Source organism: Panthera leo, chromosome B1 (genome assembly GCF_018350215.1).
Source record: "Panthera leo isolate Ple1 chromosome B1, P.leo_Ple1_pat1.1, whole genome shotgun sequence".
Classification (NCBI taxonomy): Eukaryota; Metazoa; Chordata; class Mammalia; order Carnivora; family Felidae; genus Panthera; species Panthera leo.
In genome coordinates, this window is record NC_056682.1 from 74,666,548 (window position 1) to 74,738,636 (window position 72,089).

A 72,089-nucleotide genomic window follows, 5' to 3' on the forward strand; every position below is an offset into this window, starting at 1 on the left:
GATGTAGCCTTATTCAGCACCAAAAAGGAATGAGCTTATCACGCCACGAAAAGTCACGGAGGAACCTTAAATGCCTATTACTAAGTGAAGGAAGCCAATCTGAAAAGGCTACATACCGTATGATTCCAACTATGTGCCATTTGGGGAAAGGCAAAACTACGGAGGCAGTAAAAAGATCAGTGGTTGCCTGGGGTTAGGGTGGAAGGAGGGATGAGTCGGTGGAGCATGGAGAATTTTTAGGGCAGGGAAATGATTCTGGAGGATACGATCATGGTAGATTTATGTCCTTACACGTTTGCCGAACCCATAGAATGTGCAACACATGAGAGAATGTAAACCATGGATTTGGGGTGATTACGATGTATCAGTGCAGGTTCATTCGTTGTGACAACTGTACCACTTTAGGAGGATGTTGATCATGGGGGAGGCTGGGCATGTGTGGGGGTTGGGGCTATATGGGAACTTTCTGTACCTTCCTCTTAATTATGCTGTGAACCTCAAACTGCTCTAAAAAATTAAGGCTTTATAAAGAAAAAAATATAAAAATAAAAACAAACAGTAAAAATCATTTCTCTCTAGGGAAGCAGAGCACATCCAGGCATGTGGATAGCATTGTCCTTTCTCTTCCTAGGAGTGAGGCGGCACTCAGGGCCCCGCAATGGTGATGTGCTTGGCTGCAGAGAGGTGGCCCGGTCATTTTCTGATGGTACAGGTACGTCCGCTCTCTGGGCCTGAGCTGTCCAACACAGCAGCTACACGAGTTATTTTAATTTAAATTAATAAAAAGAAAACTACAAATTCATTATGCACTGGTCTCATCTCAAGTGCCCAATAGCCTATGTAGCTAATGGTTACTGCACTGGACAGTGCAGATTTGGGACATTTCCAGCATCTCAGAAAGTTCTACTGAATACCGCTGCTCTAAACTCTGGGCAGCCCCAGATTCTCACCTGGGGATTGAGTAAAATCACAAATGGAGAATGCTTGTGGTCCAGGACCCTCAGTCCCAGATCCCAAAAGCCATCTGAGCAATCGACACTGTTTTCTAAGAGACAATTACAAAAGATGGGGGCCGGTGGCAGGGCTGGGACTGAAAAGGGCTTGAGAGGTGTTACTGACTGAATCAGTGCTTGCAGAGCAACTTCTCTTTTGCAATCCTTGCTGGTCTGACAGGCTCCTGCAGAATTACATCACTTCCTAAAAAACAGGCAAACACCTCTCCTTCAAGTCAGCACCAACCCAAACAAGCAGGAAACAGGAAATGTTCAGGTTTCAGGGAGGCTGAAGCCCAGCGCAGCCCAGCACAGCATCATGCCGGGGCGAGCTGACAGGAAGGCTTCCGGGGCTGCCCTCGTCTTTGCCCTGGTGATCGCGCTCCTTCCCACCAGCCAGGCTCTGGGTAAGCTACCTCCCGGCTTTCCACCCCAGGAAAGGAGGATTACGAGGCTTGTTTAGTGCCCCAGGCTACAGAACTCTGCCGGGGAGGGGGAACACCCAGAAAATCTAGTCCTTTCTGTGAAAGAAGGAGAGAAAATCAGAATTGTAGTTTGGGGGGGTGGAGTTGGGGGGGCTTGGCTGGCTTTCCCCGCAGCTGGCCAATCCTGCCCCAGTTCACTCACGTGGGGTCCCTGTAATTTACCAGCTCTAACGGGCATATTAAGAAAACCATGAACTTTTTGGCAGTTCGTGCAAAAGAACATTTCAGTCAGCTGAAACAGAGAAATAATGAATTTACTTTTAACAAGGTGGGTTGAGAAATCTGCTAGTCCTAAAACCTCTTGTGAAAAACTGGGGTATGGAAATATACGGCTAGAAATTATACCAAAGAAAAACAGTAAGTTAAAAAAAAAAAAAGTAAACAAAATTATCTGAGGAGTTACCAGGCATCCATTCCAACTTATCAAGAGAAGCCTTTCATCTGTTTTTCTTTGATCTTGTTATGTTGGGGGATATTTTCTTTGCATTGATTGTTACTACTGAAACTTTATTGTTTTTTTTTTTTTTATTTAATCTCTTTAAATCTTTAGATTAAATCTTTTTAAAATCAGAGTGTGTGTGTGTGTGTGTGAGAGAGAGAGAGAGAGAGAGAGAGGCAGAGCATGAGGGGGGGAGGGGCAGAGAGAGAGGGAGACACAGAATCTGAAGCAGGCTCCAGGCTCTGAGCTGTCAGCACAGAGCCCGACGTGGGGCTCAAACTCATGAACCGTGAGATCACGACCTGGGCCGAAGTCGGACGCTTAACCGACTGAGCCATCCAAGCATACCATGAAACTTTATTTTGAAAAGTGATGTGATTGTAGCCAATCAAAGGTACCGGAAAAGACAAAATGTTAAATCTCAGTATTTTGAGCTAAGAGCAGCAATTGATTTATACCCTTGACAGTTGCTACAACAAAAGCACGATCAGCCTCAATTGCCTCTTACAGTTTTGTTGACTTGCCTTCGGGTAAATAAACTCATTGCCAATAGTTTCTGTCAAGGGATACTACCTGCTTCTAGCATATGGCAGTATTTCAAGCAAAAGGAAGTTCTCAAGCTACAATTCTTTAAATAGGATGGGGGTGGGGGGAGGGGGGGGCATCAGGCCCTGACCTAGCAGATGTGGCAATTTCCTGGAGATTCACAGTCAACACGCCACCACACCATCCCACCAATTTCGCTTGCCCTGGGTGCTCTCCATGTGGTCTTGCCAGGCATCCGAGGTGGCAAATGAAAAGTGAAAGGCAAACCATTCCAACCAGAAAGATGTTTGGCTAAAATGGGAGGTAGTGTTTAAGATGAGCCGGGGGGGCACCTGGGTGGCTCAGTCGGTTAAGCGTCCGACTTCGGCTCAGGTCATGATCTCGTGGTTCGTGAGTTCAAGCCCCACGTCGGGCTCTGTGCTGACAGCTCGGAGCCTGGAGCCTGTTTCGGATTCTGTGTCTCCCTCTCTCTCTCTGACCCTCCCCCGTTCATGCTCTCGATCTCAAAAATAAATAAACGTTAAAAAAAAAAAAAATTTTAAGATGAGCCGGGGGGGGGGGGGGGGGGGCGGGGAGACAATGTGTTATCTTAGGCACGGTTTGGGGGCTGGGAGCGAGCACCAAGGTGACACAGCTCAAGTTGCATTTGGTGGCACAAGGGAGGTCGGAAAGCCAAGCTCCATTGCCCCGCAGCTCTTCTGACTGAGGTTCCCCGGTTCTCTCCTCTGCCCGGGTGGAGAGCCCTCTGGGCCAGACTCCTGTCCCCGCGGGGCGTCCCTTCACACCCCAGGAGGCAGAGCCCAGCCATCCCACTGCCACCTGTTGTGAGTCTTAGAGGTACCACCCGTGCCTCAAAGACGCGCTGAGAGTAATATTTAAGTTTGCCTGAGTATTTTCTTGACATTTCTGAGTCCAAGCGTCTGCTTGGGAGACGCAAAAGGATCATCTGAAGACCCAGTACAAGTTTTCTTTCTAAAACCCACATCTGATCAGTGGCTCTTCCACATGAAGACCTTTGGTTGCTCCTCACTGATGCCCCTTAGACTCTCACTTCAACCTCCTTTCCATGGCATCTCCTCCCATGTGCCCACTGCCCAGCCACAGTCACACCGAATGGAGCAAGTGCCCCAGGCCTGTGTGGCTCATGCTAAAAGTGAATGACAAGTTCTCTTTTTTCTACTTAATGAACTCCTAAAGACCCAGACTGAAAGTTAACGCTTCCTTGATGTCTCCTTACACTGCCCCTTGCCTGGCATTCTGCCTTTACCTGTATTATGCCCACATAAAACTAAACTTCTATAAACATAGCTAATCACATTAAATCCTAATTGCGTATATGTCCGTATCTGCCACCAGCCTGTGAGCTCCTCCAGGGAAAATCCTCTGTAGCTCATCTTTGCCTTCCTCGAACCCTTTTCGAGCAATATAATGGATCTGAGGCTGATCACTAAAAGCTGATGAACTCCTGAAAACAAGTATCATTAGAATGTCAGGGAAGTCAGAGGTGAAAAGCTGCATTTCAGCCAAGTGCAGGTTTTATCCGGATAATCATCCAAGACACTTACTGGGCCCTGTCTGGATTTCCAAAGTCAGAAAATGCAAAAATGCCCACCTGCAAAAAGCTGTATAATCGAAGTCAAGGGGAAGTCTCTTACAAAGACTGATTATATATTTTTAAATTAACGAATGTATATCATTGTGAGCCCATGGGGCCTAAGACTTCAGGATGTGAGTTGGTTTATAGGCGTCACACTTGTATTTCCTTGGATTCTTCAAAAAGTATCTTGGAGATGTTTGGTAGTAGAATCCAATCTACTGAACAGCCTGACTCTCTTCCTTGCAAACATATTCCAGGATACAGCTCAAATCAAGCCAACCACAAACAGGCAACATAATCTCATACCTGCAGTTACCTGGACCAGTGTCAATACCTCTCAGTGTCTTTTCTCTCTATAGAGAGAGCCTGATGCAGACTTGATTATTATCCCAAGTGAAATAATCTGCTTAGAAATCACCAGGAGAGAAATGAGAAAACAGCTTTTCTGGGATTTTGACCAAACAGATGAGCATAGTAGAAGAAAAGCTGTGGATTTAAGTATCTTGGCCAGGGTTGGATGCTAAGAAAATGCAGACTCAATGTCAAGGCAACATTGTGTCCAATGAGTGAGGGAGTCATTTCCACCTGGTTTCTTGCCCTGTGCCCTGTCAATGTCAGCTTGACAATATCAGAAAGCTAAAAGCAACTTCCCAGACACCAAAAACATGGGATTTATTATCTGCTTTGGGCATAATGGTTTGTAGAAAGGAGGGCTAAGGGCATGACACAGAGAACAAGGAGGCTGTAACTGTTTTGGTGGCCAGGGTTAAACACTGGGTTTGACACGGACGACTGGGAGATTTTCTATGCTGTTTCAGGAGAGCATTAGCTAAACCTTGGGAAGAAAGAATTAAATAAAATACTAGTTACATAAATGGAGTTGCACTTCTTACACTGATCTCATTTCAACGAATGTGACTGGCACCTGCTATTGCCTGGGACAGTTCCAATTTCAAGTAGCAATAATGATGATAGCAAACACATATAGTATTCATTGTATGCCAGGCGCTGTTCTAAATTATTTATACTAACTCATTTGATTTTCCTAACAACCTTAAACACATGTCCCTCTTTTACGTATGAGAAAATGGAGTCACTGAGAGGTTAAGTGACTTGCCTCAGGTCACACAGTTAAATAGTAAAGTAAGATTCAGTCTCAGGAATCCATGCTCTAACATAAGCTGTGATACCTCTGGATTTTTAGGCTCTGCCAGGATATGTGGCTAGTTTCAGGTTTAGAAAAATATATGTCTGGTATCCTTCTAACTGTAGATGCATTCTTAGTTGGAGTCTAATGTTACTGCATATTAATAAAGGAGCTGTATCTGGTTGGGTCAGAGACGGGTCTACAGGAAAAGGGATGGAGGGAGTTGGGTTGAACTTTGGCCTTTAGAGGGGGAAGGAAAGGCTGCAAGGTGCAGAGTGAGCAACAGAGAATCAGGGGATTAGCATAGTTAAGACCAGAAGCCGGAAAAGTTGGAATGATGAAGTCATTGGGTAAGAGGCTTCGGGGTGTGGGAACCAGGGTCAGTCGCTGTGGGAGAGCGCTACTGAGAACTGACCCCAAGGACCAAGCAGCCTTCAGGGACCAAAAAAACCAAAAACCAAAAAACAAAAAAAACCCAAAAACAGACAGAAAGGGATTGATTGAGGCTTAAAGTCCCTCTGTGTCCAAAAGCCTGATCTAAGAAACCAGAAGAGGGCTGGATTTTGGCTGGGATGGGCCCAATTCTGCAAAGAAACAATATAACCTGCAATTTGCCTACCTGTGTATAGTTTGCACCATCCTCAAATGTTGGCAAAGATGTGGAGAAACAGGAACTCTGCACCACCGGTGGGAGGGTTAGTGCAATCACCCTGTCCATCCTGCTGCTTAACCCATTCATTGGGCTTTTAATTTCAGTTATATTTTTTATTCTAGAAAAAATTTTTTCATTTCCAGAAAAAAATATGTCTTGCTTTTATTTTTCTTTAAAAAAAAAATTTGTTAATGTTTATTTATTTTTGAGGGAGAGAGAGACAGAGCATGAGTGGGGGAGAGGCAGAGAGAGAGACACAGAATCTGAAGCAGGCTCCAGGCTCTGAGCTGTCAGCACAGAGCCTGACATGGCACTGGAGCTCATAAACCATGAGATCATGACCTGAGCTGAACTTGGACCCTTAACTGACTGAGCCACCCAGGCGCCCCTGGTTTTATTTTTTCTTGTGTTATTTATTCCTTCTATGTCTTTGTTTTAAACATAGTATTACCTAATAGTTTTATCTGAAGTTTATACAGACCCAAGCCTGTTGTTCATCTCAGTTGATTCCCATTCATGATAGAAATCCTGGGGGCACGAGGCACCTGGGTGGCTCAGTCACTTGAGCGTCTGACTTGGGCTCAGGTCATGATCTCGTGGTTTGTGAGTTCGAGCCCCGCGTCGGGCTCTGTGCTGACAGCTCGGAGCCTGCTTCGGATTCTGTGTCTCCCTCTCTCTGTGCCCCTCCCCCACTCATGCCCTGTCTCTCTCTCTGTGTCAAAAATAAATAAACATTTAAAAAAACTAAAAAAAAAAAAGAGAAATCTTGGGGGCACTGAGGATACAGTCTGGCACACAGAGGAAGACTCACCCCACTTAACAGAAATCCAACTTTTTTTTTATTCCATCACCAACGTATTGTAAATACTTTACCAATACAACCTAGTCCTGTCACCACAGAATAGTGTTTGGGAGAAATGGAGGCAGGGATGTGCTAGGCTTGAGGAGAGTCAGAGGTTAGACCTCAGGCTTAACCCCCAGCATTGGCGTGGAGAGGGGGAGGCTGAGCAGGCCTCAGGGGTCAGACTCCAAGAGTGACAAGAGGAGGTGCCCAAACATCATTAAAGGCACGAGCCAACAAACCAGAGTCTGCTGTGGAGGCAAGTTGATGCCAGAAACAGATGACCAGAGATGCCAAAGCTATTGCCAACGAGAAAGAAGTAGACAAAATCAAATTGAAATCAGAAGAGGGGCCAGGTCCACAGTGTCAGGATGAGGGTGAGGTCAGCCTGGCTGTGGAACACTGGTCTTTGACTTAAAACTTTGTGCTAATCACTGCTCCTTCCCTTCTTTTCTTTTCCTTAAGTTTATTTAATTTTGAAAGAGATAAAGAGAGCATGAAAGTGGGGGAGGGACACAAAGAGAGAGAGAGAGAGACAGAGAGAGAGAATCCCAAGCAGGCTCCTCACTGTCAGCGCAGAGGCTGATGTGGGGCTCAAACACATGAACCATGAGATCCTGACCTCAGCCCGACTCAAGAGTCAGTCACTTAACTAACTGAGCCACCTAGGCGCCCCTTCCTTTTTTTTTTAAAAACCATGGCCTGGTGTTTCAGCTTTAACTTTTTTTTTTTTTAAATTTATTTATTTCGGGAGAGAGAGAGAGAGAGAGAGCATGTGAGAGAGGCAGAGAAGGTCAAACAGGCTCTGTGATGTCAGTATAGAGCCTGATGCAGGGCTTGATCTCACAAACTGTAAGATTATGACCTGAGCCAAAACCAACAGTGAGATGCTTAACCCAGGCGCCTAGGCACCCCAGCCTTAAGTTTTGAGCCAAGAGATGGACAGAAGTCCCCTGAAAGAATTATATAACCTCTCATATCCCTATGGTCCCAAACCTTTGTTCTAGGAAATCCCCTAGGTTCCCATATTCGTCTCCGAATTTAAATTTCCTCTATCATCTTTTTCTTTTTTCCTTTCCTTTTCTTTTTTCTTTTTTGTTTTTTGAAACATTTTCTGGACCCTGGGGATTTCCTTGCTTTTTTGAGATTTCTTTATACATTTAAAAAGTTGCTTCTGATATTTCATTCAGTATTTCTAGGTGTGGCATATTGGGAAAAATTTTCAGGTTACCAACCATACCAAAATACCGGAAAAGGAAATTTTTCTACACAACCAGTCTGGAGGACAATTTGGAAATATTTAGTCAGCTAAAAATGTTTGTAGCCTACAACCTCAACAATTTAATCTCAGGTATATATACCAGCTCAAAAACAAATGTGTGGCAAAACGTCATGGCCAAGAATGCTGACTGTAGCACTGTTTGTAAAGATGGAGAAAATAGAAACAACTTAAATGTTCATGAACAGAAGAATATGTGAAACTTAATATAGTCACAAAATGAGGTGTCATATAGCTGGTAAAATTAATGAACTAAAGCCAAATGTATGAAGATGAATTAATCTCAACTGTAATGTTAGCCAAAAAACCCAACTGAAGATTATTTTGCACAGAATGATTACATATACTTAAAGTTTTAAAAACACTCCGGGGCGCCTGGGTGGCTCAGTCAGCTGAGCATTCGACTCCTGATTTCGGCTCAGGTCATGATCTCGCGGTCGTAGGATCAAGACCTGCACGAGGCTTCGCGCTGGGCTTGGAGCCTGCTTAAGATTCTCTCTCTCCCTCTGCCCTTCCCCTGCACACACATGTGTGCTCATGCATGCTTTCTCCCACAAAAGTAAATAAATACATAAAAACACTCCAAATTATGCTTATATTACTTAGGGACATAAGCATATTTTAAAAGTTGGGACTGATACACGTTAACTTTAGGAAAGCAATTACCGTTGGAAAGGGAGGGAGGGGAATGAGATCAGGGAGGAGTACAAGGAGGGCTTCAACTGTATCTATGATGTTGTGTTTCTTTCAGAAAAACATGGTAGTCCTGGGGTCAGCAAATGAAAACCCATGGGCCAAACTCAGCAAGCGCCCCGTTTTTTTCTGACCCGTAAGCTAGGAATGGTTTTTATATATTTAAATGGTTAAACAAAAACTTACATAATAGCCTGTATTTTGCTTTGTGGGCCACAAGATCTAAAACATTCATTCTCTGCTCTTTAAGGAAAAGTTTGCCAATCTGTCCTCTAGTCGATATAGAAAATTGTAAGATAATTAGTGGTGGGTACCCAGTTATCTGTTACAGTATTCTCTATTCTTTCAGGTAGGTATACTTTTATAATGCAAAATAATGAGAGTGCCTCTGAGTTTTTCTTGAGCTTTCTGCCATCGTCCCTTTCCATAATTCCCAGTCTCTTTGAAAGAAGTCAACACACCTTCATCTGGACCCACTGCAATCTGGCTGCTGTGTCAAACACAGCATTCCAATTGCTCTACCTGGGTCATCAGTGTCTTCTAAGAGCTAACCCCAAGAGACCCATTTCTGTCCCTATTGCACGTTTTCCTCCGTATCACTTAACATAATTAACCAATGATTGAAATTCTCCTCTTCCTTGGGTTTTGCAATGCCTTTTTCTCCTTGATCTCCTAGCACATTGAATGCTCCTTTCCAGTTTTTGCTTAGGAGTCTTTCTCTTCCACCTGCTCATTTCATAGCATGTCTATCTTTTATTTCTTATTCCTTATATCATTCCTGGGCCATGGTATCCTTGTTCATGGCTTTCACCTTACTTCTTGGCTGATGATTCAAAACAAAACAAAACAAAACAAAACAAAACAACCTCCCACTAGGCCTATCTGCCCAGCTTTATACCTGCATTCTCGTCCTCAGTTTTTCTTGGACAATGTCACATGGGCCTTAGGCTCAGCATGTCCAGAACGGAACTCCTTCTCAGCTCCCTGCTAGTTTAAGCCCTTGTTAGCGCTCGCCTATTCTAGTTCATTAACTTCTTAACCTGTCTCTTGTGTTTAGTCTCCTCTTCAACCCTATTTCACATGGCCTCCAGAGCAATAGCTCTATAACAAAAAGTGATCATTTCTTCCTATATCTACCCCTTCAGTGAGATTTCATTTCCTTTGAGTAGATTCCAAACCCCTTGCCATTATTACAAGGCCCCTTATGAGATGTCCTGAGTTCCTTTCTTGCTTAACCCTTGACACTCCCCACCACACGCCTGATGGTGCAACTGCTCGAATGTGCCAACACTGTTGGGTCACTGAGCCTTCCCATGTGCGTCAACTGTGATGCCTTTCCCTGACACCTTTGCCTGATAAACTCCTGAGATTCAATTTAATGACCTTCTCCTCTGTGAAGATTTCCTGAGTCTTCCACCCCCAGATGAACAAATACCTTCCTCTCCCATAGTCTCATGGTATTCTGTATACAATCATGGCTTTTGTTAAACTGTATTATAGGTATTGATTTATGTGCCATTGTCCCTACTTACCAGTGTCTTCCCTGGGAAGCATAGACCTGGTCTCATTCACCTTTATATGCCAGGACCTAGAATAGTGCCTGGTACATAATAGGCACACTATTGACTGACTGACTGGGGAATGAATGACATAAAATTTATCCAAGATTTACATATATTCATGACAAAGTCATAATCATTTAAATAATAAAATGAAACTATGGTAATACCTGGATAAATATGATTTTTTACTTACCCCACTTTTTTTTTTATTCCAAAGTGTTAACTATCCCATATCTTTTCATGTATAAGTAGTTTACTTCTGTCTTCTCAGACCAAAACAGGCAACAATTAGTGCTTCCCTTCCTGGAGAGAATACTATGTAACCACATCCATTGAGTAGTATTGAGAAAGTATTCTTATCTGTCTTCCTCTCAAAATAGGGATGGGGGGGCGCCTGGGTGGCTTAGTCGGTTGAGCATCCGACTTCAGCTCAGGTCATGATCTCATGGTCCGTGAGTTCCAGCCTTACGTGGGACTCTGTGCGAACAGTTCAGAGCCTGGAGCCTGCTTCAGGTTCCGTGTCTCCCTCTCTCTACCCCTCCCCTGCTCACGCCCTGTCTCTCTCACTCTTTCTGTCTCTCTTTCAAAAAGAAATAAAAACATTTAAAAAAATAGGGATGGAGTTCAGACCCAGAAAATAGGTATTGAGCAAGCCTGACGATTTGCAGAAAGACCAGGTAGTTACAAGCATTTGGGGGAGGCTTTTGAAAGGAAAACAAAAGGAATATAAGTTCCATGGATAATACATTTCAAGCCAGTAAAAGAGGATTTGAAAACTCAAAAAAGCAATAAAATTTCTGTAACATAAAATAAATAGAAACATCTGCCTCGGGGGACGAGGACAGCACAGAAACATTTCCTCCTTAATTAAATATGGTGAAAGGAAAGTTCCCTACCAGGGCAGAGTCCAGTTGGTGGTGTTGGGTTCCTTTACCTTGAAATAAAACCAATAAATCTAGTCTGTTTTAGAAATTTGAATTTTTTTCTATGTTTTTTTGCTGTACATGAACTAAATCCATCTTTATTATTTCCTACTTCCCCACCCCACTGTGGTTTTCAGAAATAAGAGTCCAGTAGTTACTAGGGTTTCCTGACATCTGGTTTTTTTTCTTCCACCGACAAAAATATTTATTAATTAAAAAGACATTTATTCTTTTCTGAACATTATGCTTGTTTATTTATTCATGATTAAGACTACTACATTTAGCAAATAAAAATATAGGACACTCAGTTAAATGTAAATTTCAAATAAACACTTTTTTTTTTTTTTTAGTGTAAGTACATCTCATGCAATTCAGTGTAAGTATAGGCCACACAAATATTGCATGGGACACATTTGTACTAAACAAATTATTTGTTGTTTATCTGATACTCAAATTCAAGTGGGGGTCCTGTACTTTATCTAGCAACCCTATGACTATCTTTTATCAAGCAAAGACCATCCCTACATTGGTCTGTCACTAAAACCACAGACCTTTGGTTACGTAGCCAGTTAATAAATATTAGAAAAAAATTAGGCTGAGTCCTAGATCAGTTATTCAAATAAAAGTACAGGAACCATGCTGAAAACAAAGCAAAACACAACACCCTAATGATTACATAGAACCAGGAATCCGAGAGTGGATCACCTTTAGAGAATCTACTCGTGCAACCCATCACATTAAAAACTAGAAGGAAAAAAAAAATCGTGGGATTATATTAACAAATGCAGAAGGGGCGTCTCGGTGGCTGAGTCAGTTGAACGCCAATTTCGGCTCAGGTCATGAACTCACGAACCGTGAGTTTGAGCCCCGCGACAGGCTCTGTGCTGACAGCTCAGAGTCTGGAAACTGCTTCAGATTCTGTGTCTCCCTCTCTGTCTGGCCCTCCCCCACTCACGTTCTGTCTCTCTCGAAAATAAACATTAAAAAATTTAAAAACAAAACAAATGCAGAAAAGAGGCTGGCAAGAGAGTGGAACTGAATTGCATCCCGAGCTCAAGCAGTAACACTGAATTTTCAGTGCTTGAGGCCTGTTAGGTTGTCCAGGATGGAGGGCCAGGATAGAATCCCTTTCAAGGTAAAATAGGACCAGAAGCAGGCCAGCCTCAGACACCAGCCTCAGACACCAGCCTCAGACACCTGGACTCAGAAAGTCCCATCCACGATTTGTTCCGCTCAGACACCACTTCAGAGACCTGAGGAAATTGCCTCCTTCCTCGGCCTCCTGTAAGAATCTGTCAAACAATAGAACAATCTCTTGCTCTCTGCTCCCTCATACTGGTTACACCCTCTCCCCTTTCTCAGGCTGCTCCTGGTGAAGACACCTCAGCCCCTGAGATACTAGCCCACATCTCCTTTCCCTTCACTCCTGTCCTCCTTGTCTCCTGTATGTCCACAAACATACATCTACCACTTGTTTTTGGGCTTGGCCTTGTCTTTCAGGTGCTCTCTCTGGCGACACTGAGCCCATGCTGATCTGAGCAAGGGGTGCATTGCCCAGACAGTGGGCCCGTGTGCACTGTGCAGGAGCCCGCCTTGTCTCCCCTCCCTACTCGGAGGGGGCTGATAGCAGGCCAGAGAGAGGGCAAGGGCACGGCCAGGAACATTTGACTCCCACTAACTCTCTCGAATTGTAATTTTGAAACCAGTTATTCGAAAGAGAGATAGAAATATAATAAAAGTAGAAAATATTCAGATTAGTAATCATAATAGCTATCATTTTAAGAAAATCCTTTTTGTTTCCATTTTTTTTTTTTTTTTTTCATTTGTTTCTTCATTTCAGCTCAGGTCATGATCTCACGGTTTGTGAGCTCAAGCCCTGCATCAGGTTCTGTGCTGACAGCGCAGAACCTGCTTGGGACTCTCTCTCTTTTCCTCTCTCTGTTCCTCCTCCGTGGTTTTCTCTCCCTCTCTCAAAAATAAATAAACATTAAAGAAAATACATACATTCCTTTAAACTGCCAGGTACCACAAGGCAGAATAGGTCTCCAGCGTGCAAAAAGGTAGTCAGATGGTCAGAAATGCAGCTTCCCCAGGTGAGTAACTCCCAACTGAGACAGCCTCAGGGTCTGGGCAAGTCCGGTTAAATATAAGCAAGCTTTCTTTTGAAAAGACACCAAAATAAAAAGTTTAAAACAAAAAAAAGGCATCCGAGCATGGTGGGCCCCCTTTGTGGGCATGTTTTAATCTGATAGCAAATTACAAAAAAATAAAAATAAAATCTGATAATAAACTGGAGCTGCAGGTGTGCTTCTGGAGGCAATGAGGTAAAAAATACAACCAAGCTTCGCAAGTAAATTCCCAGAGCAGACTACCGTGTGAAAGCATTTTACCAGATGACCCTCCTCAAAATAAGCCAAAGAAACATTTGTTAACCTTCTTTCAGCATATGGTTGATGAGAAAGGGTGTACAAAATGCAGGCATTGCTGTATGTGAACTGCCTTTACTTTTTTTCTTTCTTTCTTTCCTTTTTTTTTTTTTTTACAGTTTATTTGTTTATTTAGAGCATGCAAGCATGAGTGGGGGAGGGGCAGAGAGAGAGGGAGAGCGAAAATCCCAGGCAGGCTCTGCACTGATAATGCAGTGCAGATAATGCACTGATAATGCAGAGCCTGATGTGGGGCTTGAACCCATGAACTGCAAGATCACCATCGAGCCAAAGACAGACAGGTAACTGACTGAGCCACCCTGGTGCCTCTGAACTGCCCTTTGACAGTTAAAACCCGCCCTCACCCTTCGGCACTATTGTCTTGCATCTGTTCAACCATAGTTAACCTGATCATACCTTCTTCAGGTAAATATGTCAGGAAAATACATTAGGTGAGTATTTCCACTTAATCAAAATGGTCAAATAGTACAACAGAGCTTACAATGACAACCACAATCTCTCCATTTCCCTAGTCCTGTCCCCAGAGAGAATTAGGTCACCCAGCCTTTACATGTGGGAAACCATGGGAAACACTGGAATCCCCCCACCCAAACAAAACAAAAACTAGGAACATGAAATTTTATCATTCAGTATTTTTAACTTTGCGTTCAACAGTTCCTCTCATTTTCCAGTGCTTTCTTTGAAATTTAGATAACTTAAAAAAAATTTTTTTTTTTAACGTTTATTTATTTTTGAGACAGAGAGAGACAGAGCATGAACAGGGGAGGGGCAGAGAGAGAGAAGGAGATACAGAATCGGAAGCAGGCTCCAGGCTCTGAGCCATCAGCCCAGAGCCCAACGCAGGGCTCGAACTCACGGACCGTGAGATCGTGACCTGAGCTGAAGTCGGACGCCCAACCGACTGAGCCACCCAGGCGCCCCTAGATAACTTTTTAAGAAGACCACCTTAGATCCGTGTTTCTCTCTGTGACTAAGAATGTACAGTGTGTATTCCTGGAAGAGGGTGGATAGAGGCAGGAGGACATTATATTCTTGATAAAAAGGTAAGAGATGTCCCCGCATTTTCTCTCAGACTAACATGGCCTATTTACATTTCCTAAACAACTTTTACCCGCTGGCAACAGGGTTACAGGTGCTAGGGATACAAAAGGCACCAAACTGTGGAGGCATCAGACAATAAACAAGTATGTGGGGGCGCCTGGGGGCTCACTTGGTTAAGCGTCTGGCTTTGGCTCAGGTCATGATCTCACGGTTTGTGAGTTCGAGCCCCTCATTGGGCTCTCTCTCTGCTGTCAGTGCAGAGCTCTTTTCAGGTCCTCTGTCCCCCCAACCCCTCTGCCTCTCCCCTGCTCGCTCTCTCTCTCCCTCACAAATAAAGAAACATTAAAAAAAAAAAAGTACCTGAATGAAGTACTCTCAGATGATAAACAATAGGTTAGTACTGTTTTGAATCCAAGCAAATGGGAGAAAGGCAGAACACTTCAGAAACCCACCTGTGGTCCATGCAGGCTGATATCCCAGTGGCCCAACACCAAGGAGCATCGTCCATCCACTTGGCCCTGGTGTCTCCCTGCATCCAACACAATCACCCTCCCACAGACAGGTTGCAGTCGGATGAGCCTGGTACGTCATTGGTTCCCATTTGTTCCATGGCCCATCGCAGTCCGATTCCACAGATGCTGAACAACTGATTTGTAAACAGACACCAGCACAGAAGAGATAGACCATCTGATGGATGCCTATTCCTATTAATTTTGCTCTCAGAGGCTTCTTTCTGTATAGGGTCTCCGCTCATCTTTTTTTTTTTTTTAATATTTATTTTTGAGAGAGAGACACACAGATTGTGAGTGAGGGAGGGGCAGAGAGAAACGGAAACAGAATCCAAAGCAGGCTCCAGGCTCCGAACTGTCAGCACAGAGCCCGACGCAGGGCTTGAACTCATGAGCCATGAGATCATGACCTGAACTGAAGTCGGACGCTTAACCGACTGAGCCCCCCAGGCACCCCTCCTTTAAAGCTTAGTAACAACAAATTAAAATAAAGTCAATTGAATTACAGTTTAACTCAGTAACTCTCAGCCTGGCATGCTTACTGAAATCACTCGGGGAGCTTTTAAAACATGCCGAGGCACAGCCGCTATAGATACCCTCACTGATTTGGACAGAGCTTAAAACCCACCAGCTGATGTGGGTGCATGGTAAATGTTGTGGACAAGAGGCATCACTAATAACTAAACACAACTTAGACCAATGGCTCTCAAAGCATGGACTCCAGGCCAGCAGCCACCGCATTTTGTTAGAAATGAAACGTTTTAGCTCCATCCCAGACCTACTAAAGCAGAAACTCTGGGAGCAGTGGTCAGCATTCTGTGTTTGAGAAACCCTCCAGGTAATTCTGAAGCTAAAGTTTGAGGACCCATGGTTTAAAGCCCCAAACTGTTCTGTCAGCATTGACCTTCACAAGGGGTGAGGGTTTCATACCCCAGCACACTCTCTCATATTCAGACTTACTCGGGAAGGCATGGTTGTCCTCTCTCAACCTAGCCTGGCCAATGGCTCTCAAAGCATGGCCTCCAGACCAGCAGCAACCGCATTTTGTTAGAAATGAAACGTTTTAGCTCCATCCCAGACCTACTAAAGCAGAAATTCCGGGAGCGGTGGTCACCATTCTGTGTTTGAGAAACTTTCCAGGTGATTCTGAAGCTAAAGTTTGAGGACCCGTGGTTTAAGGGGGCTCAAGGCTTCAGTGGTGACTGTTAAGCTATTCCGTTCTGGCAACAGAGTCAGTAGCTGCTAGACAAGACTTTGGTATCCCACTGCCTGACCTCTTTCTTCTCCAGTTCGCCAACGAGGAGCGCAGAGAACAGCAGTGGGGAGTGCTGGGTGGCCCAGGGCAAGACCAGAAATGGGGAGGGTCTTCAGCAGTGGTTCTCAATCCCGGCTGCACACTGGAGTCACCTGGAGAACTGTAAAAAAAAAAAAAAAAAAAAAAAAAAAAAATCCTGAGGCCTGCATTCACCCCAGATATAGTGAGGTGGAAAGGTTTGGGCATCAGGAGCGTTAGAAGGTCCACAGGTGATTCTAACATGCAGCTAAGGCTGAGAACCCTCGGTTTGGTTTTATCTCATCCAACACTGACTGGCTCTTTGCTGTGCGCAGAGGTCCAGGTGAATGAGAAGCAGGCGGACTTCTTGAGTTTGGTGTCTTAAGTATCTTGAAATTCAGATACTCCAGTTTCTCCACAGAGCAGGGCAGAATTTGAATGCCTGACACCTGACTTGTGTTTCCGTTTGTTTCGTTATCTGAATTATGAAATCGTTGACACAATTCGTGCATGGAGTCTACATAACAAATGAAAGAATGGGGCCTCTGATTGAGGCCCAACAGACTCCGTGGTATCCTGAGTTTAATGCCATTGTCTCAACATTGTTTTCTTTTACATTGGAACATCAGTGTGGCATTCTCTCAGCTGGTACGTAATGCCTTTTTATCTTCAACTTAAAAAAAAACAAAAACAAAAAAAAAACTGGAGCGTGGTTGCATATTTGTTCCACTTTCAAGAAAAGAGAAGTCAGCTAGTTTGCTTCACGGAGAAGCAGAGTCATTTCCACTTAGTGACGGTGTTTGGAGCAGTGATAAGGGCTGACGCGCCCACTCAGCTGCTCTTGCTGCCGGGTTCACCTGGAGCCTTTTCTCCCAGTTTCCCACGCACAAAGATTCCCCCCAGGGTCCTTGCCAGGTTTGTGGAATATGCGTCCCAGATGTGTTTGCATGGCCATCGTCAACAGTCATTTGTAAGTGACTCCGTAACTGTGCGGTTGATTATCTGGTGCTTTTAGGATCGGAGGATTAAAAGCAAAGTGAGGTGTTGCAGGGTCGCTTTTCGCTGGCTCGTGCCTCTCCCTGTTCACTGTCATGCCTGAGCCTCTCTATTTCTGCAGCGTTTTCAGTTTTACCCTCAGGCCATACATCACTTACCCTGAAATATGTCCAGACTTAGGTGAGAAGACATAGCAATAAGATGAAGACGTCAGAGCAGGCAGATTAGTCCCCAGGGGGACGGCCGAGAAACCGGTAAGTCTAGAGATGGGGGAACGAGAACGGAGCACTAAGCGCGTAGCAAATCTACCAACACCAGGCGTGTGTGTGTGGTGCCCTGTGGGTTACTTGGCATTTTCGTGGTTGTGATTTCCTTTGCTCTTCACAGGAACACTATGGGATAAGTAGGACAGGGCCTCCTTCCTTGGCTTTTAAGAGAGGGTCGAGGCAGCGAGGGGCCTTCCCAGGCCCTGCCGTTCTGAACCCACCTCCTGCCCGCCCCGATGCCATGGAGATGTCCACAAAGTCCACACACGACATAAGACACGGCCCTGCACATTCTGCCCCACACACGTTCTGGGCTCACTTCCTGATAGAGAGTCTGGGTTCTCCCATAGAAGCACTAGACTCCTTAGGTTGTAAAATGTTGCTTTTACCCAAGAAGCATAAGGTGGTTCCTATAGGAAGTTACCATTGACTATTGTGGGCCTTAGCAAGTGTTGCTCAGAAAAAGCTGGGGTTTAGGGCACATGGGTGTCTCAGTCTGTTAAGCATCTGACTTTGGCTCTGGTCATCATCTCATGGTCGTGGGATTGAGTTCCGCATGGGGCTCTGCACTGACAGAGCAGAGCCTGCTTGGGATTCTCTCTCTCCCTCTCTCTCTCTGCCCCTCCTGCCACCCTCTCTCAAAATAAATAAATAAACTTTAAAAAAAAATCACTGTCTCTAAAAAAAAAGAAAGAAGGAAAAAGAAAAGGCCGGGGTCCATAGATACGTTGGAGGCAGAGTAGCTTTAGGGGGTGCCGTGTCCATGGGGGAAAGAGTTGCTGTCACCCCACAGGCCGCAGGAGGAACCTCCGTAATGCTCTACGGAACAGTCCCCTGAGTAGCCCTCTGCGTTGCCTGCTTTTGTGACCACTGGCTCCTTTGCGGTTCCCACCTTGGTTTTGTCCGCCTCTTGTTTCACTCTCACCTCTGTTCCCTTGGTGAGACACTCTTGGCTCCTGAGTTGATTCTATGGCTCACCTTGGTTTTCTGGCTCCCCTTTTGACGGCATCTAATGCTGCTGGGGCTAATCCCCACCGTTTTTCAACTCCCCCCTTTCCCATCGAAGATACCCTGCACGCCCCACACTTTTCTGACAGTTTCTGCTGGTCCTCATGGTGTGAGGCCCGGGCTGGAGCTATCTTGGAGAAGGCCACCAAGAGCAATTTGGTGCTGTCTTCTCTCCCCCTGCACCCAACACCCTTGTTCCTGCTCTCACCACACTTAAGACAAAATACAGACCATACGTGCACGGGTACAAACCAAAGGACGCAGGGGTGTTTATTGTAACATCATTGAAAATGCAAAAGAAACAACTTAAATCTCTGTCAATAGGAACAGGTTATGATACATCCAAATAATAGGGGGAAAGACAACTGTCTGTATATAGACATGAAATAATCTTGAAGGTCACATTTTTTAAGTTTATTTATTTAGTTTGAAAGAGGCAGAGGGAGAGAGAACCCCAAGCAGGCTCTGTGCTGTCAGTGCAGAGCCCAGTGTGGGGCTGGAACTCAAACCATGAGATCCTAACCTGAGCCGAGACCAAGAGTCAGGGGCTCAACCAACTGAGCCACCCGGATGCCCTTAAGATCAATTAAAAAAAATTTTTTTTTATTTATTCATATTTGAGAGACACAGACACAGCGCAAGTGGGGGAGAGGCAGAGAGAGGGAGAGAGAGAGAATCCCAAGCAGGCTCCGCACTGTCAGCAGGACACAGGGCTTGAACTCATGAAACCATGAGATCATGACCTGAGCTGAAACCAAGAGTCAGACACTTAACTGACTGAGCCACCCAGGCGCCCCTTAAGATCAAATTTTAAGTGAGAAAAGCAACGGTCAGAGCAGTATATACATTTTGCCACCCTTTGTGTTAAAAAAAAAAAAAAAAAGAAAGAAAACAGGAAATGATACTTACACATGCATTGAGTTTTTCTGGAAGCCAGCAGAGTGGGTTACTGCTGGGGAGGCACCTTGAGTGAGTGGGGGAAGTGGTGGTAGAGAAACTTCCTTTCTGAGCTTAGTATCATGTGTCTAGTACCAGTTCAGAAAATTCTAATTAAAAAAAACAAAGTAAATACCCCAGAAGCAACATAGCAACGTGGAAATAGATGGGGCGTTGGGGGTCCCCCCCTTAGTTGTACACATTAGGACATCACGCCACAGGGGTAAATCATTTTTTCAAATTCTCACTACTATGAAGGGACAAGCTATGACTAGAAGCTTCGCTATCATTTGGCACCTACGCTGTAGGGAATGCAGCTACAAAACCCTATGTCGCAGAACTTATAAAGGACAGTGTTGTCCCCCAGGGCAAGACATTCAGGACTCAGTTTCTCCATTTGTAAAATGTGAGCAAGGAAGTTGTTGGGGGGAGGAAATTAGGTTGTGGCTGTTTATCCTAGATCCTAGCACATGCTAAGCATATGATAAATGCCAGCCAGTGTTCTTTATTATTTGTGGCTGTTGTGGTGTTGGATGGGGTGGGGAGGGCTGTAAGGAATGTTGTAATGGAAGTATCTGGAGATGAAGTCTTGTAGGGTAAAGAAAAATAAAACAGAGAGGGAAAGAGACCCCTTGATTCTCATTTATTTAAATAGCCGCTAGAGATTCTGAGAGAGTGATGTTTAACGTGCAAAACGTATGTTAGGGTGTATGTGAGAGGGATGTTGGGGAGAGAAACTTCACCCCCTTTCACTCCAAAATGTCACTAGGGGCCAGCTGTGACCAGCACTGTCCCTTGTGCTAAAAAATAAGTGTACATGACCCAGGACCATCTGGTGTGTTTCTTTCCATTTCTCTTTCATTCCTGATTATCTAAACACTCTCATTATTCCTGCCACCTTATTTCCTTTCCTATTTTCTCTTCTTCTGGGGCCACAGGTCAAATGGTGACTCAAATCCTTCCTTGGAGAGGTGTTGAACACGTCCTGCTGTGCATCTGGGCTGAATTGCTTAGAAGGAGCCCCACAAAACCAAGGTTTCTGGGACCCATCCCTCTCTCTTCCCCTTTGTGCCAGGAAACTGCTTCCTTCCAGGCGAATCGTTGAGAACAGGGGTTCCCTCTCTGGTTCACCACCTCGTGCCTTGTAATCATTGTATTCCTGTCTTATCGGAGGGAAACATCGTGTGAATTTCAAGGCTCAGTTTCAAGGATCGGCCACCTTGGGTTCACATCCTCCTCCACGATACCTCTGTGACCATGGGCACGCTGTGTAACCTCTTTGCCCAGTTTCTATCTGAAAAAATGGTGAGGACAAAATGAGATAATCTGGGTAAAAGGCAGAGCCCAGGATTTGGCTTAGTAAATTCTCTATAAAGGTTAGCCTGAAATAGTGGTGGCAGCCTCAGCAGGCCTAGAAGTAAGCAAAAGAAATAAAAAAGAAGTCTGGGTATTCGAGGAAGGTCTGTAAGCACTGGCCTCAGAGAATAGGAGGGTCAGTATTTCTACTGCACCTGAGTGTGTGCCCCTCCCTTGCCAACCCCCCAAATATGTCTAGTCGTTACTGGCTGGATCATCAGTGAATGATGCTATTTGGTCTCAATAGTTCTGCGAGCTGGATGACTTTAATGAGGAGATTGTCCTACTGGACAAATATCTTTTCCTGGATTAGGGTGATATATGATGCATCAAAGCTTTTAGCATATGTGTTAATATTATTAACTTATTACCTTATTTCAAAGACATAAATATTTCAAAGACTTAACCCAGACCGAGGTCAATACATAGTAAATATTTTTTAAAATCCTCCTTTTGGGGGCACCTGGGTGGCTCAGTTGGTTAAGCATCTGACCCTTGGTTGCAGCTCAGGTCATAATCTCACAGTTTCATGGGTTCAAGCCTCACATCAGGCTCTGTGCTCACAGCGCAGAGCCTGCTTGGGATATTCTCTCTCTCTCTTTCTCTCTCTCTCTCTCTCTCCCTCTTCCTCTCTGTTTCCGTCTCCTTTTCTCTCTCTGCCTCCCCCTGACTTGTACTGTCTCTGTCCCTCTCAAAATAAGTAAATAAACTTAAAAAAAATAATAAAAAATAAAATCCTGCTTTTGGCATAAACACGTGAGGAACATCAGCTAGTTATACTCTGTAGTTTGTAACTGACTCTGATGTTTTTGGGGGGGGCATTTACCAATGTGATTATCAAGTGGATTCCCTGGTCTTGGGGGATACGGAAATGTTCGTGTACATAGTCCAACAAAAAATTAGACTGTGATCACACATATTTTTATTTTTGTTTATTTATTTATTTTTATTTTTAAATTTTTTTTTCAACGTTTATTTATTTTTGGGACAGAGAGAGACAGAGCATGAACGGGGGAGGGGCAGAGAGAGAGGGAGACACAGAATCGGAAACAGGCTCCAGGCTCCGAGCCATCAGCCCAGAGCCCGACGCGGGGCTCGAACTCACAGACCGTGAGATCGTGACCTGGCTGAAGTCGGACGCCCAACCGACTGCGCCACCCAGGCGCCCCTCACACATATTTTTAAATAAAATAAATCAGAGGAATTCATGGTCATTCAGTCATGCGAATGGATAAGGTGTGGAATTGGCTCTGTTACTCAGTGCGGTGGTGGCCTGACCTACAGTAACAGAGGATGGCTTAAAGCAGCTGACTTTTCTGTTTGCATGGCACCTTTCACTTAGAATGTTCATATAAGTCATCTTACTTGATAAGTTTTCTATAGCCTAAATTCATGCTCTTACCTTCAGTGGGCCCCATTTGAATGATAGGCAACATTATGCCATAGTAACATGGAAACCTTTGGTTGCCTTACTGTGGTCACTACATAGCCGGGTGAGGAAAGATTTTTCAGATGATCATCAGGCTAATAGTCCTTCCCTGTCCTGTGATGAGCCCCAGGATGGTTTTAAACACAATCTGAAATTCAAAGAGAATACACTTGTTTATAGCTTCTTAATAGGGGAAGCTCTTTCTATTCTAGGGAAAGATGCTTTCTATTAAATACATTTAAATATTGGTTCCCTAGTCTCTAAGGGAGCTTCCCCCTCGAGAATTTCCCTTTACAAATGAAATACATGTTGTGTTTTTATTTAGAATTCAGGAAGACTTGTGTCCGATAATCTCAGAGTCTCCATTCTCTGCAGCATGTGAGGCTGAGGCTGATGTCTAGTCAGTCTCCCCAGTTTCCACGAATTCTTCTGCACTGATAGGCAACCTTTTATGAAAAACCAAGACAGCATGCATTGCTTTATACCTGAGTGCTGTGTGGCAAGTAGTTAACTTCCAGGAAACATGAATTTGGATTTATCCAGAAATGTTATGGAAATAGCGTGGTGTCCTCTAGAAGATGTTCTGGAATATCACCCTTGATATGACGAAGCTTCTCAATGCCCTTTGCGTAAGTGTGTCCAAAGTATCTGGTTAAGACCCAACTGCCTGTATCAGTGGGAGGTTTATCTCTGGGCTCCGTCCGATTCCATGTCCAATATACTCCCAGCTTGAACTCCATTTATGTTAAATCAATACTCTGTCACAACGAACCGGATGACCAAATGCAGTAGATCAAGTTTACCACTGGATGCATGTAGGGTAAATGTAAAAATCATTGAAAACATAACATACTAGCTTTGTCTCCATGGCAATCTCAATTTTGTGTGTGTTCCCTCAGGGTATGTTGAGGAACCAGAACAGTCAGCAGATAGGCCCCTGGAATTGGAAAGCCGCGATGGAGACTCTACCGATGGAGCCGTGATGGAGACGACGTTGGCTGCAGTGACCACAGCAACATTAATAACAAATACAAATTTTACCTACTTTGAGGAGGATGCAGATCAGCACGAATTTATATTAATGGTGTTGATCCCGCTGATTTTATTGGCCCTCCTATTTGTAATACTGGTAATCCTTGTAACACGCTATAAAAGGAAAAGAACTAAACAAGGTAAATATTCTGTGTGTTCCCATTTCCAGACAATTGCTTCATGTGTTAATGAACAATCAATAAGGCAAAAACACTTTCTGCTTTTACACAGAGCCTTCTAGCCAAGGATCTCAGAATGCCTTACAGACATGTGAGTATGATCCTAATTAATGCTTGTTGGGAGTTGGGGCTGAGGGAGGAAAGGGAACGGAGAGGTTTTAAAGTGAAGCAACAAGGACTACATAAAATAGTAAGTGGTGAACACTCCCTTATTTTTCAAACAGAGAGCGGCTTCAGCCTCAATTGAAATTTAAATCACACAACTGCCATCTCTGTGCTTAATCCAGACAAGGGCGCAGTCTAGAACTGGCCAATAGGTCCGTGCGACATTCCCTGAGTCGGAGGAAATAATCGAGCTGGCAAAGCAGTGGGTCAGATTGGGGTTGAGGATGCGGAGGCTGAGACCTTGGGCTCGAGAAGAGGATTCTCTCATACAGATTTCCGTCCAAGATACTGTTTTCTCCTCCATGCCACATCCCAATTTGATTGTGTAAAGGCCTGAGTAAAGCATCATTCTTATTCTCATTAAAGCTATGACAACTTTTGTATGAAATTCCTAATTGGCTCAAGATGACCGTCATCAATCTGAAAGCAATCTGATGGAGAATTCCTTAGGTCAGAGATACACGCGAGGGGTATTCAGTGCCAATTCTCGGAGCAACACATACTAGGTGTCACGGTGTAGTTCTAAGTCCAAAGCAGACTTGACTACTTCTGGCTTGTGCGGGTAAAAAGGACTCCAATTGGATTTTTAAGTTGAAGCCTTTAGTTCTTCCAAAAATCACTCAAGGGATGAGACCATCCCTGATAAGCTCCATATTGATATGTGCACACAAAACTCGCTCTCTATCCCTCACACTCACTAATGGGGCACCTCTGGCTTCGAGATCAAGCTCTTGGCCTGTGGGTCTTGCTCACTGTCCTCACACCAGAAGAGGCTTTGAGATCACGGCAGGAGCTATAAATGGTCATTTTCCATTATGCCAGCAGGTATGGTAAATGTGAGCTAGGGAAGAAGCCCTGATGTGCATTACCTTTCTTGGCAAGAGCCAATGTAAGAGATTCCAAAGGAGTAGGAAATACACCTGTTTTCTCCACTGCTTGAAATTTCAGGGTGACCTAGTAACAGTGGTCACATGGGAGCTCCTTTGTAAGCTAAAGAAAAAGATAAAGCAAACAGAGATGTCTGGACCACATTGTTTTGACCTCATGGAAAGTAAGAATTTCCTGCCTAAACCATAGTCCTTCAGCCAGTCTTACCTAATGGTGTCATAGGGTTTGGGGGGAGGATGCCGGGTGTCCAGTCAAATGTTCGTGCTCCTAGGCTCTAAATACAGAAAGGGCTTTTTGATTAAACTTCATTGTGAGAACCTCAAAGTTCAAAAGCCATCCATGATCAAGAACGGGCCTCGATCTCAGACATGGCTCATGTACCCCACATTGGGTACATGAATTTTTGGCTGTTCCCAGAGTGTGGCTTACACTTTTATGACATTAACGTGCCTGGTTGACACTGTTCGTCTGTGTGAGATTTCCTTCTTGTCTGCTTGGCAAATCGCCACCCTATTCTTCAATGCCCAGTTCTTTTATGAAGCCTTGAGTAATCACTCCCCAGGCAAAATTAATCACACCTCTTCTGTGCTCTTACAGACTGTGTTCACACTTACTGTGCACAGTGTTTACACTGGCATGAGTTGCTGATTTGTCTTTTTTTTTTTAATTTTTATTTTTTGGTCTCTCTTACGAGGTTATGTTCTCTTTAAGGTCCAAGAGAATCAAGAACTTGTCTTATTTATCTTGTTTAGTAGTATGACATCAAGGTTAGAGAATGGACTCTGGAACCACACTGCCCTGTTGGCTTTTTTCTTAGGCTTCTGACTTCTCTGATTCAGCTTCCTCATTTGTGACATGGGCAAATCCAACACCTAGCTGACAGAGACGGTATGAGAATGAAATGGGTTCATGTATGTAAATCACTTAGTAGGAAGAGTAGCCGGCATATTGTGTTAACCTATTAGTATGATTACCCCTTTTACCTAACCTAGTGCCTAGCCCAACACATATATTAGCTGCTCAATAAACGTTTGTTGAATGAATGAGTTAATAAAACAATGTTAGAACTTTTTTTAAAGAACAGCTATTCTCAGAGATAAAAACAAATTTGCAACTTATTCTTAATACCAATTGGCACCTTCTTTTTGGTTTAAATATGCCTCACTTTAAGAGAACACAACAGAAGGGCATCTGGGTGGCTCAGTAGGTCACACACCTGACTCTTGGTTTCAGCTCAGGTTATGATCTCATGTTTTTGTGAATTTGAGCCCCACATCAGGCTCTGCGCTGACAGTGGGGAGGCTGCTTGGGGTTCTCTCTCTTCTTCTCCCTCTGCCCCTCCCTGATTGGTGCTGTCTCTGTCTTTCTCAAAATAAATAAATAAACTTAAAAGAGAGAGAGAGAGAGAAAGAGAGAGAGAGAACACAACACAGATATCTTGAAACGTCCAAACAATTGCTAATCACAAGTTTTGATAGAAATTTATTTAAATATTTTCTTTTACTAGCCACTCCTTTGGTATAGATACAGACGGTTAACTGCTTAACAGATGGATGTCTCCTCAAACAAACTAAATGCTGAAAGGTTAACAACTTCCGTCCCCTGAAGTCCCCCTATTCACATAACACCACATTATAATGCAAGTCAATAAAAGGAGAATATTTAAATTAACAAAATGTTATTTAAATATTTTTTTCCAGGAAAAATAGAACTGTCATACTGGGTCAGACCAGTAGTTTGCTTGGAAAGTATCCAAAACAATGTTTTGTGGAAGGGCATGGATGATGTGCTCTCAGAAAGTTAGACACATTGGTATTTCCCCCACCTGAATAGAGCCTGGTATGCGCTTCTGCACCAGTTTGACCACCGGGGGGCGCCTTCCCAACACATTTAGAAAGAACACTTCTCGGGGCTCACTCAGTTAAGCCTCTGACTCTTGATTTCTGCTCAGGTCATGAACTCGCAGTTTGTGGATTCGAGCCCCATGTCCGGCTCTGTGCTGTCAGTTCGGAGCCTGCTTGGGATTCTCTCTCCCTTCTCTCCCTGCCCTTCCCCCACTCTCTTGCTTGCTTTCTCTCCCTCTCTCTCAGAATAGATAAAAATTAAACAATATTAAAAAAAAAAAAGAAAGAACATTTCTTCCTATTGGAAATTACTTTTTCTCTTTGGGCCTGTCCGTTTCGAGTCCAGGAAAAGGGAAATGCTGTGTAGTAACCTGATGCTCTATTAACCATTCTTCCTAGACCTGCAGGCATTAAATTTGCAGTTGTTATTATTTAACATTTATTAAGTGTTCTGATGTGCTGTGTCTGAGAGAGCTGCAGGGAAAACAGCTGCCAGGAAGCCATCACTTTAAATAGACTGTGGCTACATGACGCCTGGGTCTGCTCAGTACATCTCCAGAAAGAGTCTGTCTCTTGCTCAGTGTTCGGCATGGAAAAAAGATAAATGAGCCACTTTCCTGTGGGGCTCCTGCCCTCATCCCCTCGCCCCAGCGATGCCACCATCTGAGGTACACAGAGGAGGGTAGCTGGCAGGTGGGGCATTGTCAGGCTGAGTGGGTGTAGCTGGGAACCTCAGGCCGAGGACGAAGTGGGTAGGAGGGTGTGAAATGGAAGGACTGTAGGAGGGAAAATGGAATCAAGTGCAGGTGGGGGGCTGTGTAAGAGGTACATTTGCCCTCCGGTGGCAAAGGGAGTAGATGGCTATTAATAAAGAGATACAGGCCCGGTGGAGTGGAGTGGGCAGGACCTGATTGCTGAGGACACGTAATTGGTCTCCCTCCTGGTTTAATGCTCTGCTCTGGTGTGCTCTCCCAGATGTTTTTCTGTTGCCATGGTGGCTGGGGCAGGGGTAATGGTCTCGGAGCAGGGGAGATGAGGCCGCAGAAGGCTCTTTGCTCTGTTTGAATACTGATTACAGGAGCTTCCCATTTGGTGCATCTGGAGTACTTTTGTAATGGGTTTTTAAACTTTTCCATCGTCTGCAGGCAGGGTTAGCTTTTGCTCACCACAAAGCCTGCAGGCGCTCAAATTATAAAGATAAATCCATGCCCTCTACGGTGGGGCTGTGGGGCCACTAGTGTCTGAGAAATTAGTTGGGGGTGGTTTACTAAGCAGGGAAAGAGGGGGAAGGAAAGAGAGGGAGTGACAAAACAGGGGGATCTTTATGGGTCACCTGTAGGGAAGGCTCAGTTGTGTATGGGCTTTATTTATAGTAAAATCCTTTAAGGAAATAGCACGTCAATTTTAGATGAAAGATATACAGATATAAAGTATAAATGAACATACTCCCCTTTCCCCAGTCTAAGTGCCTGAGGAGTCAGACACCTGCAGAAAGCATCAGGTTCCTAGCAGGGGGCAGAAAGATATAACCCATAGACCCTAGAAGGTAAGCAGTGGTGGCTCAAAACTTCCATCTGTGCCCAGCTTTCCTGGATCAGCGATGCCATGAAAGCTTGCCAACCCACAGGAAATTATAGTGGCTCCCAGCTGCCAGGAGCTCAGGTTCCAGGTTCTTGCTGGTTGTGTTTGCCCAATGGGGACCTACATTTCTGCAGGCCAGGCAAAAAGAGACCTCCAGTTGCCAAGGATCAGGACCACTCGACTATTTGGTGGACCTCTACAAAGTGGTTTGCTTCTCAATGGTTTTCACATCATAAAAGGTGCTGTGGGTCTATGCTCTCCACTCACTTGACATCATCGCCTCATTTCTCTGGATGCATCGGTTCCCCTGCCAAACAAAACAGAGCGTGAGCTGGGCCATTGGGCTCTGATTCTTGCCACACGTTCATCTGGAGCCTGATGGGCATTTGACAAACTGTTACCTGGTTCTCACCTCAACCACAGCAACAAAAAGCAAGTTTGCTCAAAGCTTTGTTTTTATGATATAGTTAAGTCCAAAACATTGGGTATGAATTTAACCCATGTTAGACCCTCCAGATTAAGGCCTACTCATTTATTCAATACATACTTACTGGGTATTTGCCAGGTACCGGGCTAGCTGGATGGGAGGTGGGGGGATAGCAGGACAACAAGATAGGCACGATCTCTGTCCTTCTGAAGCTGTGGGAGCGACCAACAAAATTAAGCAGATGGATTGACCGATGACAAACATGGCAAATTCTATGAGGAAGCAAGCAAGGTGCTGAGCTGGGGGACAACTGGAAAGGTGGGCCCTACTTCAGAGATAGGAGGGAGGGAGGGTGCTCCCTGAGGAGAGAGTATAAGCTAAGACCAGAAGGGTGTGAGGGGTCCAGCCATGCAAGCAGCAGGGGTGAGAGTAGAGTTCCAAGTGTAGCCCTGATGAGTACTCCACAACCTGCTCTGGGACAAAGGGACAGTCACAGTGCTGGGCTTCGTGTGTCACACAAAGATACAACAGCAATGTGTTGAACTGGGACGTGTTGGAGTAAGGAAGGGGCCAATGAACAGTCCCTCTTGTCTGACTCTCCCTTGCTTCCCATTGCCACTGTTTTCTTCTTCAGATGGATTTAAAAAAAAATGAAAAGGGAGAAACATCTGATTTGAGGTCAACACTCTTAGAGAACCATCATATCTTTAAAAAAAAAAAAGATTTCATGTGGTAAATTAGGACCTCATTTCAATATGGTGCGTGTTTGACTTAAGAGTTATTGCTCCCTAAAATGCAATTTACTTAAAGTTGTCTCCTGTCTTTGGAAAGGAGATTTCAGCTGTTGTTGAACTAAAAAGTTGTTCTAGACAATGAAAGCTAACATGACCTTTATATCTATTCTCTTTAGGTGAACTGGGAAGTGAGAACATCAAAGTGTAAGTTCCTGCTGCCTCCCACCCAGCTCAGTGTAGACGAAGATATCCGGGAGAGGAGTAGATTAGAGAGCCATCTGCCTTTTTAGGAGTTTTTATTCTCACACCCTTGAGGGTTACCCTTTTCATCCTGGGCCCCAGGAAAGGGCCCTTAGCAGCCCAAGGGGGAAGGGGATGCACCTGTCTCCCAACCTCAGTTCAGTGGGGGATCTGGGTGAAGATCCAGAAAAAATCTTCTGGGTCCTCTCCAGGAAAAAAAAAAAAAAAACAAAAAAAACCTCTTTTGAATGCTACCAGTTCCAAATGCATTGTAGTTTAAATATTCTGACCTTGGGTGTATTTCAAGGACGTTGGTTCATTTATTCTGATTAAAAATTTTATCACCAGGAAAGATAACATTCCCTGGTAGGAAAGGGGAGTCCTGGTAGAGGCATAAAGTTCATGCTGCAGAATCACAGTGAGGACGGGAGGGAGAAGGGGAATGGAAGGGGAGAGGAAGGAAGGATGGAGGGAGGAGTGGGCAGAAAGAGAACAAGATGCCACCAGAAGAGTGTTCTGGGGCGATGTCACCACCTCCTCCAGCCTTCCCCCTAGCAACCTTGCTTGTTTAGACACTTTGCTGGCTTCCTCCATACGCCCTCCTCTTACACCCAGGCTCCTCTACGTGCCTTCCTTTCGCGTCCCAGCTGTGGTTCTGAGCTGGTGGTCTCCTCCCCAACCCCATTTACGTTAACCAGGGGCTTCTTTTCCATAACCGTGTGCTCTGAATCCTGGTAAGTGAGGGCAGTGGGTTTCTGAAAGCAACGACTCCATTTCTCTATGTCAGAAAAGCCTGGGAATTGAAAGGAGGGGTGATAAAAGCAGCCTGTCCACAGTGGCCTCTTGACCTGGGGCACAGTTCAGAAACCTCAAGGAAAGGGAAGTGAAATTAAGCAAGGCTAACATGCTAAATAGGGCAACTCCCCAGAGGAGCCTCATGGTAGAAGCCTGGCAGCTCAACTTGGTACCTAATTTAGGGAAGCAGTCAGAGTCTCCTGGGCTCCCTTGCAGCCCAAGAGCTGGGCCGTGCGCCTTGCAGCCCAAGAGCTGGGCCGTGCGCCTTCCATCATTGGATCAGTGATAGATGAAGGCTTATTGTAGTTCGAGCCTTTCCGCCTCTTAGAATTTGGTGAGTAGGGCAAAGCCCCAATCTGCCGTGGAGTGTCACACACCAGATCAAGTTCACCTTTCCCGCAGTCAACATTCTGGGCTTTCCCAAAATGAGACTCGGCACACCACACTCCTTTTTGTTTCTGTTCTCTCTCCAGCCCCATTTTTGAGGAAGACACACCCTCTGTTATGGAAATTGAAATGGAAGAGCTTGACAAGTGGATGAACAACATGAATAGAAATGGTATGTGGTAACCTAAAGTTGCTTTTCCTGTCCTCTCTGGCATGTGAAGGTTGCAACGGTTTTATAAATGTCCCGTAATTGTTGGAATGTGACGGCGTGAGCCCAATCCGCATTAGATCTGGAGCATGCGGGTAATCAACTTAGGTCTGACTATCCTTAAAGACTCAGTTTAAGGGGTGCCTGGTGGATCAGTGGGTTAAGCGTCCAACTCTTGATTTCAGCTCAGCTCATGATCTCACAGTTTATGGGATCAAGCCCTACAGCAGGCTCTGTGCTCGTAGCAGTGAGCCTGCTTGGGATTCTCTCTCTTCCTCTCTCTTTCTCTGCCCTCCCCTGCTTGTGTTCTCTCTCTCTTGCAAAATAAGTAAATAAACATTAAAAAAAGAAAAGACTCAGGTTAATTACTGCATCACATGGTGCCATTTGTTTTTATTTTTGTACAATCTTTTCAAACAGACTTTTTCAAGAAGAAGATGATTTTTCTTCAAACAAGGAGCTCTCTGGGTCCAAATTATCTGGAAAAAGCTAGCGTCTGGCATTACCTTATCTACTGTAGAATTTAGAGATCTATGATTTTAATCTGTATATGGATGTAAAATTTTGCCACATATAATTTACATAGATCAGTGCTGTTCACTGCTATATGCAAGAGACGCCAGCCATATGTGGCTATTTAAATTAAAATTTAAAAAATTAAATAAAGTTAAAAATTTTCAGTCACACTAGCCACATTGTGAATGCTCAGTAGCCACTTGGGATGCATAACTACTGTATTATACACACAAATCTAGAACATTTCCATCACCAAAGAAAGTTCTATTGAACAACACTAATAAAGATAGTAATATAAACATCCTCCTGTAACTTACTTCCTAATTGATATCTGGTAGTAATTGCTGTATGTGTTCCTTACTTTTCATTAAATCAATATGTGGGTTTAAAAAAGGTGGGGCGCCTGGGTGGCGCAGTCGGTTAAGCGTCCGACTTCAGCCAGGTCACGATCTCGCGGTCTGTGGGTTCGAGCCCCGCGTCAGGCTCTGGGCTGATGGCTCGGAGCCTGGAGCCTGTTTCCGATTCTGTGTCTCCCTCTCTCTCTGCCCCTCCCCCGTTCATGCTCTGTCTCTCTCTGTCCCAAAAATAAATAAAAAACGTTGAAAAAAAAAAAAAAAAAAAAAAAGGTGGTAGCAGAGCACCTGGGTAGCTCAGTTGGTTGAGCGTCTGACTTCACTCGGATCATGATCTCACAGTTTGTGAGTTCAAGCCCCGAGCTGGGCTCTGTGCTGACAGCTCAGAGCCTGGAACCTGTTTCAGATTCTGTGCCTCCTTCCCCTTGCCCCTCCCCCTGCTCGCACACTGTCTCTCTCAATAAATAAACATTAAAGAAAATTGCGTGTCAATAAATGAATAAATAAAAAGTAAAAAAGATGGTAGTTGTTTTTTCCCTTTTAAAATTCCTATAAAAATCAATAACTGATTTTTAATGCTCAGATTATCTTCATAAAATCCACTATTTATATTATCATATCATTTGTATTGTTAACATTCAACTTTAAAAAATACCCTGGGGTCTGTCAGATTCAACAATAGTGAAGCCCCAAATCCAGACACCTGTTATTAGAATTATTATACCAGAGGCTTATCAACATAAGCTTTCCCAAAGATTAGAACCATTCGATGAACTTGTACAATTTTGAACGGAACAGTTTTTCATAGCTCAAGATTGAGGCAAGAAAGGCTCTGTAAAGCATTTGGGGACAGGGGCAGGTCACTATAATAATCGTTAAGGCAGTTTCATTTTGTTGTTTTTAGTTTATAAAATACACATACATAATAATTTGGCAAATGCAAAAATAAAAGTAGAAAGAAGAAAAAAATTATACCACCCAAAGGCAACGTCTCTTAATAATATGACATCTTTCCTTTTGTGCCTGAGATAACAGTAATACATCAGGATCCCATTACACTCACAAAACCAGAAACCCAGAAAAAGGCATATCTACTTCGTAACTACAGCAGAGAGTTATTTTGACACATAGGTGATGGAGTCGATGGATTTTGTTTTTCCTTACAAATAACTGCGACATGATAGGAGAGAACTCTGACGACTTTAAGAAGGTTAGTCGTTCCTCAATTCACTTGCTGCCTTTTGATCGTGCATCCTGACTGAAATCATTCTACAGGCTCATCAGGACCTCCGGTAAAGCTATTTTATTCCAGTGTCTAACCTGAAACATGCAGATTCTAGCTTTTGGAGCAACAGTGAGGTTCTTTGGGGACTGAGTAACCAAGCAGTGATGAATTGTGCCCTTTCCAACAGGGCCAGAGGCATGTTGAAGCCTTGTATCTATGCTACTAATGCTTTTTTCCATTTCAAGAGCCTTGCCATCATTAATCTTTTAACCTCTGGAACTCCCTAGTGAGGTCATTTCTGTACAAGCAACCACACAGAGCTGGGAAATGTGGCGCTCAAATGCACGAGTTTTGTGGGTAGAAAATAGAATTTTGGTGATTAACAACGAGTTTGCTTTTATTCTGTCCTAGCTGATTGTGAATGTTTACCTACTTTAAAGGAAGAAAAGGAATCAAACCACAACTCAAGGTACTTCTAATTTCTACCATTGATTATATGTGTGTGGGGGAGGGGATTGGAGACCAGGATAGGGCATTTTCATTTACCATCTCTGTGCTTGTAAATTTTATGTGACAATTTACATGGGTATATAGGTGTGTAGTGTGGAGAAAAGAAAGGTACAAAGGTACAAAGTAAAAAGAAAGATACAAATAGAAAGGTACAAAGTAAATATCCTAGTGACTCTATCTTTTGAAGTAAATTAATACTGGCATTTTCTTTGCCCTTCTGAAGACATACTGTTGAGTCGACTTCTGTTTTAGCCACAAAACTTTCCAACTGTAACAGGCTATAGGTTTGTTTACCTTGGATAAATAGATGTTTGGTAAGGAAAACAGATGGAAGTGACAGCCTTACTGGATAACTGTAAATATGAGTGAGCAAAATGAACATATAAAAAACAAAACAGAACAAAACAAAACCCCACCTGGATTGGATTGTCATAGGAGAGAAATTAAATGAGAATTTTAAAAACATATTCCATTCTACCACTAGGTGGCTCTGCTTGATAGAAAATTTTAGTGGTCAGCACACCAGAATCTTGTTTAAATTTTGCTACCTATTGAGAGGCTAGAAATGACCACGCCTGGGGTGTTTTTGATCAGAGGACTGTTTGGTCAGGACGTGGGAAGCGTCGCAGGAGAAAGGATTGATGATTCAGCAATCGTGGGGACTTGTTCCACACAGCAGCGCTGTGATTTGGGGGGCACCAAATTGTTGGTAGGGGTGACTCAGAGGTGATCAGCGAGTAGAGAACTTGACTGAGCCTGTGACTGAGACTTTACGGTTCTGTTGGAGTAGATAGAATAATCTTTCAGAGCAGGGTAAATACCACCCGTCTTCTCTCCCTCCGTGTTAACCAGAGGTCTTGTGCCTGTCATCTTAAATGCTTCCAGAGTGCAGACATTTGTCACGGGCAGTCCCTGAGGCTGGAGCCTTGCAGGAAAAGACTGATAGTAGATGGTGATCGGGGCAGTCAGATGTTTGTCTTCTAGCCCCTTTTTCTGCTCCTTCCCTTAAACCTTATCTGAAAGGTCGTCACCCTACATCTCACACATCACACCTCTACAGTCTCAGTGAGGTAAACCTCGGCTCTGATTCGGAAGTCCGTTTCTTATTGAAGATTTCAGTCAGCGTTACCAGTCCAGGTTTTTGCATGTTAAAAATTCATCACTGGTTCAGAAAAAATTCTATCCCATGTAAATGAGGTACCAGATATTAACAAGTAGATGAAAGGGAAAAAAATGCTAGCGGGAGCATCACAAAGGCAATTACAAAAGAATATTTTCTCTGCATTTTAATCTTACCTAAAAATGAGTCATGTGTATGTTCAGCACATGGCTCAGATCACCACCAAAACCCTATAAATATCTTATGACTGTATTTCTGATGGGCACCCACAAGTGGCATGGAACACCGGTGGTTTTTATACATCTGCCTCTTGGTTTTTGGAATTATTGGCAACATAGAAGAAACTTGATGTTGAGAACTATATGGTTGGGAAAGCATCTTAGAAATCACATTTTTGAAATATTGAAAGGTTGGTCTTTGAAATAAGCTCTAGGTCATTTCTGCCTGTAAGACAAAAAGCCTTAACCCATTTGGAGAGCTGCTTTATGCTGAACTATTCTTTTTAAGGGGAATGTCTACATTTCCTCTGTTGGTCCAGAACTGTTCGGCTTTAATTCACAGGACAGCCGTCTGGCCTTACGTCATTCCGTCTCAGTGAAGCCAGCACCAGCATTAAGAACCAGCAATGGCAAGTCCCAAGGCTTTGGTGCCACAGATACTTTCTGACTGCTGCACAGAGTAGTAAAATATTGTAAAGCAAATCTAATTTTTAGTCACTGAAAAGTCAGAAAGGTACAAAGCACTCAGAACAAAGTCTGTCACAAAATAAGCTCTCAATAAGTATTGGTATTCTTATTATTAACTTAACATTGATATACATAAATTGACTGCCTTTTGGGCTCGTGAGCTTGTGTCCAAAGGCCCAGGCCCACCCACAGTACTGGTTGGGGCATTTTTTTTTTTTAAGACTGTATATTTTAGAGCAGTTTTAGGTTTACAGCAAAACTGAGCAGAAAGTACAGAGAGTTCTAATACCCCCACACATGCACAGCCTCCCCGGCTGTTGGCATCCCACACCACAATGGTACATTTGTCACAATCAGTTAACCTACTTTGATACATCATTACCCCCAAAGTTCCCCATTGGCTTTTAGCTCTGTGACTCATCCTTCCTCTACCATTTAAGCAGTGTACAAGTGACTGCAATGCTTCAGAAAGTATATAACAGTCACTGAAGATTGAACTTAGTAGAAAACACACTTCTCCATCCTCTTGCTAAACTAAGACTTCTGGACTCTATTTAAAGGGCTCAATCCCTGTTGATGCTAGAAAGACACCCTGATGCAAAACCTCTTAGGCATAAAGTCCATGTACTTCTGGAAAAAGGAGTCGATCTGGTCACCATCCTACACTTAATGCACCACATTGGATACAAAGACTTTTCTTGTTAGGGTCCATAATCTCCAGCCTTTCAGAACTTTCCCCATGTATCCCATTGACAAGCCATTGTTCATTACTTTGCCCTGTCCTTGTTGAATGGACATTTTCTTTTATGCTGTGGAACCTAAAATCTAGCACAGATTTTAATAAATGCCAGAGACATACTGAGCACTATGGGAAGTTTATACTATTGTTTCTGTATCTTTAAAAAATCCATAAGAAAAGACAACAAAGGAATTGTGGAGGAGGGAGAGTTTTATGTTCTTATTTGCTTATTGTTATTTCCTTAGCATTTTCCTCCTAATTCGTATTGGTTCTGTGCTAGGCAGTGTAAGAGGTAGTGGGAAGAGTGTTAGTGGAAGTCGTGTCCAAGGGAGGTGGCAAGGCTGTGGGAGAGGTCTGCCCTAGAGTAGAAGAGAAGTTCATCACTGACACGGTTCATCTTTGCCAGCACATGGTGACAACAAAAAGCAGATCTATTGAGTTGGTTTTATTATTGTTTAAATTCTCTGTAAAGAACGCATTCCCTTATTGTCTACCCTCACCCTCACAGAACCTTCCTGAATGGAGCTAGACAGTGGTAACAAGAAGGGGAGAATCCCTTTCATCATAGTGCTTAAGGTGTAACCAGCCTGTCCCTTCTTCCTGAGGCCTTTATACTTAGACAATTTCCTGCAACCATGGTGTTCTGTCTCTGTAAGCTTAGGTGAATAACCACAGAAAAGGAACTGCAAATAACAGCCAAGTGTCCATCTTCTTTCCTTTATGCCAGTTAGCCACAGTGATGAGTTTATATTGAGTGGGGAACGACTAGGGAAAAAATCAATTTGGTTTCATTCAAGTAGATTTATAATTTTGAAAGCCCATGAATAACAAAAACAATAAGACATTTGTATAGCATTTTATATATGCCAGATGCCTGGGTACTATCACCTAGGAAATTAACTAGTTAGAGGGTGAATAACAGCATCCCTGTTCTGGTTTTGTAATAATTCTATTGTTTATCTTATGATTCATGTCTGAGCTCAATGACATAAAAATGGATCACTTCAATATTTCTCAGGAAAATCCAGTTTAGTTTAATAAAGAATTTTGTGAATTTTTTCCTGTTTCCTCTCTTCTCTTCACCTTTCTCTCTTTTTTTTTTTCTTAGAAAAGTATGATGGTTGATATAATTTTACAAAATATATTTACTGAACACTTAATATGAACACCTAATGCCAGACAGGGCCTGGCATTGTCTATATCATGCCAGTTCGACCAGTTAAAAATGAAATAATCTGTATGAGTAAGCCTGGAACTCAGAGATGTTAAGTGACTTGTCCAATTTACACAGCAAGTTTATGAAATGCAATATTTCTTTTAAAACTACATTTTAATTCTCTTTTATTAATTAGTTAAAATAAGAGATATTCCACAAACTAAAAGATAAATTAGAGATTAAAAAAAAAAGAAGGAACACACAGCAGCAAGAAAGGCAGCCACCATGAGGCTGATACGTGAAAGTATTTGGTAGATGATGCATCCATCATCCCATATATTCATTGAAAAGATCATTAACTGCAAGAAAACAGTGGTTTTAGTGAACTCTTTTGACCTCTTTGCTCAAGTAAATCTCTGGCTACCTCCAGTTATTTTCTTTGTGAGTTTCTTTCCTCTTTTCCTTTTTTAGTCTCTCAAAAGTCTTTTAAAACTCAACAAGTATTTAGGAAGTATATTAAGTGCCAACTGGTTTCCCTCAAATCTGAGCTCTGTATTATGAGGGATACAAAGTAACATATGAGGAGTACAAAGTAACCATTTATAATCCTGCAGGATGATAATCTCAAATAACATTGTTAAAATGCAGGTGTGTGTGTGTGTGTGCGTGCATGCTCATGTGGTGGGTGAGAGATGTACTAAATTTAATAAAACACAGCCTGCTTGAATAGTGGCCCAGATTATGTCTGCTGTGGGCATGATCTATGTGTCTTGGATGAATTTTAGGCCTGCCTGTGATGTTAGCCAGATGTGTGACCTCTATAATTCCCCCCAGGGCCAGGCCTCTTTCGAGAAGGAGAAGGGACGTTATACTGATGAAAAGGAAGGGAGCACGATCTTATTGTTATGTGAGTTTGTGCTATCCTGAGCTCTATACTTCCCCAAAACCAAGTTAGGGAGCATCATCATGTGAGAAAGGTTTAATGTAGGTTTATTACCATCTTCAGAGCTAAGAAACATTAGCTCTGGTCATAAAGAGGGATTGTTAGAAGATAAACCGGTCAGGAGAACAAAGATGGCTTATCTGATCCTACCTGCAACCAAGGGGGCAGTTAGGAAACAAGGTGTTAAGAGCTGTATCTGTCCTCATTTAACTGCTAGCATTCCAATTAAATGCTTTCTTAAAAATAACAAATCGATGCTTTTTCATCAATTCAATTTGTTTTTATGGTTTGTAGGCCTGTTACTATAAAGGCCTTTAGGAAAGCTGTCCCACATTCTGAAAATATCTGTATAACACTCTGAGAAAAATTCCTCACTAATGCCACTGTCATAGACAAGACACTAAAACTGTAGGAATTAACACTGAGGCAGGCAACAGAGGTTGGAAGCAGGATTACTTACTTTATTTGTTGCAGTCGTGTGGCAGTTTGCCAAGGTATTTTTAACAGAACTCTAGGATTTGCCAGAGTTAACAACGTCTGGGCTCATTTGATCATTTCACAGAGATGATAAATAGCCCCAAAGACAGCAGGGAACGCATCTAACTAAATAGAGGGAACAACGTGAGCCAGAGAATGGCTCTGGGCTCAGGTAGCGGGCCAGATCCCAGGCTGCTGACTTGCCCACAGGCCTGATGGCCACCGCACCACGGCCAGTAAAAACTCGCACGTGGGATTTGCAACACTAGGAATGACCTGAGGTCCCATAGCTGAGGCAACTTGTATCCACGTTGGGACCGTCTTGTGTGGCAGACCCTGTCACGCTGCTCACTGTCCACAGAGCTGAGCGCCGAGTGCCACGTGTGAGCTTCTGTGCTCTTCGGTGCTTGAAGTTGAAGCAGGAGGTGGACATCGTCACACGTGAAGCCTTCAGAATGCTTGTAGAGTGTTCTAAACAAACCGCATTTAAGGGCGTTCTCAGAAATGGAAAGTTTGTTTTGGAAGATGATTTCTGAAAGCTTTTGGATATTTGAAGCAATGTTCCAGCTTGTAGTTCACTGACGGACATTTGCTGCTTAGAATCTGCAAAATAAGGATAACATATGTTCATGGGTTTGCATGTCAGGCCCGCAGCCTAAGGCCTTGTATTTGCTCACCTATCCTTTACAACAACCTTAGAAGGTACATGGTATTATTATGCATGTTTTGCGGATGAGAATAGGAAACTCTGGCTAAGAAAGGTCAACTTATCCAAGGTCACATAGCAAGGGAGTGGCTGAGCCCCGGTTCAAGCTCTGGCCATCTGACCCTGTGCTCTTAGCTACTGTGCTAAAAGAGCCACTGTTAGCGCACATGAGCATTAGTACTACCATAAAAGAGCAACACGAGGTGTGAAATACCAAGGCATAAACGTAACCAAAAAATGAATGGCGTAATATAAAAAGAAATTGTTCAAAAATGTTTTGAGGGACATAAAAGATTTTTAAAAATAGAGATGTACTGTGTTCCTGAATGAAAGACTCAACAATGTAAAAATTTAAATTTACGGGTGCCTGGGTGGCTCAATTGGTTAAGCATCTGACTTTGGCTCAGGTCATGATCTACCAGTTTGTGGGTTCGAGCCCCGCGTTGGGCTCTGTGCTGACTGCTTAGAGCCTGGAGCCTGCTTGGGATTCTGTGTCTCCCTCTCTCTCTGCCCCTCTCCCACTCATGCTCTCTCTCTCTCTCTTTCTCTCAAAAATAAACATTAAAAACTTTTTTTTAAATTAAAATTTAGAACTCTGCCTTACACTTTAGATTAAAATAGACTCCAAATAAGTTTAAATGTTAAAAAAAGAAAAAAGTCCAGGGAAAATATAGAGGAATTTTATTATAACTCTGAGTTGGGAACTAGTTTGAAAGCATGACACACAAGTCAGAAACCATATCAGAAAAGCATAGTTTTAACTACATTAAAAACTCTAAATTTCTGTACTTCTAAAAACACAATAAATAGAATGAGAAGGAAAATAAAAACTGGGGTAAAGTATTTCCAATACACGTATAATAAATAAAAATTATGATTCTTAAAACACAAACCAATAAAAAGATAATAGTCCCATTTTAAATATGAGTAAAAATTATCAATAAGCAATTTTGCAAAAGAAGGAATGGAAATTACCAAGAGAGCTTTAAAAAATGTTTGTTTTTCTCAGAAATTATAAAAAAGTAAATATACTATTTTCACCTATTGGATCAATAAAAAATGAAAATAATAATATCCAGTATGGGGAAGGATGTGGGGAAAAAGATATTTCCCTAAAGAAAGTGTGGGGAGAAGGTAAATTGTACAAAATATCTAGGGAAGGGGGTAATTTGAAAATGGGCTCTTCAAGCTTTAAAAGAGCACACATTTTAACCTGGTAATTCCCCTTCTAGCCATTTACCCGAAGGTAACAAATGGAAATGTGCAAAGATGTAGCATTTTTTAGGCTAAATAAAGACTATTGGAAAGGGTCTACATGTTTAACGATAAGGGTGTGTAGTTTAAAAATGCTTTTTCATCTCATGAGGCAATGAGATCCTCTATAGCCACTAAAAAGATATTGTGTATTTATTAGCAAGGACTGAGGTCTCCAGGTGAATGAGAGTGAGCAAAGCAGTCGATAGCACAATATATGTAATAGGATCCTACTTTTGTACAAAAAGAATGCATGTCATTATCAAGGGAAGAAAGTTTGGAAGAATGAACACCAAAATGTTGACTGTAGTAAGATTGTTGGTATTTTTGCTTTGCTTATTTGTATTTAGTTTTCCAACAGAGGCCACGGATTGGTTTTATAAAAATTAAAAAAAAAATCACATCTGTTGTAACAGCTGGACGCAGATCAGCGTTGTGGACAAAAGGGGGCTCGTGCCCACTACTAGTGAGGCTTTGTGTTATACTGTGCTTAGGGGAGCTGAAGTCTCCAGATAAGGCCACAGAAGGAAAACCCGCAATTCAGAGACTTATGTTCTATAGAGATGAACTTCTGGATCTTAGAAATAATATTCTGCTACCACCCAGTTTCCAAGAAATGGAACCTCCTTGCCCAGTTTAAGAGTGGTGGTACAGGGTAACTTAAGTGAAGGGGTTGTTAAATCTGCTCTTCAGCTAAAAACTTTCTTAATTTTCCATCAGCTTCCCATTGTAAATAAATTTTGCTACAGAAGTTGTCCTTTTGTTCACAATTGCCCTCCTCCTCCTTTCGTACTGGCTGTCCGCCCTTATCACAGCATCTTCCCCCGGTCTTCACAACACAAATGCAAACACATAACCATACACACTACGTTTCCCCTCCCCTTTCGTGGATAGATCTATTTATCTGGCTACCTATCCGTCTACCAAACTGCTTCAAAGTCTTTTTGGAAACACATGCTGTTTCCCTGAGCAGGAGAGCCCTGAAGTAGGAGTAAGAAGAATACAGTCTGTTGCAGACTACCCATGTCTGTGAGCTAAGGAGATACGATGTTCTGTTGATTAGTATCATTCGGGCACTTCCTTGGACACAAAGGTCACTTCAAGTAGGGATGTTCTGGAATTTGAGTGATGGGACACAAAACTGAAAAGAGAAGCAGGAGGAGAGGGAGAGTGGCCTGCTCTCCGGGAGACGTGGGTGGAGGTATGGTCTCACTGGGGAAAAGCTGCAGAGCCAGCTATGTGGCCAAGATAGCCAAGTTAGAAACAAAAGCACAAATTAGCCAGCCAGCACAGTCATGTCCGAATACCGTGTCCGTAATTTATGTCTATTCACACTCCAAGATGCCTAATGGTTGAATTCTGAATGACACGGAAAAAGCACCTCCGTATCCTTTGTGGATACGAAGAAAATGGGCTTTTGAAAACACGCCAGGACCACCAACTCTTGAAAAAAAACAATGCATGGAAATTTTTTTAAAAAAGGAAAAAAAAAAGGCAATTTGACATCTATTCATAGAGAATGGGATTCGTTTTAATTAAAGGTGGGGGGGGGGACCCCCAACTCCATCTGGTTCTCTCCACATCAGCACGAGGGAGGGATATTGGAGCAAGAGCTAGGGATTATTTCTTGGCTTTCATGGATTTCCTCCTCAGGGATCAAGTATAAAATCCAAACCAACCTTTGTTTCAGAAACTGTAAGCTGGACACTGTTGGCTTCCTGACTGTTTATGTTCTCTTGAGTCACCTCCACAGTGGAGTGACCAGCTCTTGGTAGCTTCTTGGAAATACACTATTGTTCTCTCTCTCTCTCTCTTTTTTTTTTTTTTACAGTGACAGTGAATCCTGAAACTGAATGGTGCTAATGTTTTCCAAGGAGTAGCCCTGGAGGGAGCCTGCCGAGCCTGCCAATGGAGGATGAAGAGGATGCAAATTTAATTAATTTCAAATCAACACAGACACAAGAACCTTTTGCTGTGCCTCCCAACGCCCACTCTCCCTAACGATGGCATCACCTGTACTTGGAAGAATGCACGATTGAGAAGCGCCGGGCAGAGGCTTGGCTGCCATCCACCGTGGCTTCTGAGGGTGGGGTAGCCACGGGACGCGTTCACCTCTCCTCAGCGCCTGTTCCCTCCTCTCCACCAACCTCTAGCTGCCTGTACTCACTGCGGCCACACTCTCCAGGTCCTTGTTCCCTTTCTGTTTCATTCCTTGGAGTTTAAATCAGGAAGCTGTTTTACATACGGCCTCCTTCTGGGTCACCTTGTTACCTAATTAGCTTTGGATAATTTCCTCTGATTAGTCAAGTCCTCTGATAGGTCCTCTGCCTTCAGCGGGAACTTTCCTCAAGGCCAGTTACGTCATGGAAAAGACAGCGAACAAAGCGCGTGCTTCACTCTATACATCATCCCCGGGGGTTGGGAAGCGCGTCTACCTGCCAAGAAGACAGAGTGAGAGTCCACCGTCCTGAGGAGATGTTGTCTGGTGACCTGCGGACTCTGAGTTGGCCAGACAGGCCCCTTGGGCACTTCTCGGAGGAAGAGGAATCTGCAGTGAAGGAGCGAGATGATCTCCCTCTCGGCTAAGATCACCAGCGCGGTCACATTTCTCCAAAGCTCATTCTTGCTCTCACCACACCTCTTTGCCTTTGTGTGAAGAGAACATGGGCACAGGGGGTCATCTGCCAACGCTTTACATTTTTGAGATCTTTAAGGTCGTTTGCAACAAACAGAACAGGAACAGGCAGATACCTGTGCCCGTGGCAGGCGTCACCCACTGTACCTTCCTGTCAGGCTGGCACAAGCCTCGTGTCTCTCTGGACACAGCTTTCCAGGAGGCCGCTATCAGTCCAGCAGAGGTGACATTCTACACGGGGTTTGTTGACATTCTTGTACAAGAAGCAACGGCGCCAGATGCAGAAGGGCCTGCTTATCATTCCCATTCACGGAAAATCAATCCTCACTGAATCCTTGATTGTCCAATTCTGACCTTTAAAGCAATCTGGCAAACTGGGAGTCCTCGGGTCTTCTGCAATACCTGATACTGTATTCCAGGAAAGAAATAAAGAGTGAACACTTTATTTATTTTACTTTCCACATGTAAACTGAGGGGAGATGAGGGTCACCACACATTTGCTGCTGAATTTGGGGTCTTGGGTTCGAAAGGCTGCCTTACTACATAACAAAACTACCCCTGTCCCCCTTCTCGGAATCCCTTTGACTGGTACTCACCTTCTGAACTATGCCCATCATTTTAAAGGCAGAGCTCCAAACCAGGGAAATCTTTCCGTACAATGAAAGAGAACTATCTGGTTGTGTTTAACCACTGCTATTGTGTTATCCTGGGACTTCATGGAACTGTGGCAAAAGACAGTCTTTGTGGTATATAATGTCAGCAGATTCATCTGTCATATCCTCGTTAGCACATCCTAATAAGGCATTTTTGTTTTCACGTCTGTTTTGCATATTCATATTCAATTTGTGGTCGACAGTGACTCTCGGATATTTATGCCAAAATTGCCATTTTCTGAATTATTATTTCTGCCTGTTTTGTTACTTTGTTTCTTCTCCACGTTTTGACTCTTTGAAGAGTCTTAGATTGCTTCCTTCTCTCTCTAGGTATCTAAGATTTTTGCTGAATACTTACGCCTATAAACTTTATCCAAGTCTCTCAACCAATGCACCTAGAAGTTCAGAGAATGATAAGGGGTCTTGAAATCTCATTTTGATTAAGCAATACTTTATGAACATTTTAATACAGTTAAAATATTCTCATTCAGTATTTAAAATAACTTTAAATTTCAGAAGAAGCAAGCTTCAGTAACATGTCATTGAATTTATGTCTGCAAAATGCCCTAACCTCTATAATTGCACAGTCTAAAAGGAATTTTTTTTAGAAGGTAGTTTATTCTAGCAAGGTCTATGAACCAAAGCAGCGAAGGGTCAATCCTAGCATCCTGTATCTTTTTATTACTGTTCAATCAATAGATATCATATATTTATGATAATTTCAATAACTGCTTTTAAACCCAAACTTAATTTTTATGTTTCAGACTATTGTTGGTAAAAATCACATTAATTTGCCCTAATTGGGTAGCCAATCAGAACAAAATCTGACTTTAGAATATTTTAAAGATATATAACTTTCACTGCATATTTTTGTACACTTTAAGCAAACCAGGTTAACAATATTGCCTAGTTAAACTCCTCAGGGAACTTGTTTTAATAAACATACAAGATTATCGATGTGTTACTCTTCTTTTTTAAGCTTATTTATTTATTTTGAGAGAGAGAGAAAGAGAGAGAGAGCGTGTGCTTGCGAATGGGGGAGGAGCAGAGAGACAGAGAGAGAGGATCCCCAGGCCGATTCTGGGTGGGAAACCTGATGCGGGGTTCCATCTCAGGAACCATGAGATCATGACCTAAGCTGAGATCAAGAGTCAGGCACTTAATAGACACTTAACTGACTGAGCCACTCAGGTGCCTCTATCAATCTGTTACACTCTCTCTTTTTTTTTTAAAGTTTTATTTTGAGAGAGAAAGAGACAGTGTGAGTGAGTGAATGGTAGAGAGAAGAGAGAGACAATCTCAAGCAGGCTCCGCACAGTCAGCACAGAGCCCGATGCAGGGCTCGGACCCACAAACCCGTGAGATCATGACTTGAGCCGAAGAGTCGGACACTCAACCAACTGAGCCACCCAGGCGCCCCTCAGTCTGTTACTCTTAATTCAGTGATATGACTCCTCTTTCTGGGAAGCTCACTGTTATCTAAAAACAGGCATACAGCATGGATCAAAAGTCATATCCAGGGAGTGACAAATGCCTCTAGCAATGTAAAATCTTTTAAAAAATGCTTTTGTCTATTTTTAAATTTCGACTGTTTAAACTGTCAATTTGCACCATCTCTGGAAGAAGGCCCCTATGATAAGTAAACATAAAATATAGGCTTTAGTTTCAGTTTCTGTCAGAATTAATACAAATTCTGAAGGTAGTAGAGTGCCAAGACACAGTTTCATACTGGGAAGACACTGCTGAAATTCTCATTGTGGGGAAAACATTGAGTTTTATGCTGGATTAAATTTACACATGCTACTTTTTCACCGTCAGAAGATACTCAGGATGAATCCTGGGGTTCCACTCAGTATACACAGCAGGCAGGCCAGAGTAGCTCTACCCATAGGTTACATTTCTTCAGTCTTAAAATAATAAGAAAAGTCACTGTATAATAGTGTGGAATGGAATTAGTCAAATTTTTTATTAATAATTGCATAATCCAAACAATGAATTGCCTAAATTACTTTGCTCGTTTGAGCAGCTCTTTGACATTGCCTTGGTATTGTCCTGTCTGGCACCAAACTTTTATTTTCCTCTTCGTCCTTTTGGGAGTAGCTATTTGTAGATACTCGGTGGGGTTTCTTGGTTTGTTTCGTTTTTTTGTCCCATTACCTCTTCTAAATAGCATGTCATATTCGTGAGATAGCAATCCATACAATTATATAAAATAAAACCTTTAAAAATCAATTCAGTAGATGCTCTATGCTCTTTTTGAAATGATATCTTAAGAAGTTAAATTTCTAAGCCAAAGTACATCCAATAACATTGAGACTTTCATTTCAGTGCCGTACAAGTTTAGAAATACAACACTGAACCATTGAAAACAACCAAAGGTGAATGGATGTTTTCCAGTTGGACTTCAGGTGCAGAGGGCTCGGGCAGTCATATTCCTCACATCCCATCAGATTATCATCACTGGCTTTTGGTACTTTATACATAAGTAATTGGGCCTTTTACATGAAAGATATTCTTCACATTTTCACTTCTTTGGGTTGCATGGAAAGAACAAAATGAATGATACATAGAAACTACAAATTGTAAGCAACACTTTCTACGGTATAAAGATCAGTGGAGAGTAATCACTATATTACTCTGACTTTGGTGAAACCCTGACATTATAATTAACATCAAGAACATGGGAAAACTCTGCATGTTTAATAAATGCTAGCCTTCAGAAAGAGCAGAGGTTATAGTTTTCCAATGAGTGAAAAAATAATCTGGTAGATCATTAATAATTTCACTTGTATGCATCTTGTTTTTAAAGTTAAGTGAAAATAATGTAAAAAATGCTGTATTAGACTCTCATTTTTCAAGTAATATAAAGTCTTTCCTCAGAAGGTCAGTAAGATCATCAGATGTTTATTTATCACTTGGCTTCAATGTATAATTTCTATCTTATAAGTCTCATGTAAGAAATGGTCCCATCACTATTGATTAGAACTGATTTGCAAAACTACTAAAGTTTTAAGACTGATTACAGGTTTTAGGTTCTTTTCTCCTGCCTTGTATGCTGAGAATAATATATGTAATGATATTTTTCCTCTATAGCTTATGGCTTTAGAAATGTCAGATATCCATTACATATGTATAAATTATGCTCAGCTGTATGATTTTTATAAAAAATAAATAAGTACATACACGCTGGTAAGCTAAAGTGCTCATTCAGCAGTGTTAGATGGAAAAGCATTTTTGAATTTAACTGAAAAATAAAGCACTATAAGAGAGGAGTAAAGAGTATCTTTGACATTAGTTTCTATGTGATTAATGTATATAAACACTTAAGATAAATGCTTATTTGAAAGTAAGGTGTTTGTTTACTAAAATGTTGTTGACTAAGAGTAAAGGAGTGAATTATACATCCGTTTAAAGGAAAATTCTTTTAATTTTACTTGTGACTATGAAAAAGAAGGATTGTTACCTTTTATAATTATCTCTTTTGATCCGTATACCTTTTTTTTTTTTTTTAGTTTTTTTAATGTTTCTTTATTTTTGAGAGAGAGAAAGAGAGAGAGACAGAGTGTTAGCAGGGGAGGGGCAGAGAGAGAGAGGGAGACGCAGAATCTGAAGCAGGTTCTAGGCTCTGAGCTATCAGCACAGAGCCTGACTCGGGGCTTGAACTCAGGAACTGTGAGACCGTGACCCAAGCCAAAGTCGGAGGCTTAACCAACTGAGTCGCCCAGGTGCTCCGATCCACACACCTCTTTAAATAAATGATGCAATACCAATTTTAAAGTTCTTATAGAATTCAACCTGCTTTATACAAAATTGTCTACCCTAAAAATTAACTGGGTTTTCTGCATACCTAAAAGATGTTGTAACACATTCTTGTCTTTTTTCTTTACAAAATATTTTTAAATTGAGAAACGAAATTTCAATTGTCTATGGAATGTAATTTTTAAAAGTATTTCTAGTAAGAATAGAAAAATCATAGGGGCGCTTGAGTGTCTCAGTTGGTTAAACATCCAGCTCTTGGTTTCAGTTTAGGTCATGATGTCACTGTTCATAAGTTCGAGCCCCAGGTCAGGCTCTAAACTGACAGTGCAGGGCCTGCTTGGTATCCTCTCTCTCTCTCTCTCTCTCTCTCCCTCTGCCCCTCTCCCTTACTCTCTCTCTCTCTAAAATAAAATAATAATTAAGAAATTAAGAAAAATCTTAGAGCTAAAACCTTCTCTTTTTCCTAATTACTCACTTTTGTTCATGTCTTTAATTCTAATTTCATTTTCTACACCTTGACATTATAATAGTTGGAACAAGGCTGACAGACAAGTTCATAACACATAGATAATATGAAGACATCTGTGAAAAAGGATGCATTCCTGCACACAAACCAGTCAGTACATTGACAAACAACGAGCAGAAAGATTCCCCTTCAAGGCCCCAACTAACGTAAAACCTGGTCAATTACGGCATCAGTACACCCCTAGAGTCTGCTGCAGGGTATACGTCCTGCCTATGTTAACCAGAGTGACTACGTGACTGACGTGATTGGGCAGATCAGCCTCGAGATGGCTTGGACCCGAAGAGCAGACAGCCCCACGGCCTCAGGGAAGGGATATGAAGAGAGAACAATAATGCTAACTGGAGCTTATTGTGTGTATCAGTTGGGAATTAAGTTCAGCTTCTAATACTAGACACGCAAAATGAAATTATTTCAAGCAAGATCTTTTTTGGTCACGCATGAAACAATACAGAGGTAAGCTGGTATGGTAACTCCATGGGCATCTGGACCCTGGATTCCTTCTAACCCTCCCCCCTATCATTAGTGCAAAGCTCCCATCCTCAGGGGTGCCGTTCGGTACACATGCCCCAGCGTGGTGTCCACAATAAGGACAGAAAGGGAACCAGCACAGGGCGAGCCCCTCTAAAGAGCTTTCCTGCCAGCCCATTGAAACAACTCCGCCTACATCTCATTAGCCAACCTATCTGCAAGGCCAACCCTACCTACCTGTAGGGTTGGTACAGGTAGGGTCTCAGGGTTGGTACATCATCATTCCCAACAATGAGGGTCTGCTTCTCTTTTTTTTTTAATTTTTTTTTTTTTCAACGTTTTTTTATTTATTTTTGGGACAGAGAGAGACAGAGCATGAACGGGGGAGGGGCAGAGAGAGAAGGAGACACAGAATAGGAAAGAGGCTCCAGGCTCCGAGCTGTCAGCCCAGAGCCTGACGCGGGGCTCGAACTCACGGACCGCGAGATCGTGACCTGGCTGAAGTCGGACGCTTAACCGACTGCGCCACCCAGGCGCCCCGAGGGTCTGCTTCTCAAAGCAGTGAAAGAATATTGGGTATCTGATGAGGTAGCAACACTGGCCATAAGGTGCTAAGTACTTACCATATATCGTCTTGTTTTAATCCTCGCCATATACTTAAAAAAAACGTTTACTGATTTTGAGAGGGAGAGAGAGAGAGAGCGCACATGTGCACGCGCACACACACACGTGCACGCGAGTTGAGGAGGGGCAGAGAGAGAGGACGAGAGAATCCCAAGCAGGCTCCACACTGCCAGCACAGAGCCCAATGTGGGGTTCCATCTCACGAACTGTAAGATCATGATCTGGCCGAAATCAACAGTTGGATGCTTAACCTACTGAGCCACCCAGGCGCCCCTCACAATATACTTTTACGATAAGATTAGGGAACTTATGAATTTGTCTCATGTCTTCCTAACTCCAAAGCACATGATCTAAACGGCTACACTAAACTGCCTTCCCAGTAATAAGCAATAGGAGGGTGTTTAAGAAGGTGTCAGTCATTGTCAAGGAGGCCTGAAGGTGGGCAGATTCAGACCAGAAGTAACAGAAGCTTCAGGAGGGCAGTGAAGGAAGGACCCCAGGACCAATAGAAATGGTATATCATGCTGAGAAAAAAAGTCAGGGTTTAGAATAGGGGTGATAAGGTAAAAAACTTAGTTTCTGGACCTAGGTTCCGGTAAGGATTTGGCCACCGAATAAAGAAATAACGAATGAAACTTAGTGGCTTAAAACCAGCAACAATCGTTTATTTTGCTCGTGAGTCTGCAATTTGGGTGGGGTTCATTGGCAACAACCTATCTCTGCCCAGCATCATCTGGGCAACTGAATTGGGGCTGGGGGATCTGCTTTCAAACAGCTCACTCACATGGCTGGCGAGTTGGTACCCAGCTGTTTGATTTGGAACCCAGCCAGGCATGTGGGCCAGGGGCCTTGGTTCCTACTACATGGGCTTCTCCATGGCTGCCACACAGCGTGGTAGCTGGATTTCAAGAGCAATATCCCAAGAGAACAAAGTGGAAGTACGTGGCATTTTTAGAAGCTAGACTTAGAAGTCACATATCATCACTTCTGCCATACTCTGTCACTTGAAGCAGTCACAAAGTTCAAGGGGGAGAGAACATAAACTCCCCCATTCAATGGGAGAAGTGTCAAGAGCGAGTGGGATAGGAGATATGTTACAGGCATTTTGGAAAACACGATCTGCCAAAATTTGCATGGCCTCATGTAATACAGAAGAAGTATAACAGTCAATCTCACACCAAGTGTCCCTAGGAATATTTGATTTCCCTTGAGTCCAGTGCCTGATGGCCATCTTTGGCTTGGACATACATCCCTGGTCCAATAATTTTGGGCAGGTTTCATCAACTACATGAGGCATGACACATAACATAGAAGAGCCTGTGGGTGGATCAGACACAGAGAAACTTATGAGTATTTTCAGTACATACAGTTATAACGGGACCAGATTAAATTGTGAGCACCTTGAGGATGGGGATTAAAAAATGTTAGGCATCTCTGTATCCTGAGATGTTATCATTTTTTATCTTTATTTGAAATTGTTATATTATATGCGCTTTTTATTTCCAGCTATCTTGAATCCAATCTGGAAGGTGGCAGAGAACAATCATAATTGAGCCAATAAGCAAGTGGAGGTGGAGGAGAAAAGGTGGACCCCATTTGGAGGGGAAGGAACACAAGGAGGGGCCAGCAGGTCACTGAAACCCTCTCAAGATGCTCTTTTGGCTCAGCTCTGGGCTCTTCTTTGCTCTCTAGAATGTCCACGGGGAAAAGAAACACAAGTTGTATTAATAAAAAGGTTAAATGATCTATTTTAGGTAATGACACAAGAAAGATGTGGATTGTTTCTTCCCTGGATAGGGAGACAGATGAACAAAATAAGAGGTGCCGTAAATCCTCCTTGAAACGTTTCCCAGCCAGCACTCAATGTAGATAAAGCCGACCAAGTCACCTAATGGGGCAAGAGAGTAAACTATGGGACCCATTTATTTCTCAGCTCCATGAATCTGTAAAGAAACTCCTCCATCTTGTTACATGTGGTGACTAATGCCTTTTTACCTCATGTGAATGTGCCTTCCTGTTTGTAACCCAGAAGGACCTTTCTGTTCCGTTCCAGACGGACCTCCATCCTTCCTCTTTGCTTATACTCCCCAACCCTCTGCCTTCAGGGACCTGGGAGGGAGAGATATATCTGGGGAGGCAGCCAAATGAATGAATGTTAAGATTTGTGTTCTGAGTGGGGCTGGAGCCCAAACAAGGGGAACAAAGTGGGCTGAGGGAGGGGGTAGGGAAAATGGGAGGAAAAGTTCTTGGGGAGTTCTCTGGCTCAACAGGTGAAACCAAGACTAGTTGTGAAAAACAAAGGGGCAGGATGGGAGTCAAAATCTGGGACACAAATCTGAAGCAGGAGTTAGAAGCAGACTAGAAAGGGTTGGGAGTGAGGTGAGGTGGGGTCTGGGTGATTTTGACAATGGAGCTGAGCTATCCAGAGTCTTCCTTCAGTGGCCACTGGATGCACAGGGAATGGTGGCCCGCCTGGCTTAATGGTAGAAGGGCAGAAAGGACACTAGACAATAATATCTTGTCTACGGTAGAGTCGGCTCACCTCCCTGTTAAGAACTGAGAAACCCAGTTCCAGAGAAACAGCGTGAATAAGAAGGCTAGGCTAGGATTCATGCTCCCACAGTATTGGGACACTTCCCCTGACCCCTATGAGAGCTGTGAGAGTGGTGACAGCTAGCTGGATTGTCTGAGAAGGGGTATGCCACCTTCACCTCTGGTCAGATCCAGAGCAGGCCACACGAGGCGCGGCAGGGCAAGGCCCCACACTTTCTTTTGCATAAATTTTTAAAATTTATCCTAAATGAATGCACCTCCCTAATTTTTTCTCCTTACGTGTAACGTGGGTGTGTTTGTTTAAACAAGACTCCTGATTCCGTGAGGAATTTTCCAACTCAAAATACCTCAGACCGAAAGAAACGTACAGGCTCCGGTAACCAAATTGGGCAAAGCAGGAAGTCGCTGCTCTCAGAGAGAACCTGACGCAGGTTCAGCTATGGCGAGGAACAGCCACACCAGGGACTCAAACGCGATGAAAGATTCTTCAGTATTCTTGTCTTCCGTTCATTGTCTGAAACAACCTTCTCCACGGGGCTACAGCTATTGTAGCTAGTGGCTCCAGGGAGCTCATCTTTCCGTCTTTACCACCAGAGCAGAAGGGAATCTCTTTCTCTCACCCAGTTAGGAAACATCCCCCGGAAGGAATTAGATTAGACTGGCTGGGTTTTATGCCTAACCCTGTGAAAATGGTATTGGGACTGACTGGGGTTGACATGTCCTTGTACTACCACAGTATTCATGTGTGTGTGTGTGTGTGTGTGTGTGTGTGTGTGTGTGTGTGTGGTACACATTGATTGGTTGGTTGGTTGGTTGTGGGGAAGAGAGTTTATGAGGAAGCAGTTTCTAAAGGGGATCGGAATGCCATGACCACACGCAGGGCATTTGGGACCAGCCAAGGACACAGATATCCCCCTACACGTGTTCTTCTCTCCCGTTCCACTTACCTATCCACGTTCAGAGCCACAGCTCCAGAATGGGCCAGGTTCTCAGGAAGGTGGATCTACTGATGCTTTTCGTTTCCTTTGCACATTTTTAGTATTTTCTAAATGTTCTACATTTAGATACATAAATTTGTATCACCTTTGTAATTTATGTTACAAAAATGAGAGTGGGTAAGTTCTCATTAGTGGAGGCAGAAATATTAAGAACTCATAGAAAAATCCAATATTCTTCCAGCAAAGGAATGTCTTTTGAAACTCAGTTGCAAAGCTGCATGAATATATTTAGGTGTATATGACCAGGACCACTTTTTGTAGAAAAGAAGAAAGGGTTCTGCAGGAGGGTTGGTAAGAAGCCCTCAAAGCCTTGCCAGGGTGGAATGTATAGTTTTTCTTCTGCGTGCCTTCCTGTATCACGGGCTGAACGTGGACACACTTTGCCATTTCTCTTCAGGGACTATGGGAGAATCAGGGCAGTTTTTGAAAGTCTGCCTTTACCTTATGGATCATGTCACCATTTTAGGACAGGAGCAGAAGGTATTAAAGCAGTTGTCAAGGTCTTGAGACGCTGAATGAGAACAAGTCAGAATTAGAAAGGTTTTCTCTCTCCCTAATGCATAATGTCTAATCACTTGGGTTCTTTTCATTTTTATTTTTTTACTGTAAGGATCTTTAAATATTAAAGAATATTTTGAATAAAGAGCAAAAATATCCTCCATTTAAAATTCTCTCCCTTGTTTACTTCTGTAAGTTTCTCCAGTTAATACATATATTTTTATAGAGTTAAAAAAAGTAGTGAGAATAAAGTCCAGTTAAAATCCACCCCCTGCCCCGAGAAAATCATTCTTAATTCCCCCAGCCTAGCATGAAAATTGCCATTCTTAGGAGTGATGTGGAGTCTGCAGCAACTCTTTCTAAGAAAGGGAATGAGAGCAGAAGGCTGAGAGGGAACCCTGGTGGGGGTCACGCAAGGCCACTGCCTCAAGCCCAAGAGGGCATGCTTTCCTGAGGAGAGCAGGACTCCTTAGCAGCTGCTGTGGGTGGGTTTAGAGGGGTCCATGGGAGAGGGACCCAGCCAGAAATCCTGGAGAGAGAAGAAACACTAGAAGCCTTCCCTGAAGATGCCACTGGGATCCGTTCGTTCAGCAAAAATTTCTTGAGAGCCTCCTATGCGCCAGGCAATAAAGATGCAGAGGAGAGGTGAGATAGCGTGGGGAAGCCCAGAGCCTCTGGAGCCAGACTGGCTGGGTTTAAATGCTGGCTCCATGCTTCTGGACAGGTTACCGAACCTCTCTGCGCCCTACTTGCCTCGTAAGACTTTTTTGAAAAAATGCATGGGAGGATCCATGTGAACACTCTGAACAGAGAGTGCCCAGTGAGTGGTACGGATGGTGGAGTGCTGGCTCTTACTATTGTCGTCTCTGCCCTTAAGGAGATCACAGTCCAGAGGCCGAAACGGCATAAACTGAAAGTCTGTGGAACAAGATGAAGGGCCTGCCAGGCTCATTTTGTTAAGCTGCAGAGCTGTGGGGAGGCTCTCCTGTGGAACAGCTTGTGGGAAATCACGCTGCCCAGGAGTCTGGCCCCAGGCACCATTTTGTAGGTCATTGGATCACAGAAGGCACTGTCACCTAGTGAGAGTCATTCCAACTGGGAATGACAGCATGATGACGAAGGCTTTTAGTGAGTACTCACTCTGCGACAGTTACTTTTAGACATGCGCCATGTGAATGAACCCACTTAATGCCCCCAAGTAAGTACACTATTACCCCCATTTTACAGAGATGAGGTAACTTGCTCATGGTACACAGACAAATGTGTGTGTGTGGTAGAACTGGGATTTGAACCCAGCTGGTCTGTTTTTATTTCATTTAAAAAATTTTTTTTTCACGTTTATTTTTTTGGGACAGAGAGAGACAGAGCATGAACGGGGGAGGGTCAGAGAGAGAGAGGGAGACACAGAATCTGACACAGGCTCCAGGCTCTGAGCTGTCAGCCCAGAGCCCGACGCGGGGCTCGAACTCACGGACTGCGAGATCGTGATCTGAGCTGAAGTCCGACGCCTAACCGACTGAGCCACCCAGGTGCCCCCAGCTGGTCTGTTTTTAAAAGCGGTCTGCATGTTCCCAGGCTCACCATGCAGACGCGCCATTTTCATTGACTACAAAGGGATTGTGTGAGGGGTGACACTGAATGACATTTTGCCCACATATTTGAGTATCATTCATTCGTTCCTTCAGTTGACATTTGCTGAGCCCCTTGCTCTAAGTGGGGCACGGTGGGACCTATTGGGTACAGAAAAGAAGCAGCCAGTGTCCTCCCATCAAGCTGTTTTGGGAGATAAGGCTTGTGCCCAGATGCAGAGTGACAAGTTCCCGGGGAGGAGCAGATACAGGGCTCAGAGACACAGAGGAGGAAAGATGACTGGGTTGGGGACAGCAGGCAAAATCCTGAGGGAGAAAGTTGAGCTGGAGCAAGGTCTTAAAAGGCAGAGGGTTGTGACAAATGGTCATCGGAGAAAATGGCATTTCAGTTCCTAGGGAGGAGCACGAGGAAAGGCACAGAGTCGGGGAGTGCATGACAATACAGTGTGGCTGCAGCACGCGGGGGCGTGAGGGAGAGCGAGCTGCATGCGAGGAAGCAGGCACCGGGAAGCTGGGGCCTTGAACTCTGCCTTGGGAAGATGGATTTCATTTAGCAGGAATGAGGAGCTCTTGAAGACTTTTGGGAATGAGAGCAAAATGCTCAGCACTGGGATTTGGAAGAATGATCCTCACATGTGGAGGGTGAGTTTCAGGCAGAGAAACAAGTAACGGGAAATGAGCGGAGCAGCAGAGAAAATCCAGGAAAGAGGAGAAAAGAAACGGGAAGGACACAGGGAGGCCAGGTCACTGCCCACCCTCCCTCAGCCACTTAAAATCCTTCAAATGCCTCCCCTTTGTTTTTCAAATGAAGCTCAAAGTCCTTAATATTTGTCTGCAAGCCACCTTTGCCTCCTGGATCCCTCATGGCTCCTAGTGCTTTAGCCAACAGCCTCCTTTCAACCCCTGGAGAGTACCCTGCCCCTTCCTTCCTCAGACTTTCTCACGCGCTCTTTCCTCTGTCACCTCATGCCCCTCCCTGCTCAAATCAGGCCCACCCATCCTTCAGTCTTCAGCCAAGCCAAAGCCTTCCCTGGCCCCCCATTGTGTGTTCTCAGTACCTTTTCTTCGTAGCCCGTGCTGCCATTGCAGTTTCACAGTTGTTTGGTACAACTAATCCCTGTCTTGGCTATAAGCTTCACGAGAACAGATAATCCCCTGCCCTCGAGAGCAAGCATCGTGAGAACCGATAAACGTCTGTTTGCCTTATTCTTGTACCCCCAGCGCCAATCGTCTCTTGCGCTAGTGTGCCCTTAGAACGTTAAATCAACGAATGGAGCAGACACAGGATTCGGCAACTGACTGAATAGGAGAAATGAAAATGAACACCGGGCCTTGAGCCCTATAGTGGCAGGAAGCGTGGTGTTGCCATTTGCTGCAGCAGGGAACACAAGAGAAACCGGTTTTTTTTTAGGTTACAGTTTTCAGATTAGGAATCTAGCGTCGTGCAAATTGATTTGGAGGTGCCAGCAGGTCATTAATTTGTCCAGCAGGCCGCAGCGACTTTAACACTACAATTTACGGGAAATATTACAGCTAGAGAAAGGAAGAGTGACGAGTTTGAGGGTATATTAGTGAGAATTAGTTGCCTGCATGTAGCAGAAAATCCAAGAGGATTTATCGTTGTCTCACCTAAAAGAAATTTGGAGGTAGGACACCCAGGGCTGGTATGGTGGCTCCATGGTCATCCGAGACCATGATCTCTATCTTTCTGTGCCACTGTTCTTAGCATGTGGGTTCTATCCTCAAAGCTGCCTTTGGCCCCAGATGACTGCTGGAGCTCTGGTCATCAAGCCCATCCTTCTGGCAGGAAGGAAAAAGACGGAAGGTGAGAGGCACTCCCCTGAAAGCCCGATCCACTTACATCTCATTGGCCAAAAACACTAGAAATGCAGTGCATCCAGCTTTAAGCAAAGCTGGAAAATGTAGTCCTTTAGATGGGTGCATTGCTACCTTGAAGAAAGTCAAGGGTTCTATTAAGAATAATGTCTATCGGATGGGCAACGGCTGATTCCACCACAAGAAGCGACAGCCTAGATGAGATACTCGAGGTCATGAGAGAAATGGGCAGTTTCACAAATGCTCCCCCACCTGAGAGGAATGAGCGTCCAGTCACAGGTACACGGAATTTTAGAGGTGCAAGGAATTTCAGTGATCATTTAACACAATCCCTGCATTTTGCTGATGAAGAGACGTGACCCGTAGAAACAAAGAGGTTTGGCCGATGTGACACCGCAAGTGGGGGGCGGAGCTGAGGCGAGAACCAGATTCCCTGGATGCAGTGGTGGAACAGAATGTGGGGAGGGTTTGGAGCAGCTCCAGAGGAACACACATGCCTGCAGAAAGGCTCGCTTCGTGCAACACTGCGGTGATTCAAAGGCGAGGCTGGCATGGAACAGTCTTGGGTTTGAATCCTAGCTGTGTGACCTTGGGCAAGTTACCCAGCTTCTCTGAGCCTCACCTCCTCATCTATGTAATGGGGTGATGGCCCAGAGCAGGCACTTTATTACCGCTAGTCGTCATTTTCGTTATTATTAGAAAGAAATGTTTTTAGAATAACAGTCAGTGAACAAACAAAACAGGAATGAATGAAAGTACAACAGACAGCTAGCCACCTAAGATGCTTTTACTGTTTGTTTGCTGAGAGATTTAAAGCTGGATAGGTGGTATCTTACACGCCCTAGCATTAAATTCTATCACGCGAGCTTTCCGCACGTGCCCTACTGAGAATCTGTGCTTCCTTGGACTCCTTGTGGCCTGCCTGCCGACCACGTCATTCTCCTCTGTGACCCCTGTGCCCCTGATAAACACACCAATTCTGTAACAGGGTAACCAGACACAGACTTCCTCCACGTCTTGATTTCAGTTTCCCTTTCCCACCCTCACATACCCCCCTCACTCTTTCACCTTCTCCCCATCTTCCTCTCCCATTCATCAGGCAGCATATTTTGAGTGTTTACGTAAGACTGAGCTTAGTGTTGTGGGACACTCCAAAGAAGACAATAGTCATAGACTCTGGCCTTGAATTATTTTCAGTATGATGACAAATGCGTGAGCCGTAATGACATTTTCTTAGGCACTGTGATTTGGAGGTAAGGTACATATATCTGTTCTATCGCTGTATTGTTCCCCCTTTGCTGTCATTTCCCCAACTCTGTCATCACCTACTCTTTGCAACTTTACAGAGTTTTGTGTCATTAATTCTTGTGGAATTTTAAAGGCTGGGAAATAGTTATATTTATAGCTTCTTCTTTCCTATCTTTAAAAAAAAACAAAAAACACTTCATCAATTCCATATCAATGCTCAAGGTAAAATAGCATTAAATTACCAAATGAAACATGCAAAATCTGTAAACACTACGTGAGATCCTCATTAAAATTAATTTATTTTCTTTGGGCATATACCAGGTTCCAGTTTTATTTGGAAATGTGGCATTTATGTCTGTTGTAAAATATAGTAATAAGTCCCATATTGCTGTGGCCAGAACTATATGCCAGCTGGAGAGGAAATAGAACTCTGGGAAGGTTTCACATCCAGAGAGCCTGTCTGGGAAGGTTTCACATCCAGAGAGCCTGAAGACCTCTCTGTAGTCAGAATGCTCTTGAATTTCCCCTCCTACAGGGTTCTGCTTCTGCCACTAGCTAGCTGAGTGACTTTGGGAAAGATGCTTCACTTCCCTGGGCCTCAGTTTCCCCATCTGCAAAACAAAGCAGCTAGATTAAATCATCTCCAAGTCAACAGCTGTCACACCAAGTATGCACAAAAAACATCTCTCTGGGCAGCTTCTTAAAAATTCGAAGTCTCGAGTCACCAGGCCAAAGGGGGTTTGGCCCAAGAACCAGTTGTCCTAATGAGCATGTCTGATCATTCCGAAACAGGGGATCTGTAGACCACACAGAAATCTGCCAAGAGCTCTTATTCAGCCTCAGTGGGCTGCATCTTCCTCTGAAACATATTGCAAATATAAACTCTCAAAGAAGAAGGAGATGGAGAAGGAGGAAGAGAAAGAAAAAGAGTAAGCAAGAACCCTATTCCCCCTAAGAGCAGAAGTTGAAGGACAGGCACCGTGGTTCCCAGGGCTGACTGTTGGCACTGACCTCTCTCTGCCCTGAGTTGCTGAGCACTTGCATCTCGACACACACTGGGGAAGCTTGATCGGAGGCTGCCTTTTCCATTAGCTTACTGTTCCCTATGAATGAATGTCTTATCTGTTTCAAAGTATAAGACCTCTGGCAGTGAGGTCTGCTTTGACTTCCTGGGCATTTTTAGCAGCCTCTGCACAGTGCCACATGAGACCCGCAAGACTCACTCAGATACCGACACAAGTGAGGCATGAGTAACTCTGAGTCCTGTAAGAGGAGGTCTTCTCAGTTTTCCACCCATGGGAAACCTCACGTGTGGCTCTGTCAGCACCCACGTACAATACTTTCACAGGCCAGCTCCCTTCATTATAGATCTGAGAGGGAGAGGTTTAATTTCCCCTGATGAGCTCTTCCTTTTGCTAGTTTAGGGTGATGGGTACAACTGGGCACCCTTTGGCGTTTAAATTAGGGACTGCTTAGTACAGGAAGTTGAAATACCTACAACAGTGGCTAAAACTTCCTTTGTGCTGGGGAACATTCTAAGTACTTTACTCGTACTATCTCATGTAAACCTCTCGACACACCTACGAGAGAGGTATTATGATTGCATTCAGTTTCCAGAAATGGAAGCCCAGAGAGGTTAAGTAACTTGCTGAGGGTCACCATCTCGTAAGCAGGAGACCCAGGATCCCAGACCAGGGCAGTCTGACTCTGCAGCGGAAGTTCCAGACCACTTGGCTCTACTGCCTCTCTTATGTTTTGGGGAGTCTCAGCTCTCCCTAAGCTGTGGCCTGTGACCCCAAAGGTCTCCTTAGCCATTCCTTTCCCAAGTTTCCCGTTTGGAAGGGCTGTGTGGAGAGAGGGCCAAGCAAAGAGGGATACTGCTCTTGGGGATAATGGAGGACAGCCTGGAGGACTTCCTTCCCAGTAAACATTCAGAAATCTGGGGAAAGCAGATAGCTTCGTAGGCAGAGAAAATACTGGAGCTGCTCGGCAGTGATGATCAGACCCTTTGGGGCCCTGCTGTAAACATACCTGCAATTGCAAGAGAGAAGCTGGAGTAGCTTATAAGCCCCTCTCTGCCATGCTCCAATGACTTGCAAGGCAAAGGTCTAGTGCATTTTCCTTTGAGGGCTGTACTCCACCCCCGCCCCCCCCCAAATAAGTATGCTCCTCTTATTCTTCAGGTGATTAGATAAAAAGATAAAATGCCTTGCACATCTACAGTTTCCTCCTGCAGGAAGTGAGCGGATGGGAGAGATTCACCATAATGATGAGTCACCACCTGGATTTGAAACAAACACACCTACAAAGAGAGCAGGGTGTAGACTCGGTAAATAATCAGCCGACTGGCACTTCTGAAACCAATTGCTGCCACGGATTTGCTTTCTGATTTTTTTCCTCTTCATTTTTTACTGCTTTGGAGCCGTCCTAAGCAGCAGCCTGTTTCTTCTCTCCATTAAGATTCAGAGCGATCCCTCCCCCTCTACCTTCAGAGTCCTGGGAGCCAGGCTCAGCAACAGAGGGGAGAAATGAGGGCAGGGCTAAAGAGGAACATATAAAAAATAAATGAGCCATTCATAAAAATGAATATTATTACCAAAAGGAGCCGTCTGCCAACATCTCCATGTATATATTAACTCAGCTGCTGGGCTTTGCAACAACGCAGAATTAAGCCAATGCATCATCTTTTTAGTAGTTGCTCAGTTGATCTACTATTAACTTTAAACAACCAATTGTGAACTGAGCACTTCACCGTGCCGTAATGATGATGAGCCTTCGCCCGGTACTATTTTTTTTATAACGTAAGCTAGAAAATTGGTAAAATAAATTCAGCTGTGCTTAGTACGCTCCCGTAGCCCTTCAAAACCAGACATTCAGGTGTAGGAGGGAGACTGCTCAACTCAACCAGCTTTGTGAAGTCATTTGCACAAATTCTAAAAACCGCCTTTATTTTTCTCCAGCTTAGCATTTCTTTCCCTGAAAACCCGAAATGCCAAGATGTTGGACTTTTTGCCGTCTACATGAGAGATTGCAGATGGCTTCTTTTTCTTCACACTGAAAGACATGCATATTGGATGCCTGTCTTTTCCTCCGAGGCCTGCATGTCGGTCTAGGTGACAGTATGAAAGGAGCCAGCAAAGAGCCTGTGTTGACAGCAGGGTCCTGGAGACACCGAGCACCTGTTTCTCGAGTCTTGCTCGGCATTTTACTAGGTCGCCCCAGGCTTTTTGTTCTTTGCTTCTCAAGGCTGGTGTTGTGATCTGGCCCCTGGTCGTAGGTTGTGACTCTGAAGAAGAGTGACTGATTTCCACATGTGGCTTGTGGAATCCATGCTGTTCCTTTGCAGCCACACCTTGTAAATCTCTCCAGGCTACAAGCTGGTGTCTGTCCCCTGTGGTTCCGAGAACAATTCGCAGCAAACACTGACTGGAAGGGCCATTATGGTCGTTGATGTTCTCACCATCTGGAATGGTTACAGTTGTCAGGATCCGAGATGACTCAGTGTGCTGAGGAATCATTTCTCTAATGGCAGCACTAATCAGGAGGGACGAAGCCGTTGCTAAGTGCCGCTGCATGGAGAAAATACCACGCCAGATGAAAAGGAAGGCCCGTTGATTTGCTTTCGCTCATTTGAAAATAAAGTGGCTTGGAATGTCATTCTTGTTTCTGTCTAGTGACAGGCCATCTTCCGTGTCAGGCGCTGGCACCTCGGGCCAGGCTTCAGGAGCATTGGCCGTTTCCATGGGCAAAAGACCTGTGCTGTGCTCTCTGTCCTTTCTGTGTGCCCTGAGATCGGGCAACTCTCTGATGGAGGCTTAGCAGTTTGGTGTAAAAAGGGTAGCACAAACAGATGTGGATGGTCTTTTAATGCAACGCTAGCCCTCGTACTATTCCTTGCAAACCCTAACCCTGCCATGGACACCCTACTGCTGTCCCAGTTGGACCCTGTGGAAATTCCCATCCACACTGGAGACGGGGGTGGGGGGGGGTAGGGGGTGTCATCATGCTCATTCTGGACCTTAACTGTTGCCTTCAGAAGGAATCAACCCTGACAACTCCTTGATTTTGGACTTCCAGACTCCAGAACTGTGAGATAATACATTTTTTTTGTTTTATGCCACTCGATTTGTGGTAATTTGTCATGGCAGCCTTAGGAAACTAATTCAGTAGGGGACCAGCAGACCTTAGATGTCACGAGAAGACATCAGACGAGAGCCACACAGTCTCCCCGTATGACTAAGGGTTTTCATCAGCTCCTTTCTGAGTTGCTGCACCAAATATCCTTAGAGTTTGTGCTTGAGGTCACTGTATTGTAAAACATAGGAAGTTTTCGTTTCATGGTGGGGGCGGGAGTTGATTTATTTGAATCCACTCCTTTTGTTACCATCAAAGGAGTCCTAAATCCAGGCTGAAAAGCTCACCCCCTAACCTTTTCCCCATAGGGCGGAAACAAGCATACCATGACAATTTCCCCTGGAGGTGACAGTTCAGGGTATCCTTTGTAACTATGTCACAGTCTTTGCCATGTGGGGGCCACATCATCCTTTTCTCTAATCTTCTTCCCATCCCTCCTGTTACCTCGGCCTTCTTTGCCTCGTGCAGGTACATATCCATTTCACCCATGATCCTAAGAATCCTGATATAAGGAAATCTAACAGCATCCTTAATCTTAAAATGAAAGCGAACACTTATGTAGCATTTGCGTATTACTAAAAGAACTCCATTTAATTCTCCAACCAACTTGTGACTATCCCTCTTTTGCAGACAATAAAATTGAGGCCCGGAGAGGCTAACTCACCTAAAGTCAACAACCGGTAAGTGATAGGACTAAGATATTAACCCACAAAGTCTGGCTTGAGAGTCCGATGTGGATTCGCTGTGCAAACCGCCCTAAGGTTAGCAAGCGAGGAAAAGGCACGGGGTGGGGGTGGGGGGGCTGGCCACCACATGCTACCTTCTGCTTCCCAATGTTCACCTGCCATTTGGGACTATCCCACTTGAGACTGAAGTCCCCCCGTGTAACACGCTGATCCAGGCAAAGACTCACAGCTCCACCTGTAATTCCTCACAGCAATACCACGACTGAGCTGGGATGGTTAAAGCGAGCCTCTACAGCAATGTGGACGGCAGCGTGCTGTACCAATGGTACTCAGGATGTGCCCTGCCGCCTTGATCCCGGGCTTCCTCTACCATGGAGCCCATCTTATTCCCTTCCCCAGAGATGAGTTTGGAAAATTATGTCTAAATCCAGCCCAAGGGCAGGAGGAGGCTATGAGGAGAAGAGGTGGCCCTTCTGGTCTGCCTGCCTTGCTCCCTCCCACTTCTGGCTCCCTGCTGAGATCCAGCCTCCTTCTCTGGGAATGACCACACCCACATCCCATGGGGAAAATCCCACCCACCTCTTTACCCATGTGGCTGTGGTCTTATCCTTTAATCTCAACAGGACCTCCACATCCTGATATCACACACCCTGAGGTCTGCAGGTTGAGGAGCAAAAGGAGGGACCGTCCATTATATCCTCTCTGTAATGGAGGAGGGCAGTTTCTGCTCATGACAATAGTCATTTCATCCTCCTGTAACTTGTCAAGGGAGATGCATTCTTAGCTCTGTTGGCTATTTCCTCGTTGCTACAATCAAAAAGACATTCCATTAAAGCAGTGAATAAGAAAAAAGGAACTGAATTTACTGAGGAGCATGAGAAACATTTGTTTTTTGTTTCACACATTCATTGCAAATGAAGGTGATGTGACCACAGCTGACTCACAGGGTTAATCAATTAGCCCACAACACTTAGAAAATGAACTTGACAGTGACACAGCAGTAGAAGCTAACACCTGGCTTCCAGGAAGCTGTCCCGAGCCTACATGCTTTATACTCTCTGGTCCCTACTGCCCAAAACATTACGGTTTTGCAGGCACCAGCTTCTGATTCTGCCTGTGCCAATGACTCTGACAGTTAGCTCAAAGCTAGGGCGTGGTGTGTTAGAACATGATTTCAAATTTAGTGACATTTCAGTGCTGGTCAGAGGACGCATACACTGCAGAAATGGAAGGATGGTTTTTGCTTTGGGGACAATCTGCAGGATGCCTTCTTAAACCACTGCCTGATGAAAAAGAGAATCCCCCTTCCCCTAACCACCCCCCACACCCCGCCCCACCAGTGGAACCCTATTTCTGATTTTGAAGTAAATGCAAGTTGTATGTTATGTGCTGAAAATGAAGTTATCTATTTTTTTTTAAAGCCATTTCTGATTCAAAGCAGCAACTTGCTATAGTGATTATGATAGTGGTTTAGGATCAAGTTCTTCAAAAGAGAAATAAGATCATCCCGAATGTAATTATGTTGAAATATGAAACATTAAAAGCTCACCTTACCAACAGTTCATAGTCTGGGCTGTTATGAAAGCAGTTGAGTCAACTACAGAAAAGCTTCCAGCAGAATCCACCAAGACACTTAGAAAATAAAGATTATTGGGGCTCCTGGGTGGCTCAGTCGGTTGAGCATCCGACTTGGGCTCAGGTCATGATCTCGCGGTTTTTGAGTTCGGGCTCGCGTTGGGCTCTGTGCTGACAGCTCGGAGCCTGCAGCCTGCTTCGAATTCTGTGTCTCCCTCTCTCTCTGCCCCTCCCCTGCTCATACTCTGCCTCTCTGTGTCTCGCAAAAGTAAACAAATGTTAAAAAAAAAAAAAGAAAGAAAAAGAAAATAAAGATTATTGATTTTTGTTGTTGTTGTTAAGGAGCAAGAAGAAAACTTAGTGATTCAACTTCTAATCTTAAAGATGAGAGGGGAAAAAGAAGTTTGTAGATAAGTTTGAACAAATTTCTCAGCCCCAGAAGGGATGTTTTTTAGTCCTGTGAAGTGTCCCCATCTGGCCTCTGAGTGGCCCGTGTTAAAACACACAGCCGCAGGTTGTTCCTAGTGGCTGACCTGAACTGAATGCCAGAGTGAACTGGACAAGGGCCTCTTCGTCATTTTTAACACCTCCCTTGTGCTTAGCTCCTGTCCAGCTCACTAAAGGTTAGAGATATTTCACATTTTTTGCAATTTTTTTTTTTTAAGCACCAAGGCTGACTGGTTGCATTGACTGTGGTTACCACACTCCTGCTCAGTGTTGCTAGTGATGGGGAAGTCTAGTGTTCGTAACATCATCTCTTGTCCGCGTGCTTTCTCTCTCTCTCTCTTTCTTGTTTTTGTTTGTTTCATTGCAGTGAAATTTCTCCTAACCTTCTGACTGGCTTTGTTTTGGCATATCTACTGAGCTAGGAACCAGGAGGCCTGGATTTTGAAGCTTAATCTCACTATCATGTAGTAGGTTGGACTTCGAGTTGTTCCCTAATGTCCTCTGTAACTCATTTCCTTATCTGTAATGTGGAATTTATGAACCAAAGGATCTTTAATTTGATGTGACTTTCGATGCTTTTTAGAATGGTGAAAATATTTTTTCTCTCTTTTTTTTAGATGAAGAAATTGAAGATTAGGGAAGTTAAATGAATTGCTTCAAACTACCACCTTCCAGGATTGAGAATAAAAAGGAGGTAATAAGGAAAAGCTATTAGAGTAACTTATTTAATACTCCAAATTCATAGTAGTCTTTGGCAAAATATTGAGGTAGATAAAGACTGTTTTCTTGCCTTTCAGCTCCCCACTTATCTCTGAGCACCAATATCTGGAACCACTGTTTGCCAAGAGGGACTGGTAATGCAATCATAGCCGGTCCAATGCGGCTTTTGATATTACACTGAAAGACAGCTGTATATAGCTTGTATACCTCAGAAAAGATACTACTACACAAAGTATTGGTAATTAAGCAACTTTTAGAAACATGAATGTAGCATTCTAGTAGCTTCTCAGTGTTAGCCTTTTGCTACTACTATAGAATCTTGAACATAAGAAGATGAGTGCACAATGAGACAGCACCTGGAGGAAAACGGACAAGATGTTGGCAGCTTAGAAGACAATCTCTGGGGTGAACATCATTCTCTGTTCTTCCTTCCTAAAAACTTGACAATTTAGAAGGCAACACAATATGAAACAAAGTTACCTCAGAGAGTGAATAAAACATGATTAATTTTCTGATACCTTCATTTCAGTATATTTTGCCTATTTTAATTAGCTAAAAAATGTTGACCTAAATTCTTTTCTTTTTCTTTTTTTCTTTTCTTTTCTTTTCTTTTCTTTTCTTTTCTTTTCTTTTCTTTTCTTTTTTTTTTTTTTTTGACATAGGGAATACCTTTATTTATTTTTTTAAAGTAATCCCTATGGGGATGCCTGGATAGCTCAGTTGGTTAAGCAGCCAACTCTTGATTTCAGCTCAGGTCATGATCTCAGGGTTGTGAGATCGAGCCTGGCATCAGGCTCCACACAGGTGTCCTCTATAAACAAACAAACAAACAAACAAATAAATAAATAAATAAATAAATGGGGCACCTGCATGGCTCAGTCAGTTAAGTATCTGACTTCGACTCAGGTCATGATCTCACCGTTCCTGAGTTTGAACCCCACGTCGGGCTCTGTGCTGACAGCTCAGAGCCTGGAGCCTGTTTCAGATTCTGTGTCTCCCTTTCTGTCTCTGCCCCTCCCCTGCTTGTGCTCTGTCTCTCTCTCAAGAATAAACACTAAAAAAATTTTTTTTAAATAAATAAATTTGAAGTAATCTCTATGTCCAATGTCAGGCCTCAAATTCATGACCTGAAGATTGAGAGTCATGTGCTCTACTGACTGAGCCAGCAAGGTGCCCCCCAAAATATCAATCTAAATTCTTTTTTTTTTAATTTAATTTTTTTTATTTTTACATTTATTTATTTTTGAGAGACAGAGAGAGACAGAGCGTGAGCAGGGGAGGGGCAGAGAGAGAGAGAGAGACACACAGAATCTGAAGCAGGTTCCGGGCTCCAAGCTGTCAGCAGCACACAGCCCAACTCGGGGCTCGAACCCACGAACCGTGAGATCATGACCTGAGCCACCCAGGTGCCCCTCAAGCTAAATTCTTAAAGCAAATCTAGAACAATACCTTGGTTCAAGACTACAAACAAGAGCCCAGTGCCAGGGGTTCATGTTAGGCTTGGACCAACAGCCTTAGAGTCATGGGGAAACTTTTTTAAGATGAAGATTTTCCAGGTCCTAGCACTAGATGTTTTGAATCAGTTGAAGTGGCATGGGGCCTGGGCATGTGTATTATTTTACATTTCCAGATGTTTGTCAATATCTACTGATGTGATGCATCGGCCATATGCCCAGGTCCTCTTTGAGAGGTACTCCATTGTTTCAGACCAATAGTGGAGACAGTATATAGCAGAATTTCAGAGCAAGTCAGAATCAAGTCACAATCTAGGGAATAGATGGCATGCTCATACTGGGTACTTGAAGAAAGATTAATAAAGAAGAGAATTACAAAAACATGGGTAGGGTGTAGGGAAATCCACAAGGAGTCTAGCAACAGTATGGAGTCACTACAACCCAAAGCCTAAAGAGTCAAGGAAAGCGAGTGGTTATTGGAACAAACAGAGGCCATATGGACAGGACCACCTGACAGGATTTGTGGTCTTGAAAAAGGATGCAGCCATTGTATGTCAATGTTCAGAGCAGCATTATTTACAATAGCTAAAAAGTGGAAACAATCCAAAGGTCCATCAACAGATGAATGGATAAACAAAACACAATAGGTTTATGCAATGAAATATTATTCAGTCTTAAAAAAATAAAATTCTGACACATGCTACAATGTGAATGAATCTTGGACACATTTTGCTAAGTGATACAAGCCAGACACAAGAGGACAAATATTGTACGATTCCCCTTCTAAGGGGTGCCTAGAATAGGCAAATTCATAGACACAGAAAGTAGGATAGAGGTTGCTAAGGGCTAAGGGGAAAGAGTAATAGTTACTGTTGAATGGGTATGGAATTTCTGTTTAGGATGATGAGAAAGTTCTTGAAATGGATTAGTAGGGATGGTTGTACGACATTTTAAGTGTGCTGGTTTGTATACCTAAAAATGGTTAAAATGGTAAATGTTATGTGTATTTTACCACAATTTTTAAAATGCAGATAGAAAAAAAGAAGAAAAAACCAGGGTGCGGCCAACTCACAGCAATTCCTCCAGGAGAAGGTCAGCTTCTTTTTTCTTCTCCTGCCCAGTCTTCAGCCAGAGTCTCTTACCAGTTGAACCCAACTGGAATGCACAGAGCAAGGGAGCCCATTGATGTAGTTCATGAAGATCAGCCATGCAGGGGACAGAACAGGGTGGAGATGAGATCTGAAGAGACAAAAGGCAGCTGGATAGCATGGGGCTCCCGTCATTCAATCATCTACTCTGTAGAGGAAGCATCGATCCTACCACCAGAACAACAACGAAAAAGCATTGGAATGAGAAAAGCTGGTGGCAGGTGTTTTCCCCTTACCCAGAAACAACCTTACACAACCAGTGAACACAGTGATGTGTTTTCAGATTAACCCAGAAAAATCTTTGTTTAAATGCCACAATAGACATTCCCATCTTTTGATCTAGAAATCCCATTTCTAGGAAACTACCTTAAGGAAATAATCAGAGTAGACTCAAAATTACACACAAAGAGATTCACTGAAACGTTATTTATAATCACAAAAAAAGAAACATGAAATGTCTGGCATGCACCATATCTTAAGTGGGAAGGCAGGCAACAGGCTGAATATACCTGTAATGTCAATTGCGCAAGAGACTACAAACTATACTAATACATTAGAGAGGTCATCTTCAAATGATTGGATTAAGAATGATTTCTTTTCTTTTTCAAGCTTTCTTATTTTTCCACATTTCTGTGTTGAACATGATTTACTTTGATAAGAAAAAGCAACACATGTTGTTTTTTAGAAGCTCGTGTCTGCCTCGCAGATAAACACTCTCAATACAGTGACCTATGGAGTTTTCCCTGCCATCCTCTGTAAAAGGCATTGATTACCTGCTGGCTGCCTATTAATTTGAAGGGAAGCGGGGGGGGGTGGGGGGGGGGGAGGAGGGAGGGCAGCCACCTCCTCCCAAACAGACAGCGTGTGGGGCTGAGGGTGCAGCTTCCTTTGATGAAATATTGCTAAACGATGAAATTCTATCTCCTGCAAGAAATTATTTCTGCTGGCTGTGCAAACGTCAGGCTGGAGCCTGCCCTTGGAGAGGCGGCTGCATTACTATGTATTTGTAAAATCAGCAGAGCCTATGCATGAATGGTCACAGCGGTTGATTTTACAAGCTACTCACGACGGGCATCTGCACATAGAAAACCATAGCTCAGAGAAGATTTAGCCTATTGTGATTCCTTCTGATTTCATGCTTTGCCATCTTGAAAGGGTGTCATTTTACCCAAGAGAAAATGCTCTTGGGTAAAATGACTATAGAGACATAGGAAACTACAATATATTAGCCTATATATAAAGGGACACTTACACAGGCCAGAGGTCCTGCTGGGTCTGCCAGGTGCTGGGACTCTACACTTCAGACTCCATATTGGTGATATGCCACATCAGTATTTGGTGGCACCAAGGCACCTATCTGCTTCTGACTTCACACTAAGTCATTGCTTCAAGCCAGCAAATGGTAAGAGTTTTTAACTCACACAGACTGTGCTTTCTTCAGACTGCATCTTGGTGAAGTCCCCAAACTTCATCCTGTCTGCCTTCCCCAAAGTATCATTAAAAAAAAATATTTGTCTAGTTTTGAGAGAGAGACAGAGACAGAGAGAGAGAGAGAGAGAGAGAGAGAACGAATGGGGGAGGTGCAGAGAGAGAGGGAGACAGAGGATCCGAAGCGGGCTCTGCACTGACAGCAGAGGGTCCGATGTGGGGCTCGAACTCATGGACCATGAGGTCATGACCTGAGCCAAAATTGGAAGCTCAACTGACTGAGCCACCCCAGTGCCCTTGAATTTTACCCTTCAAATCATCTTCTGGGGGTTGTGATGTTTTAACTAGGGAAATTAATTTTGCCATCTGTGAAATCAATAAAACATTACAAAAAATTACAAGAGTGCTTCCAATTTAAAAAATTAGAATACAAAAATCAACCATTGAGAGAAGTCATTCTTGTGGCTAAGAATGATTAGAGTAGACCCAACAAAAAACTCGTGAAGCCTTTTCAACACGCTGCTTGCATCACATCCCCAGAGACACTGACCTACTAGGTTTTGGGTGGAGAATGCACACTGAAAATGCTTTACTTAAGAGAGATCACATTAGAAGAATTACTGGAAGAAATGAGGCAATTCTAATAGCCCTTATTGTTAGTAGAATATTTTCTGAACAATATATCATTTTCCTTTATGCTTGGTTGCATCCAGACAAGAAGATGTTTACCCACTGCTTATTCTTGCCCCAGACTACTGACTTAAGATTCTAGTAAGATCCAAGGAGACAGCCATCTTAACCTAAAGCAGAAGGATTCTCCTCCTCTATTAACGTCTTTCCTAACTGAGCAGCTCATTTTTCCCATAATTTTCCAAGTTATGGCTGAGAGTTCCTGATCTCAGGCCAGAGCGAGAAGGAATTCATATTTCTTAATGACTCATGTGGTATTATTTCTAGAGAGAAATTAAGTGTGAGCATAAATAACTTGGCCAAGGGTACAAAAGATGAAGGTAGACATATCTGAAGATGCCTGCAGATGCAGAACTTAACGTGTGGATGCATTTGACTCTAATTATGCATCGATTCCCATGGAGGAAGGTGGAAATCTTTTTTGTCAGTATTGGACAAGAACATAATTCTTTCTTTCCCCTCCTTCTATCCTACATAAATGCATCACACTATCGAAGTTATCAAAACAGTATCATATCAGACAAGGACAGAAAAGGGGGCAAGGCTGCCTTGGTTTTTTGTACATGTGATCAGAGTTCTGAAAAAGTTGTCAAACTACCATGTCAGGTAGTAAACGTTCAGTTAACACAAAGGAAAGTGTTTCAATCAGAGGATCATTTCTTTATTAATTTAGAAATACAGAGTGGTAATTGTATGTTGCTATTACTTCATAGCCAATTATTCCATCTATCTGGGTTGAGCCCTCAGAAAAGGTCTTGATAGCACCTGCTGGGAAGGAAAGGACACAGATTCACTTTCAAGCGGCAATGCTTTCAAAAACAATGACTCTTTGTGGGCTCTCAGCAGATACAAAGTGATCCATACAGACAACGTTGGTGACTTACACTGCCAGAAAGAGATATTACCAACTTGAGTGACTGCTTCAAAATTTCTCAGGTGGTTTAGGATTTCTGTCCCCTATCTTATTAGGGATAGGTTAGAAGGACAGAGTTCCAAACCATATCTGGGATGAAATAATAGTAATTGCTGGGCAAAAAACTCCCTTGAAGATGAGACTAACTGAGAGTAATTCACAAACAGAACTACTCTGCGTCTCTGCTTCTCAGGAATTCCTTCTAAGCACGTCACTGTTATCAGGAGTTTATGTTCAAAGCTTTACAGCATCTGTCCTAGATCTTTCCAGAAAAAGGATTGCTAAGCAGGAACAGAATGATCGCATCGTTCACACTTGAACTCAATGTGATGAGCACATTTGTTTGTCCTCATTAAGTGCAGTGTAGCGGGTGCTAACCGACATGCAGAGGCAGCATGCTGGGGCACGGCTAGGGAGCCAGGAGCTGGTCGGGAGAGCTGGGCTCTGCCTGCAGCCTGGGGAGATTACTGCTTCTCTGAGCTCTCGGGGAGAGCTTGTCAATAAGAAGAGGCATTTAGGGAGAGGTTGTCCAGAAGTTCCTGGGATTCCAGGAAATGCCCAAAGACACCCGGGGCAGGGGCAGGGGGAGGGTGCAGGAGGAAAGCCAAATAGGGGCAATACCTACAGGCCCTTGCTCCTCTTTCAAACAGACCATCTCTGATTGGATCCTTTATATGTATTGAGTACTAAGGAAGCCTGATCTTAAAGGTGTAAAAACCACAAGACTAGCTAACCTTCACGTTCTTTACTTACAAAAAGGCAAAGTGAGCGTATCTTTTTTTCATGGTCAAACATGATGGCAGCTAGAGCATGGATTCTGGAGCCAGCTTGCCTGGGTTCAACCCTCATCTCTTATGTCTAGAGCGGTGTGACCTTGGGCAAGTTTCTTAACTTCTCTATGCCTCAGTTTCCTCAACCAAAAACA

General features: G+C 43.5%; 1 protein-coding gene across 3 annotated transcripts; it reads left to right on the forward strand.

The window, feature by feature from the left end:
- The first annotated feature begins 1,222 nt into the window (after positions 1-1,222).
- TMEM154 (transmembrane protein 154) lies at positions 1,223-44,834 on the forward strand. Of its 3 annotated transcripts, XM_042935293.1 has the most exons (7): positions 1,224-1,399; positions 23,317-23,589; positions 23,681-23,719; positions 29,444-29,471; positions 30,776-30,861; positions 33,403-33,460; positions 42,414-44,834. In XM_042935293.1, exons 1-7 carry the CDS (start codon positions 1,312-1,314, stop codon positions 42,427-42,429), a joined length of 588 nt encoding a protein of 195 aa, XP_042791227.1. In that variant the 5' UTR covers positions 1,224-1,311; the 3' UTR covers positions 42,430-44,834. The 3 variants fall into 3 exon arrangements, with proteins under 3 accessions (XP_042791230.1, XP_042791229.1, XP_042791227.1); XM_042935296.1 differs by lacking the exon at positions 33,403-33,460 and having other exon boundaries at positions 1,223-1,399; XM_042935295.1 differs by lacking the exon at positions 23,681-23,719 and having other exon boundaries at positions 1,223-1,399.
- The last annotated feature ends 27,255 nt before the right edge of the window (positions 44,835-72,089 follow it).

Bases quoted from the DNA above. Each gene is read 5' to 3' on its own strand.
- TMEM154 (XM_042935293.1), top strand. From the start codon at position 1,312: ATGCCGGGGCGAGCTGACAGGAAGGCTTCCGGGGCTGCCCTCGTCTTT. The intron at 23,720-29,443 runs GTGAGTATGATC...TATTCTCTTTAG, and splicing joins TCAGAATGCCTTACAGACAT to GTGAACTGGGAAGTGAGAAC. The intron at 30,862-33,402 runs GTATGTGGTAAC...ATTCTGTCCTAG, and splicing joins GAACAACATGAATAGAAATG to CTGATTGTGAATGTTTACCT.